Below are 72,089 nucleotides of genomic sequence, written 5' to 3'. Positions count from 1 at the left end.
GCAGAAGCAAGCTCCTGAAATTCCTTATGCCCTACACCTCACACTGCACTTTTCAGATAACCTGGGAGAATGAGGGTGGAATGTTCCTTTCCTCCATTCTCAGAACACAGAACAAAAAAAAAAAAAAAAGATTAAAAAACAAATAGGGAGGGCTTGTCTGGACAGAGTGAGAGGCCATTTCAAGAGCTCTTACAGGCCTATTTAAAACATTTCTTCAAAGGAGTTCCTGCAACAATTATTACAGCTCATTTGCCTGCAAATGTGCTCTCCGTTGTTAATCAGTCAGTCATTAACCCCAGTAATATCAATGTATTGTCACCATGCATTTCAAAGAGGCAAAGGAAGCCAGGCAGAGGGAGCTGCTAATTTGAAAGGCCCATTACATTATTTATTCTCCCAAGGTAAGCCCTCAAAACAAAGAGGTTTCATCTCAGCTCTCTCTCCAATGGTCCCTTATTTAGGTTCAAGCCCAAGGTTCCCTCTGATTGCCAAGGAAATGATCTCACAGACCAAATAACACAGTTGGAAAAATTGGAGGATTAGGACAGAGATGAAATCCAGGCGAAAGTCTCCAGTTAAGGGGTTTGAAAGAGCAATTGGTCTTGCCTTCTTCCCGAGCGCGGAAAAGCAGGGACTCAGATAGAGAAGCCAAGAGAGGCCAAAGGGGGACCATTAATTATCTCGAGGATAAACTCCTAATGTCCTTAGATGGCCGTTTTTCTCCCAAAGGTGGTCATTTAGAAATCCTGGCGGACACAAGACCTGCAGCTTGTCCTTGCCTCCACTTTCCAAGCGCCATGCATCCTGCACATGTCCTGTGGTCCTTGGTGCCTGACTCGCTACAATTTCATGAAGAAGCAGAGACTCTTAAATGATGGGATTGCTGGGGATTTTTCTAACGAGCGCTCCATAAACTTCACCAAATGTAATTTTAGGATTACTTTATAAACTTGGGTGTGTAACTCAGTTTTAGGTCCCTGACCTCTCAAGCACAAAGGCCAGGGCCTGCTCCGTAGCACCATATAAAATGGAAGTGGTGGAGCATGTCTCTAATCTCAGGGCTCACTGACACGAGAGTCAGAAGTTCAAGGTCATCTTTGTCTACAGAGCAAATTTGAGGTCAGTCAGTGTAAACTATGAGGGGCCTTTTCTTTATAAATAAAATCACTAGAAAAACGATTCCAAGTTAGATAGAGTGTCAATGCCTATATATAAAATGAAACTGCCTTGGTTCTTACATCCAAGGAATTGAATCACACAGGATGTCCATTTTTATAGAGAAAACATCATCAGGTGTCAGAAATTTCAGGCCGATCAATCTAACAAATAAATATCGAGTATAAACTTGCAACTAAATGAATCACATTTATTCATTACATTCTACATAAATGAGAATATTTCAAGGTAACACACAAACAGTATTTAATATCGTGACTGAGAGAGACTGGTAAATCTTAACTGCTTGTGGTGGCATTATGGGTCTAGTCAATGATCCCTGGACGAAGTGAGAACTTTCATTTTTTTATTGCCAGGATCAGGTTTTAAAGGTATTTGTGTATCTCACACATAAGGCATCTATAGAGAAATCTTCAAATGTGAGACAAGTTTCACTTCCTAAGGCAGTGACTGCTTAGATTCTAAACAGATAAAGATGTCCACAAAGTCTATCCAGAAGAGAGGAGGACATAGAAGGAGAGAGGATGGGAGGAGAGGAGGGAGGCAAAACCACTGTGGTCAGAATGGAATATATGAGAGAGGAAGAGAAAAATAAATAAACGAACAAACAAAATAAAGAACTGCTCGGGGAGACGCTATGTTAAGAATTTAACCTCAAAGAACGACAGGATAGCACACTGGCAGCGTGCACGTCTGCTTAGTAAAGAGTCATTATTAGAGAGGAATCAGCCCGCATGCAACCCCTCCAACCTCATTTTGCACACTCCCTTCTTCTGTTATGGCAATTTACATACATGAAGCTATCAATTTCATTAATTAGGCTTTAAAACGGCTATTTAAATAAGGATGAAACTTTTTCTGCCCCTCTGATAAAGCAGTGCTGCTAAATTATGCCTGTTGTCAGAGATTGCCTAGCTGCTACTTTGCTAGAAGGCTTCAAAGTGGAACTTTGATGTGGAAAGAGTCTTAGGGAATATGCATATGAGAAATGATCTTGAAAAGAAAACTTTAATGCCCCGTCTTCGAGAAGGAGAAAAGTACAATGAGCCGGGGCCCCACCTTTATTAGATGACAGGGAAAAAAATCAAAGAGGATTTAGACATTTGGATAAAATTAAAAGCCATAAAAATCTATCTTTATTTGAGTCTCAAAATTTCAGATGCCTATTGTTCCAAAACATCAAGCTAAACGGAAAATACTCTGACTAGCCACACATGCTCAGAAAGACAAAAGGAAATTCCCGAGCTGATTCTTGTGGGAGATCCGGAGATCTCAAAAAGCATCTGAAACATTGGGGGGGGGGGTGGATAGGGAGATGCTGGTTGATAATATAATGACTGAACACAAGGAAATGGTTTTGCGGGTGGCAGTGGCGCCTCGCTTGGGACACAGAACTGTGCTGAATCTTACAGCAGACTGGGGCATTAATTCAAGGGTCCCCCCCTCTCAGGCAAAGGCAGGGTTCCTCACACTTTATTGTAGAAAGGAATCTTAGGATGAGTCAGTTTGAAGTTGGACTTTATGAAGAGAAAAAGTGTGTGTGTGTGTGTGTGTGTGTGTGTGTGTGTGTGTGTGTGTGTGTGGTGTATTAGAGAACAGAAGTCACGTTTGAGGGAGGTTCCATCTTTGTTTGTTTGGCCTGAGTGGCACTCTCTGATTCAGCTATGCTTACTTTCCCAGAAACTCCAGGGATCCTCCTGTCTCCAGCTCCCTGGATTTAGAATTACAAGCATCACCATGCCAGGATTTCCACATTGGGTCTTGCAGTTGGGTCTTTGGGCCTCCAACCAGCTCCCAAATAAAGACATGGAGACTTATTCATTATGAATGTTTGACCTTAGCTTAGGCTTGTCCCACTAGCTTTTATTAACTTAAATTAACCTGTTTCTATTCATTTACATTTTGCCTCAGAACTTTTTACCTTTTTTTTTTCATTTTATGTATCTTACTTTCCAGCTTTCTGTGTCTGGCTGACTAGCCTCTGGTGTCTCCCTGTTGTCCTTTTATTTCTCTCCTTAGCCTAAAAATCTTCCTACTTCTTATTCTCCCTAACTGGGAGTGTCAACTATACCTCCTCCCTCATTATTGGCCATTCAGTTTTTTATTAGACCAACCAGGTAGGTGCCTTAGGCAGGCAAGGTAAAACAGGGACGCATTTTTACATAATCAAACATACGTAACACATCTTTACATAGTTAAACAAATATTCTGCAACATAAGCAAACGCAACACATATTTACATAGCTAAACATATGCAACACATCTTTGCATAATTAAACCTTGAGCAACAAGTTCTAGGTACCAAAGACTTGCACGGTGGACTTTATGAACTGTGCTCACTCCCCAGCCTAGGGGAGGATTTCACATTGATCTAAGCAAAAGGTTTAACAGAAACAAACAAACAAAATGCATGCTGAAGAGAAAGACAGTGTGTACCCCAGAACATGCACGTTGGCTTCCCAGGGAGTCTGTATTGTGTTTTCACAATAGCCATACGTGTTTGTAGTTTCTGAAGTTATATCTCAAAGGAGCATAAAGAACCTAAATGTGATCATAAGGTGGATCCTGATGGCTACTAGTAAAAGATAACTTAGGAGGTGAAGCCCTAATTCCCAAGGATTGCATGGGAAGTTAAGATGCTCATTCTATAAACCAAAGTAACCATTTGTGAGATTTCCCCCAAAACTTCAAATTTCACTCTGGGAGAGGACTGTGACCATATACAATTAAGCCTTAATCATGATGTACTGTTTTATTATTTTAATATTCTTGTTTGAAATATCTCTCTATGAAAGGAATATCATCTAGATGCAGGCAACCTTCACTCCAAGCGTGGCTAATAATGCTGGAAATCCTTACCCACAGCTGATAAGAGATGTCAGTCAATCAAAATCTAGGTAAATAGCCCCTTTCTCTTCCCATTTCTCCTTCATTCTGCTTCTCTTTCAGAATAAAACTGTTACATTCTGATTGATCTCATTGGCTAAAGACTTAAATCGTAGATCAAAAAACAAACAAAAAACATTCATTAATGTTAAGATATTAACACAGGCATGAAATGTCTGTGCAATAAATTCAAAGCACTTGAAAAGAAAGAGAAACAGAAGAAAACATGATTACATGAAAGGGACTGGTTTTGAATCCTAAGCCCTACACATAAAGCTTCATTGCAAAGCTTAGTCCCAATAAGGCACAAGAGAAGGAAGGTGAACTGGCACCTTTGGATGCACTGACATTCTTATGCACTCCCATGCATGTGAAAGGAGCATTCATGTGGAGAGTTAACACTGGTTTGGTTTCTTTTGCTTCTTCTGTTTTAGTCCAGAATCACAAGGCTAATGTGGTATCATGGATTAGTGATGAATTGGCCTCATTAAGAAGTCCTTTCCCCCCTATTCTACTCTATTCTATTCTACTCTACTCTGTTCTGTTCTATTCTATTCTATTCTATTCTATTCTATTCTATTCTATTCTATTCTATTCTATTCTATTCTATTCTCTCTCTCTCTCTCTCTCTCTCTCTCTCTCTCTCTCTCTCTCTCTCTGTGTGTGTGTGTGTGTGTGTGTGTGTGTGTGTGTGTGTGTGTAAGGCAAAAGAATAAAAGTTTTGACTGTTGGCTCATTTCTCTTTGCGGGAAGCCACTTTAACAAACGTATTGTCAGAGGAATATATACACATGTTTTGTTTTTTCTGCAGCTGCATACTTCAGTCTTGATGAGGTCTTACAATTGTCATCAAAAGGCTGCCATAGATTGCTGCTGCAAAGAGGTGCCTGATAAACACCTTCCATTGCCACCAGGGAAGCAGCAGAAGTAATCTTTGAAAAATAAATAAATAAATTCTAAAAGAGCTCAGGATGACTTGATAAGGATAAGGCACTCTTGAATGAGAAAGCCTTTCCTGGGAACTGAGACTAAGACACCACACCGTTCCCATCAAATTAAAATGCTAATCGGAAGGTGGCGGGCTGCTGTATCTTAGATCAAGTTTTAGTTTTCTTTGGTTTTACTTTCTGTCAGGGTTATTCTATCATAATGTATCAGGAAAAGCATTGCGCTCACATCAAATCAAATCCTTAATGGAAAGGGTGGCAGCCTAAAGTACTCTTGATCAACTGCTAATTTTGTTTTATTCTTCTTCCTCTCTCAGCTATTCTCTGAAATGAATAACTCTGCATTCAAAAGAGGTTTTTGAGAAAAGCCGGGCACTAAAACAGATTAAGATGAACCGAAGACACAGAGAACCATTATGTCCACAGAATAAACAGTTTTCGTCATTTAATGTTATAATAAATGCATTCTGCTCTGATGTGTGCAGTTTTCACACTAACAGGACTCCCATTATACATGGACATGTCTCTTCAAGAGACACTGATACCTGAAGGGCGGCCGGGGGGTGACAGTCCCACTGCCCATTCTCAACGTGACATTTTGAAAAGCAGACAGCTGTTAAAAACATCCCTCTGATCAAAAAGGAGAGGGAGTGAATTTAGGATGGCTGAGAAATGTCCAATTTGCCGCTTTAGGGATCAAAGCAATCAATTTATTTGGAGGATCAAGAAAGTGCTAGAACAGCAGACTCTACAGTGCTGCTTTTGATGGCTCGAGCTCTGGGCAATAGAGGGTTGCCAGCGAGGCCATACTCAATCCTAGGGGATCTGAGCTAAGACAGGAACTTTAGAGCCCTCGCTGCCCTCTTGGAGAGTGAGGGGATGCATATCCAGCAGGGACATGACACAGGGATTCAATTGTCATCCAAGTGTTCTTTTACTGTTTCTGGTATAAAACCTTCCGTATTTCTAAGCACAGGAAAATAATACCACCCCTACCCCCAACAACAAAAACTACAGTTTGATAAGCCTGTGACAAGGTGGATTTGGGTGGTGTTTTGTTTACTTTGGAGTCTGGCTTTGCAGGTAATAAGCTATCCTTTATGAGACTGTGTGATGTGTTAAGGCATTTATCTTCACAGTCCAGGGGGAAAAAAACTAACTTAACAGCAGAGACAGTGCAAACCATTGGTAGCATTTCCCTGACAACTCAGGACTCAGACAAGACTTTGAGATCTTCACACTCTACAGATGATGGGGTCAAGAGAAACTCAGAATTCGTAATCTATGTGTGTGTGTAATAAATACACAATGAATATACATATAATTTTTTTTAACATTTACCTTGAAAATCCCCCTCTTGGTTTCCAATTCATTTTCCAATTAATAACTTGGGTGTGCCCACTACTAACAGCCATTCTTGCAACTGAATATGTTAGTAAATTTTGATATAATTCTGCTGTGTTGAGATGTTGCCCCTGTTTTTATACTCCTCGGGTGTTGTAAGGAGGATGCTAGTTAGTTCCTAGCTGCTCAGCCCCAAAGTAATCACACAGAAACTGTATTAATTAAATCACTACTTGGCCCATTAGCTCTAGCTTCTTATTGGCTAACTCTTACATATTAATTTAACCCATTTCCATTAATCTGTGTATCCCCATGTGGCAGTGGCTTACTAGGTAAAGTTTCAGTGTCTGTCTCTGGTGGAGCTACATGGTTTCTCTCTGATTCCATCTTCTTTCTCTCAGCATTCAGTTTACTTTTCCCTACCCAGCTCTGTTCTTCCCTGCCCTGCTATGGGCCCAAAGCAGTTTCTTTATTAACCAAAGGTATTCACAGCATACAGAGGGAATCCCATATCATCTCCCGTTTTCTGCTTAAATAAAAAGGAAGGTTTTAATTTTAACATAGTGAAATTACTTATAACAAAAAAGGTATCAAGCAAGAATTACAGTTACAATATTTATATCTACTTTATCTTTTATCATAGCTAAGGAAAACTATAATTATGACTATCTATTCTTCAACTCCATCAAAGACTCCAGAAGGATATTATATTATCTAACTAAACAGGAAATGCATTGTAAGCAATTTCCAAAACTCTAGATTTGACAGAGACATCTTACTGCCTAGACAGTCACCAAAAGTTCTTCTGCATCATTGGAGCATCCATCTTCAGCCTGCAGGCCCATAGTATCTGGCAGACTTTCCCATGAAGTAGGAAATTTCAAAGACAGTTCTGTCTATATTGGAAGTTTATTAGTAATTTTTTTCTGTGTCCTGCAGAATGTCTCGCAGACTTTTTCATGAAGCAAGAGCCTCAAAGGATCATCTCACCATTAGGCAAGCTCAGCAGTCATTTCTCTGTGGGTCCTTTATGTCCAGTTCATATAGCATACTATCAAGCAGTCCAGACAAGAGCAGTTATTACCCAAAATAACCTCTTGGTTATTGATGCTGCCAGGAGCAGATGTATCTCATTGTCATGAAAAGCCCTAACTTTTTAAAACATTTTAAATGCCATATTCTGTTAGTCTTTAAAAGATTTAAAGAATAACAGTCTAATATAAATATATCTCTATATATCTAGAAGACCTAACTAACATGACTATAAGCTTGACTATTATAGATGATTATCTATTAATATTTCTAATAATTAATAAATGTAATTATACACTACATTTTAAATGAGCTGCACAAATGCAATACCTTATACATATATATATATACATATAACAAAATTGACCTTAAATTTGTATCAATAAACCAATATTCTCTATATCCTCCCCCTTTAAATGTAAACAAACATTTATAACAATATTTGGGAATTTGGGTATAGTTTCCTTCAAACTGCTTCTTGCTTTTAGTTGGGTGAAGTATTTTTGGGGGTGCTCATGGCGATCTTTCATGGGGTCTTGGTCCATCAAGTCACATTAGTCTTGAAGGATTCCACAGGTTCTCATCTTCTGTGGAAACAAAAGAACTTCTTTTCCAAAGCAACATATTTTTAGACCCAAATTATGAAGAAAACATACCTTTAAAGTATATATGTTGATGACTTAGCTCCTTCACATTCAATAAATTCCAAGAATATACATAATCATAATAATATACACAATAATATACATAATTCAGACTCTGTGTATATTTCATCTTTATGTGGCTTTTTTCTTACTCTATTATTTTTTCTACAAGTTTAAGATTTATTTATCTTTACTCCTTTAATCTATGAATGTCTGTACTCTTTTATATTATATTTACTGTCTCTTTAATCTTTTTCTTCTCTCTCCCAAGCCTATAAACATTATTTAAATACATTGTGACTTGTTTACAGTTCTTTTATGTCTGAATCTGTCCTATTGTATATCTGTCATTCTTTTCTGTCCAGGAATGCTTCTTAAAATGCTAAACACTTCTAAGGCTGCTTTGTCTTTTAGATCCACCCAGTCCAACATGGTGGGGCAGAAGTTTGTTTAGTGTGAGCCATGCTCCTAGCCCCATTTTCAGGCACACAGCAGACCTAAGTTGACATTAAGCAAGTTGTAGCACTCTGCTCACAAACCCCATTTAAATGCTCTCGTGGAAGAGCCAGAGTTTATGCTGGCAGCACAGCCCAGGTAGCTGCTGTTTCCAAACCACTGAATCAGGAAGAACTCTCCTATAGGAGCTGCAGCATGCCACCAGCAAGCAGAGCCCACCCCCCAAAAAATGCAGCTAAACTTTGGTTTTTAGTGTTTAGAATTCCTTTCCAAACCTTCTCAGGTTTTATGTGGATTTAACTGGCACAGGTTGGAGCACCAATTTGTTGTATAGAGGTCATTTATTCATTTCCTGGCCACCCAGACTCCTGAAATAATCACACAGAAACCATATTATTTCCAATACTGTTTGACCAATAGCTTAAGCATATTTCTGGCTAGCTCCTATATCCTAAACTAACCTATCTCCAGTAATCTATGAATTACCAAGTGGCTGTGGCTTAGTGGCAGTTTCAGCCTGTCTGTCTCTCGTGGCGACTTCGTGGCTTCTCCCTGACTCTGTCTTCTCTCTCCCAGCATTCAGTTTAATGTTCCCTGCCTACCTCTGTTCAGCTCTGCTCTGCCATAGGCTCAAAGACGTTTCTTTATTAACCAATGGTATTTACAGGATACAGAGGGGAATTCCACATCACCCAGGCATGGTAAATGCACTCTGAAATAAATCAGCTTCATTCCCACTTTCCAATAGTATCAAGAAGACCCACCCATCTCCACACAGGTCTAGTACACCAAAATATAAAAAGACAGCACTAAACACAGATCTAAAGCAAATATGTTATATGAAGCTTGTTCTGTATTATTGTTTCTTTGTATTTGTTTTTAAGATAGGCTTCCAGCTATTTACCAAAGCAGGCCTTGAACTCTAAATCTGCCTGCCTCTAGGTTCTGGGATTACAGGTATATACCACCAAACCTGTTTTAACTCATTGCTAAGATGGAACCCAGAGAATTATATCTGCTAATCAAGCACTCTGTCACCTTAACTGTTATGGCATTTTATTGCTATTGCCTTTCAGGCAAGTGAAATGAATGGAAACCTAGAACAATAAACTATTTTCAGAGTAAATGATGTTTGAATTTGAAAAAGAAAAAGAAGCTTGGGTTCGCCATTCATAATTTGGGTATGAACACAACATGTGTACAGAAGCAAAACAGAATTTAAAATGAACTCTAGCTAGGCGGTGGTGTTGCAGACCTTTAATCCCAGAACTCAGGAGGCAGAGGCAGGCAGATCTCTATGAGTTCGAGACCAGCATGGGCTATGAGAGCTAGTTCCAGGACAGGCTCCAAAGCTACAGAGAAACCCTGTCTTGAAAAACACAAAAACAACAACAAAAAAAAAACTCTAATGGTCTAGTAAGCTCTCAGATGCTGGAATCCACAGTTATAAGGATAGGCAATGCTGCTAAGTGCTGTGTATTTCTGGGTATGCTGCATTCTGTGGGAAGTGAAGCTAGAATCACCGCAGGAGGGGAGGCAGACCTCAGTCAATATTCAAGTCCATTCACTCTGTGCCTGTGATAACTCCACCTTCCTGCCATCTGATGCCTGTTGCTTCTCTTCTCCAGAATCTCCCTGTACCTCATGCAATGCCTGTCGGTTCCTCTGCGAGAAATGCTACCCCAGAACGTTGATTAACCTGTGTAGTCAATGAGCCTGTATGGTTTTCCTCCCACTGAGCTGAGGTTCACAGTCAGTAAGTCGGTTTACTTCTGTAGTCTTCTCCTAATCTACTGTGTCCATTTTTCCATGCATGATGCATATAAATTTATCTACCTATCTAGGTTGTGTGGTGAAGCACAGAAGTTCCTGCCTGATTTTAAATTATCCTGTATAGAATAACCCTAACCCGCTTTGATCCAAAGCATTGGAAGGGGGAGCACATAGAAAAAGACACTTTTGAAATACTGGTTTTGATCAATTTTATATTATCTCTTTTCAGGTCTCAAATGTCTCTTTCAAGTGCTGCTGCTTTAACACCCCAAGCTTTCCAGTGGCTTATGACTGATAATAAAGACCTTCCCAGTACTATTTCTACAAAATACCAAGCTGAAATTTAAATAGATAGTAATTATAACTGATATCACAGGTGACTACTAGATTAGAACACAGCATGCACCAGCATCCCCCAATTCTTTTGTGAATGATAAGTTCTCAACCAACAGAAGCTCAAAATGCATCCGTAGATCCTAGAAATAGTAGTTCTTGTTTATGCTTGGTGGATTTTCATAGATTCCCTTCATATAAAACCTAAAGAGATGATGCTTGCATCAACTGAAATTGCTACTTTATGTCCTACAGATTTAGATTACCAGGCTGTGTAGCTTTAGGAAATTTTAATATTTTAAGGCTATCCAATAGAAAATAACTTTTGATAGGTAAATAATGCCCAAACTTTAATCATTCTAGTGTTTCAATTTGCAGATAAGTTCAAGGATAATTCCATTTTTTTTCACCAAAGAAAAACAGTCATTTTAAATACAAAGCCTATAGAAAACCTTTCATCTCTAGTCAGATTGGCAAGGCAGTGCACAGGATGATTACTTGACTAAAATTCATTTCAAAGAAAGCAGGAGAGTCTTCCTGATACAGCTCAAATGCAACATGGAAGGTACACCCTCTCCCCAGCCATTGATCTAGATCTTGTGGGGAGGGTATAATAGTGTCTCCTCCCTTAAGGAACTGTCAAGTTGCAGATGGGATGTAGTTAACAGCACAGGTAGCTCTTACAGAGTACCAAGCTTGGATTCCTAGCATGCACAGGAGAGTTCACACCATCTGTCACTCAAGTCAAAGAGGATCTGATGCCCTCTTTTGGCCTCTGTTGGAAAACACAACAATCATAGAAGCAAACTTCAGATGTGCTATTGAATAAATGTGCAGATTCTCAATCCAGTGAGACAATGTAAGGCAAATACCACTGATTACCAAAAGCAAGTCCAAAATGTCTTTACATATAGGGAACATAAATTCTGCTCTTAAATTCAACAGTGCTTAGGTTACATCCCAAAGCCTTTATTTTCCCTGGGCGTAGAAAAGACAAAGGCAGAAGTTTACTTTGAAATGGAAGAAAAGGAAGAGTGAGATGAAAAGCAGATGAAAGGGGGTAGGAAAATTAAGACTCAAGAGGGATTTACCAAGGAGATAAGGACCCTTATTTCTCTAAGACTGTTGAGTATGGCTGTGCTTCTACTAGGGCACATTACGCCTCTGCAGTCTGGAGTGTTTCTAAGGACAGCAGTGGAGATGGACTTAGTCAGAGATGTAGATGTTGCTATGAGCTAACCAAGCAGTTGTATAGTCAGGAAGAGAAGTCCTTGCAGAATGCAGTTATAGAAAGTTCTACTTAAGAGTGGTTCTGAGTCTAAAACAAAAAAGTCAAAAAGAAACTGCTGGGATACATTCAGGGGGTGGGGGGGGGTGTAAATACTCGGGGCTCTTTGTGCAATTTTTTCCTTAGAGTCTGTTCCTAACTCCCACCCTTACCTCACCCACGTTTTCAAATTATTACGACAGGAAACTACTGCAGATGCTTTGGCCAAGCATAGTTCACCGCCGTTTCTACTCAACAGACCATACAATTTCTGAGGATATCATTAACCCAGCCTTCAATGCACACAACAGGCAGAGAAAGTGAAATAGCAAATGTATTTGTAAGACCTCTATTCCCCTACACAGTAATGGCTTAACACTTTGGCATTAATTCCATTTGTCAAGCTGTAAGATAAATACATGCACATCAGACACATTCCCAGCATTTATTCCAAGGCCAGACAGTGAAGACCACTATTTAAATGGAAAATGTGTTCATTTGTTTTTTGAAAACAAAGCCGAGCCTCACAATTCCTGTCAATCTTCTTAAAGAGGCAGAGCAGTTTTCAGAACAACTCACTGCAGGCTGGGCTTAATCTCCCCCTAAGAATTCTGCCATCCTGCAGGCAGGTAAGATGGCTCAGCAGGTAAATGTGCTCCCCACCTTGAGTTCCATCCCTGGAACCTATATGGTAGAATGAACAATGTGACTCCTGCCAATGTGTTTTCTATGAGCGAGAGCCCTGGTGTGTTCACACACGTGCAATGCATGTGCACACACACATGCACACACACACACACATACAAGTAGGCATGCATGCAAAATTAATTTGATTAAAAATAATTTGGAAGTCTTAAACTAGATAAACATATCACATCCTCTGGTAATCAAAGGTTAAAAATACAAATAAAGCCTTACAAATGACATTTTTATTTGGGATTGCTGTATAGCTGTATTGAGAACTTCATCTAATTTAAATCCATAGCTTCTAACCTTCGGCAAACAACATCAACTCTTCCATCCGGCAAAGCTTTTTACGTGCAATGATATTCACACATGGATAAGTGATCGCATCTTGATAGAGATTTCCAGAGCTCTCCTTATGTCTCTTGCCTAGATTGATCTCTATTTATATCACAGTACCAGGTTGATGTTCTTCTTTCAAATGAGTGCAAATGTATTTTCTCTGGATTTCCAAGTGGTCTAAAGCAGTAGGCTCTAACGCATGGTCTTATCCGGGTATATTCCCTTTAACAATTCTCAGAAAAGTATAGAAATGTTGAACCTGTGTCAAGGCATAAATATTTTTATATATATATATAAATCTACCCAGAGCAGGAAATACAGCTCAGTTGTAAAGGGCTTGCCTAGCCTTCATGAAATGAAAGGACGAAAGTAAAACATCTCACAACGGAGCAGCAATGGTTTGGGACAACTGGAATGAGGTCAAAGGGCTGATACCACCCAAATCTCAGCCACGTCCTCAGCTGAACGTGGGAACTGGGCTGTAGATACACTTGCCTCTCGGTGAAATGTGACCTTTGCCGTACATCTGCTGGCATCTCCACAAAAGACACTATCTCCCAAACTACCAAGAAAGAAAGGGTCTTGACGTTCTGTTCACAGTTTTAAAAGGACTGTTCATTCATTCATGTTATCTCAAGAGAACTAAGAGAATGATAATGTGGATAAGAGATACAAGTGTCCTCTGATGGTTACATATTAGAAATCTAATAAACATCCTATTTTGGTGCCTTAGGGCCAACAACCAGTCTGTTTTCTTTCTCCATTTAAAAACTGGTGTTCTAAAGAGATTACACACTAGGCGATATTGTAATATGCCAGAACTGAAAAAATAAACTGTCAGAGCTAAAATAATCTAATATTTTAAAGCATTATGCTGTCAACCCTAAATCAAGATTTATTTCTAAAGTTGCAATACAAAATCAATATTGGAATAAACATCTAAATTGAAAACTGGAGGAGCTCAAGAATTTACATTCTGTAAGGGATTTTTATTTAAATGTAGGTTTCACATTTATAGCTGATAAAATTCTCATTCTAAAACTCCAAAATTCATAATTATATATGGTATTCATGAAATAAAATGGTCAATTCACATAATCTATCAGCAGCATTGTAATATAACAACCCAAGGCCAAATAATGATAAAATATCTAATCCAATGAACATCACATTTTAAATCCTCTGACCTCACATACTCTAATCCCCATTACAACATTTGTTTTTCTCACAGTAGCTCCTGTATTCTATGCATCAGTGTAGTCTGGAATGTTATATCTGTAATCTGAACACCCAAAAAGACTGGGACAGAAGGATTGTGAATTCCAGGTTGTATCAGAAAACCAAACTAAAAAAAAAAAAAAAAAAAAACAGCTAGCAGGTCCATGGTGTCCTGAGATACAGAGCTCTGGGTCAGAATACCTGTTTTTGACCAAAGAATGCAAAGTGAGTATGTGTCTTGTATGGACCAATTTACCCACTGTTTTTACAGGTACTGTTAGATCAATTCAAGCATATCAGAGAGGGAAAAAAAAAATCCCTTCCTGTTTTTTCTTCTTGGTATAAAATGTGAGAAAAGATGTAACTCAAGTATAGATACGCACATTCGAAAAGATATGAAATTTTAGAGACAGGAATATATTTGAATGTAATCCTCCAGTCACCAGCCACCGTTTCACTTGCTCATTTTATGGGTGATGTATGCTAGTTTGAGATACATGGTAAATGTCAAAATAAGTCTCAGTACATTCCAAAGGGGAGAATGTGTCTGAAGACTTACTATGAAGTACAAGACCTGAAGCCTAAAGCAAACTTTCCCCCACTAGAATTAGGGGGAGGAGGGAGAATATATTTCAGATATGTAAAAGCAGTTCCTGATGGAGAGGTTATTAAACACCACAGTAGGCAGGTAATAATACCTAAATGTCTAAGATGGGGTAAATGACCTGCTTACCAAAACCCAGACTGTGGAGTTTGGGACAGGATAATGTCTCAAATTCCCCTGCAGCCACAGGAGTTCACGATTTTATTACTGAAAGATGCGAAAACATTTTAGCACATGCTGGGCTTCGGCAATTCCACTAGAGCCCAAATGGACTTGGAGTTGCAGAGACCTTTCTTAAGCCCTACTCCAAGAACATTTAATATTTGAAATTATTTGAGATGAAAGCATAATACCCAATTGTTACGACTTCCTGAGTGACTCTCTTACTTGCCTAATTGCAGGCAAGCAAGGCTGTCAACAGTAAAACATTTTCAAGAGATTAACTTTGCCCAGTAAGAGTTCCTGTGGCAGCCGGAAAATCTTTTAAAGTGTTCCACACATTTTGCAACCCTGAGTGGGCAGCCACTCATTTTTTGTATTTACAGACAAAATGATATTTGGATAAAGCAAAGGTCAGACTTAAAAAGAACAAAACAAGGCAGAATGACATTCTAAATTTCCAGATTGTAGCCCCTAAGTCAGTCGCCACTATGTGAAGAGGCAAAAAGAGAGAAAAATAAGTTTTGCTTCCCTCTCTTTTTTAAACGTTTGCCAAAACTTAATTTCTCAGATAGGATTAAAAGTGATGAGAAATCCTTCTAAAAAAAAAGGCCTGCTTTCTATAATTTTTCCTTAATAATGTTTGTTCCTTTCAAAGCAGGAAAAAGTCCTTTTCTGCTTTAGTTAACTCCATGTTTAGTATTAAGCCCTTTTGGTGGTGAATATTAGTGGTTTTTAATTAGAAATTCTTGTTCTAGGAATGTGGATGGTGTACTTGTTATTAATCAGAAACATGACAAAGGGAATGTTCTCGTTCTGCACACAGGTGCGACTATGCTCAATCTGGCCAATCATTAGAATAAATGGCAATGAACTCTAAAATTACAGTTTACAAAATGAAAGAAAAAATAGGTGTGTGTCTCCTTTTCTCTGTCTCTCTCTGTCTCTGTCTCTGTCTCTCTCTCTGTCTCTGTCTCTCTCTCTCTCTCTCTCACACACACACACACACACAACTTTGTGATAATTCCAATCATATTGATTTAAAAATCTCTGACAGTAATGATGACTTTCAAATCATAAACAAAGGACACCTGATGGTCATCATAGCTGCTGCCACTGCCTTCTTTCTCTCTCTTCTTCTTTTTCTTCTTTTTCCTCCTGATCTTTCTCCTCCTCTTCATCCTTCCTTTTATCTGACATGCCCATGATATATGACATCTACCACCAAAGCCATACAAATCCTTCTCATAAAATTTCCTCAGGGAATGTTACAGATTTAATATCTTATAAAGATAACAATATGGATTTAATGGAACTTGAGTACTAAAAATATCAATGTTATTTTGCATAGTAAAGGAGCATTCAAAGGAATGAACATAGTTATCTGCCTAATTGATATGTGTATATGCACAAATTATTATTAATAAAATAGGAAAGAAATACTCATAGTTATCAAGATCCTCTTTAATCATATGTCTATACTTCATACTTATAAATAGCCAATTTTACTATTTATTTCATACCTTTCTACCCTTAGCAAACACATCAACTGACCCTCGTTCACTATACAATAGGGGTAATTCACATTTTCATTCTTGGAGTGTCTGTACCATTATTTATGAGCCTTCTTATGTTGGAGGTAGATGGTGCCATAGACTCATTCCCATGGATGAAATGTAAATGGTTCAATGTAATCATTGTGCCATCAAACTGCTGTCCACTCTAGGGAGTAGTGTTATACTGGAGACTCTCATGTACTGGAAGATTTGCTACCCAGATATAATTGTAACCCAATCAGTCTTTGTTAGTGAAAGTCCAAGCTTCTGAGCTTATGTATAATTTCAATTCTTGCCACTGTGACAAAATAAATATATCTTCTTGTTCTTTGTGCACTTGGTGATATATGTCTATATATCCTTTCCCCAAATATCTTTCTCATTAACTTTATAGTCATAATTCTTATAACTCCCTGACCATCCAGCCAAATTATTGACAGCCATCTATAAATCAGTATATTGCACATCTGGCTATTTCTCCTTCTAAGCAAAATGCGTGATCATGCTCACTGCTGAAAATTCTCCCAACTGTAGATATTTCCTATAACCACTATCCTTCATGTGCCTCCCACGAGGCTATAATGCTTCAGCTATCTATTTTTGGCATGATAGCTGCATGGTATGTAGAACCACTTGGATAATAGGTCCTAGTTTTTTTCATCCTGGGTCAGTCAATAATAGGTAGGGTATGTTCCATGAGTTCATAGGTACAGATTAGGAAGGAGATATTATAGCAATTAAACTCAATACATTTAAAGCATTTCTTCCTGTAAATTATTTGTGACTTCAGGTAGGCCTAGTCAGACCTGATCATGTATATACTACTTCTGTTTCATGATGGATTGCTGCTTTCCATGACCAGATTTATAGATCAGTGATCAGATAACTATGTTCATGATGTGCATCCCAGGTCATATGGCAACTTCATGGGTTATTGTCAAGCGTTCACTTTCCACTAAGGCTCAACTTGCAGGTCAAAATTTGTTTCTCAAAGGGAGAATAGTTGTTCATGAATGATGCCAGGGTCTGTTCAACATTTCAAAAGGCCTTCATTTTAAGTCACGCATGGGGGTTGAACCAAGGTTCTCTAGAACATCTTTAAGTTCCACTGACACCTCAACTTTCATTAGTCTGATAGGTCATGAGGCCCAAGGGGCAGAAAAACATGTATAGGGGCTAGAAACTGTTGAAGAACTGTTTCCTGTTGTGGAGTTTGAATGATGTCAACAATTATTCCATAAATATACTCAGTCCTTTCAACGATTGTTTCCTAGTGTCATTTGGGGACGTTTACAAGAAATGGCATTGTTGGAGGAAGTATGTTTATGGAGGTTGTCTTTAAGAACTTCATAGTTTCACCCTACTTCCCGTTCTCTCTCTTTGTCTCTTTTTCTCTCTGTATCTCTCTCTCTCCCCATGTTTGTGGTTGAAGATGTGATCTCTGATCTCAGAACTTACTGCTTCAGCTGCTGTGTTTCATCACAGTGGGCTTGTTATCTTTCTGAAGCCATGAGCCCAAATAAACTCTTCCTTCTATAAATTGCCTTGGTTGCTTTTCTTTATCACAGCAGAAGAACATAGTGCCAGAGAGTTGGCTTACACAGCAACAGCTGTGTAGACCCTGACCTTGTAGTTTTGGGAAAGAACATGTAAGACTTTGTAACATTAGACTGGGAAAGTGGTTTGATGCTGTAGGCAGAGCATAATGGACCATTCTAATGGTAACCTGTATAATGATTCAGCCACAATATGGCTGACACTTCCGGGTTCCACCCCCCCCTCCGCCGCCCCCCGAGAAACACACACACATACACACACACACACACACACACACACACACACACATACAGAGAGAGAGAGAGAGACAAGCCCTCAGGCAGAAGTCCCTAATGGCCCCGGGGTATCTTAAAGGACCCCGTGTGACCCACGTGCTGCATGGTTGCATCACCTATGTCTGACACAACTGTGTAAGCCCTTACGCGCATGCATGAGCTCTGTCCTCTGTGTATGACATAAAATGCCATCCCCCTGTGTATATGTACTAGGCAGCCCTTAAAAGCTGGTGGCGCCATCTTCAGCCCTCTCTCCCTCCTTCTCTTCATGCCGACTTACCAAATCTGTACGCTCCCCTACCCAGATGGTTTTGTTCCATGTTTGTGTTTCTTTCTCACTAATGCCATGTAATTTCAACCTGGAAGACAGGAGTGCTGATAGTTATGAAAACTATGGGGACCAGATGAAACCATTTCATAGGGAAGAACTTGAACAGTAAACGGTCTAGCAGCCATCTTTATAAGTTTTTGTCAAAGGACATGTGTGGCTACTGCTGTTGTCTTAAGAACTTGCCTGTGGCTAAAATTTAAAAGTAGTGAACTATTAGTTGGGCAGGGGGAGGCGGAATTTCAGTAAAAAAATAAAAGTTTTTTTTGTTGTTGTTGTTGTGGCCGATAGCACTTCTGTAGCTCTACAACGAAAAAGAGCAAGGAGGGAAGAAGGAAATATCAGACGTACAATGTGGAAAGGAAACCCAGTACTGGGAAGTTTAATGTTAGAGCTAAGGGATGCTAACAGAGAAGCTGGAATTACTAAAGAGGTTAGCCCTGCGAGGGCTAATGAGAGCCCATGAGAACGAGAGGTCACTGTGTGAAGCTGGAAAGGGGATACCAGAGTTTCAGTAGAGACTTCAAGACTTTACAAATTCCAGAGTCATGAGACATCTGGCAAGGAGAGCTGCATACAGACACGGAGCTGTAGGATTTGATGGTTGTCCTGAGGAATACCAGCCTTATTTCCTCACTATGACGTCATGCCTCCTTTTGTGAATGATAATGTTTGTTCTGTCATTGTTCCTTTGAAGCATAGTTCGCTCTTTTATTTTACAGAAAGTTACAGTGAAGAGTACTTCGAATCTCATGGGAAACCATAGACTTTTGAACAGTATTGAGGTTGTGAAAGATTGTAACCAATCTTGAATTTGGACTAAATGCATTTTTGCATTAATGACCATGAGATCTGCAAGCCAGGGAGTGGAATGTAATTATTTAAATGAGAATGTTCCCCTATATAGGCTCTGGTATTTAAGTACTTGGCCATTAGTTGGTGGAGTTGTGTGGCGAGGTTTAGGAAATGCAGTGTTGTTGGAGGAAGTACATCACTGGAGACAACTTTAGGAGATTTATAGTAGAGGATTATGTTTAGTACTTTCTCGTTGATTCAAGCTTACAGTTGAAGATGCCATCTCTCAACTCCCTATCTTGTCACCGCTCCCTATCTCGCTGCTTATGGCTTTAACTCCCTGCCATGATGGACTGTCATCCTTCTGGATCAGTGAGCTGTAACAGTCTTCCTTTTATAAGTTGTGTTGCTCATGGTGTTCTATAACAGTGACATTGAAGTCACGTGAACACCTCTTCCGATTCCCATTCAAATGCAAACACTTTCTGAGTCACGTGGTTTCTGGACCAGAGTAACAAACACATCCAAGCAAGGAATGTGCTGCTTTCAAAAATCCAAATAGACCCACAAAAAACGGTGTTCCTTTCTTGGTGGAACATAACAGCTCTGTCTTCACTTTGAAGGACTGTGTCTATATGTGCACACATACACAGACTCCTATTTTATTGAAGTAGAAGACCCCTAAATTTTGTTTGATGTAAAACAGTTTTATCAACCAGTGCAGAATGGTTGTTCACTCCTTAAAGTCAGTATCCTGCCTCAAGTGTAACAGACAACTGTGGGATCATATAGAACAGACATGCAAGCCAGCCGAAAGTATATTGCTTATGCTGGGTCTTATGGAATGATGCGGAACAAAGAAGCCAAGCTGCATACCAAATACCAGTGGATATGTTCATCTTCCCAAGAAAGGAGCCGTATCTTACACAGCAGTTTCATCTGCAATTCCCATTTGAGTAAGCTTGGGATACCCAGCGGTCACTTTTTTTATGATCCATTTGTCCTGCACCCAGGCTAAAGAGGAGAGTTAAATAAGATATGGTCGAAACCACCACCAATGAACCCTGAAGTTTTCATAGAACCACTAATCTGGATCATTCCTCCAGAGACAGAATATTCTTTTGTTTCTTTGTTTTCCCAGGTAGAGGCAGTTCTACCATTTTCCACTTGGCTTTCCTAAGGCTAAACAGCCCTCCCCACCCATCATAAATTAGGTAATCAACGTGGGGGATTTGCCAAATTCTAAGTATACATGTTCCATGGTGAAATTTGAGAATGTTGAAATACTCATGGGATGAGTTCAGCAATCTATTTAGACCCACCATGAGTTGCTTTTGACATTGATCATTTGACTTCCATAGGCTCTTATCTTGATCTGTGGGCACAATACAATTTGAGTTCTTTGTGAATCCATGTCAGCTCAGGCCCAGTGTTTAGTAGGCCTTAGAAGGTCTGGTTATTTTTCAGTCCCCAAGGCACAATTATCCCATAAAGACAAATAACAGCAAAACAACAACAAAAACACAGGCCCATTTGAGGAAGGATGGGTGACAGATTAACAATAAACATGTTTGCTAGTGTAGCAGGGGCTTTTTCAAGGATCTGGGCCACTACATTGCCTTAAGTCTGAAAGTTAGCCGGAGTACCTGATTCTCAGTTATTTTGATTCAAGGTAGCCTTCATTTATTTGTTCTGGAACTTCTCTACTCATAAAGAACAAGAAAGAATTCAGTCGGCTTCCTATATCTTTATTTCTGGGAACACCATGACTAATTAGTTAATGCCACAGTCCACATGAGTCATAGCATTATGATCATTTGCTATGCAACCGCTGTCCGTTACAGTCAGTTCACTTATCTTCCTTTGATGCCTGAGTGACGTCACATCACCCCAGGATTCCACTACATCCACTGCATTTAAGATAGCCAACTGAGTCTCTGTGAATCCAGCCACAGCGACTTAAGGAAGGAAAAATTTATCATGATTTTTATTTCCATGATATACAATCTATAATAACAAAAATAGTGCAGTAAGAACAGGGGGGTGCCTGTGTCTCCACCCAGGAAGCATAGTTATAAATGTTTCCACTCAACTTGCTTTTTCTTATTAAGTGCATCTAGACCTACATTTATGACAGATCTTTGTACTTCAACTAATTTAATTTAAGCATGCCCTCACAGTTCACATGCCAAGAGCTTGCGCCTTCAGTTGATTACAGGTTCAATGGAGTTGACAAGTAGAGTCATCATACTCTTCATCAGCTTGAAGCCAAGTAATATCAGACATCTCTAGCTCATTCAAAACAGACTATCATCTTTTGATCAATATTTCAGCCAACCAATCAACCCAACTGTTGTGGTTTGAGTAATATTGCCCCTCATAGACTCATAAATACGAATACATAGTTGTCACAGAGTGGCATTATTTAAAAAGGATTAGCTGGTATGGCTTTGTGGGAGGAATTGTGTCACAGTGGTAGGGTTTGAAGTTTTAAACCCCTGTACCAGGACCAGGGTCTGTCTGTCTCTCTCTGTCTCTCTCTCTCTCTCTCTGCCTATGGATCAGCAGAACTCTCGGGTATTTCTCCAGCACCATGTCTGTTTATGTGCCATTATGCTCCCTACCATGATGATAATGGACCTACCTCTGAAATTGTAAGCAAGCATATAATTAAAATTTTCTTCGATATGAATTGTGTTGTTCATGGTGTTTCTTCTCAGCAATAGAACAGTGAACAAGACACAGACTCTTAGCACCTCTTTTGTAATTATGTAAGATTCAACATTAAATCCAGAATCATATCTATAAATTAAGTCTGCCCTTGTTTAATCTTCCCACTACCTTTATATTGTATGTTTAAAATTAATCTCTGACTCATCGAATCTCTGCTTCTATGAATTATGAAGTTCAAGAACTTTGAAGAAAGGTCTGGGTATCTCACTTCTGGGAGCCTGCAGAAAGTGGAAGCTGTTTATAAGTTTAGTGTGAGGATGAGTGTTAGGAGCGAACACGGGGGGATATTAGTGTTGTCTTACTTTGTGTTTCTTTCAGCGAATGTCATTGTTACTACTATTTCCACAGATGATTGAAGAGTAAAATTCCTTCAGGCAAAATGGATAGGGCAATATTATAATAGTGTCGGGAAAGCAAGGGCAAGAAGGGTGGTTCCTCTGGCAAAAGAATCCCGTATGATTTCATTGTTGGTGTTCACAATCTCCTCAGAGCTTTCCCACACATCTCCATCTCTGCTTAGAGGATCCCACCCTTTTCTAATCAACCTGCAGATAGCCTTTAATGCTGAGGCTTAAATGTGGGTTATAAGTTAGCCAATCACATGATGCAGGCTCGTGTTTGGTCTTCAGTAACTTAAGCTCCATTGCTCTATGAACATAAATCTTTTCTCGGGGCATACTTAGAAAAATTTAAAGACTTAAGTACATCTTGAAAATCCCATCCCAGAGCTCCTGCTTTTCTCTTGTAGCTTTGTCAAGTGATGTTAGAAGCAAGCACCTTGCATCATATTTGCCAGTTTTCCACAAATGTTCAAGTGTTATACACAGACTCACAAACACTTTATTCTTACAAGTGGTGAATCAAGGTGTCAAATGTATTTATCACAGAGAGTTTTTAAAAACACTTCATCACAATACATGACTAGGGATACCCACAATAAAAGGAGAATATTTGGAAACTTTAGGTACAGGCAATGAAGACACCAAGCTCCAGAAACCACCATACCATTAGAAAAAAATTACCCTTGTAGTTCTGTTTCTTAAAAAACACTTAGGTTGGCAAAATCTGTGTTAAGAAAGATAATTTCTTTATAATAGCCTCCCCCCCTCTCTCTGAGTTGTATATGTTCACATATGTGTACTGGTGCATACAACCATATGTGAGTATGCAGAGGCCAGAGGATATTCTCAGTTCTTCGATGATATCACTCTTTGCTTTATTCTCTTGAGACAGGTCTCTCAGTAAAACTGGACCTCAGTCAGTAGCCAGAAAGCCCTGGAGATCTCCGTCTCTACTCTCTACAGTACTGGTATAAAATAGTAACAAGTGATTATACCCAGGTGTTTAACTGGTGTTAGGGATTTGAAATCAAGACCAAATGCTTGAATAGCAAATGCTTCTACATGATGGGTTACTTCCTCAGTCCTAGGCAAAGGAAATGACCTAATAGATGTAACGTATGTATCATGGGTGCTATAATATTATATGTGGTCATCATTAAAGGAGAATAATTAGATTGGCTTACATGATAAGAGCTAAATAGTTGCATTATATCTATCTGCATGCATTAATGTCAAAGACTGAATTTGGTCATTGTTTAAAATTCAGGAAGTTCAGCAGTCATGATCTAATGGTTGAGGGATTCCTGGTGAGTGCTAGTGATGAGTAGCACAGAGCCTGCAGGACTGAAACGATGCCATTAGATAAACTTTCTTGGGTAATAGAAGCTACTTTTCACTGTCTCAGTAGTAGGCTCTGATACGTAAGATTCTCATAGAAGATGCGAAATTTGCATGCTATGGATGGAGCTTGTTAGCTTTTCCCTACTCTGACACAATATTTTATGTAAAAAACTTGGAGGAAGAGCAACTGATTTTTAACTGTTGGTTTTAAATGGGCCAGTTCCCTTTTTTCTGTCTTATAATAAGACAGAACTCCATGCCAGAAAGGCATGGGGGAGCAAAGTTGTTCACTCCATGGTGAACAGGAAGCAGCAAAAGAGAGTTTCTGTGCCAACAGGCTGGTTCCTTTTGTTCCACCTCCACCTCCATACTACTGGATGGTGCTGGCTACATTCAGGGTAGGATTTCCACCTTTATCTCAAGCCCCCATAGACACAAACAGAGCTGTGCTTTTCTTCTTTCTCAGGCATCTCTAAATCCAATTAGGCTAACAATGAAGAATAGTCACAATACAATGATGTAAAAGTCTGTAGCTTCTTGTTGAAACTCTGATGGCTTGAAGGGTGAGAGAGCACTTACACAGGTTCTGAAACAGAGGGCTCATACCCAAATGAGAATAGGTATAAAGAAAGTGGGTTTAAAGGAAATGATAGTGACTGCAATGAAACCAAAGGAGCTTGCACTGGGTTGTTGCGGGGCGGATGAAGAAGTAAGCCAACATTTTAATGATGTGATAAACTTGACCTGTGATTGGATTTTGAGAATACCACTTATTGATAGGAGGACAAGACATTTGAAGAGATGATAGATGAGCAAGGAAGGTTGTGAGTAGATGGGAGCAACAATTCATGTTGGCACAAATATAGCATAAGTGAAATAGAAAACAGCTGATGATGCTCTAGGGGGAGACTTTGCCAGAGGCTGCACACCAATAGGTAATAGTCTGGAGGATACTGGATAAACAAATGGGGACTATGCGTTTTAAGCACTGTTATTTTCTGACTTAATCTACATTAAGTCCTCAGGGTGAAGTGGGGAGTTTAAATGGTATAGCTCAGATTACATTGTTTTAGGATTTTGAAATTTGTATGAAACACTTATATGTACAAAATACATTTTTTTTAAAAAAATTCACCAGTTATAAAGGCCTCCTGGCTCCCATTCCATCATGCCCTTTATTCTCACATCCAAAAGATGATAATCACTGCCATACTTTATCATGTTATCTTAAGGATGGAATGGCCTCCTCCTCTCCTGTCCTCTTCTGTCCTCTCCTCTCTCCTCCTGTCCTCTCCTCTCCGCTCTCCTCCCCTCCCCTCCCCTCCCCTCCCCTCCCCTCCCCTCCCCTCCCCTCTCCTCTCCTCTCCTCTCCTCTCCTCTCCTCTCCTCTCCTCTCCTCTCCTCTCCTCTCCTCTCCTCTCCTTTCCTCACCTCACCTCTCTTCTCTTCTCCTCTATCCACTTCTTTCCTTCCTTTTCTTCCCCTCTTCTATTCTCCTAACTTTCCCTCCCTACATCTCCAATTCTTCTCTTCTCTCTTGCCCTATCTCCCCTTCAATATCCCAGCAGACCCTCATTCTCATAAAATGACTCACTTTGCAGCCCAGAGCTTCTTGAACTTTTCAGTCATCCTCCTGCCGCTAACTTTTTGAGGTGGTAGCTATGAGCTATCATGGTCTATTTGACTTTTTCATTTGTATGTAACAAGTTAATATCATGGATTTTAGAACTAATTTTGAAATTTCAGATATCAATCATTTTCTATATTGGAAAATAAAACTTTGAGTTTTAACTTTTATATTATTTTACTTTTGTTTGAGATAAAGTCTTACTATGTAGCCCTGGCTGAACTAGAACTTTCCATATAGCATAGGCTAGATTCAAACAAGGAATTTTCTTGCTTAAAACATCCAAGTGCTAGGAATTCAGGCATTCACTGACATGCCCTACAGTACATTCTTGCTTTTTCAATTTTATTTTATTTATTATTGAGATAAGGTCTGACGTAGTCCAGGCTAGTTTTGAACTTGCTCTATGGCTGAAATGACTTGGACTTGTCCTGATTTAAAAAAAAAAATTCTGTGTTATTTATTTATTTTGTGTGTGGGTGTGTGGTATATGATTGTTAAGTTGGTGTACAAGTTTCAGTGTGTGCATGTGAGGGCAGATGTGTTTTTGCGCATGTGTGTGGAGGCCAGATGTCTAACCAACCTTATTCCTCAGTTATTCTCCACCTTATTTTATGAGACACAGTCTCTCCATAAGCCTGGAGCTCCCTGATTCAGCTAGACTAACTGGATGAGAAGTTGTAGGAATTTGCCAGTCTTTCTTAACTCTGGTGTTGTAGACACATTTTTACCAGAGTGCTGGAGGCATGAACTCAAGTCTTCATGCTTTATGGTAAGCACTAGACCAAAAGGACTAACTTTTCAGTCCCTAACTTCCAACTTCTGATCCTCTTGCATCTATCTTCTCAGTCAATGGGCATTGTAAGAGCATACCACAATATCTGCAAGACAAACTCTGAGGATTATTAATGGAACCCAGCCCCCAACTGCTAATCTCTCTGTCTCTCTGTCTCTGTCTCTCTCTCTGTCTCTGTCTCTCTCTCTCTCTCTCTCTCTCTCTCTCTCTCTCTCTCTCTCTCTCCTGCATGTGTGGCGGTGTAGGGGTGTGTCTAGTATATATGGAAATATACTTGCTTATGCCAGTATATATAAAATTGAAGAGTCATCTCTAACACATGAACAGGTACTAATTTCCAACAAGTAGAAGACAAAAGAAATAGAACTTACATGAAAAAGAGAATCGTTCAATGTCAAGCCTAAATAGTATTATGTCACTTCCAACCCCATTTCATTTGCCAGAACTCAAACAAATGGCCCCAACCCCAGTGAACACTGGCTAACAATTACAAACTAGTTGCCTAGGCATGCATGGAAAGTTCTATAGCTGGCATAATGCTATTGAAGAAAAGTCTAATTGTTCCAGTCATTGTAATTCGACATAATTGGCCGCGGGGTTACATCATTGTAGCATTACAGTAAATTAGGTAATATTCTATCAGATTGAAAACACACACCTGCTATGACTTTGAAAGAGAAATGTCACCTCTATTCCATTCTCTGCTGTATTTCTCAATTTATCAGATTCATCCAGCGAAACTAAATTCTTCAAACTGCCATAAAATCGGTGACAATAATTATGAAGATGATAATAGTAACTATAATGACATTATTATGTTCTAAGTCAGTATCTGATACTATGCTGAACTCTTATGTGTCTTTCCTACTGCAATTCGTAGAATACAAGAGGAAAGTGATGGTATTAGTATCCCCATTTCAAAGATGAGCCACAGAGATCAAGAATGAGATCATGGTCTTATGTTTGAGACATGCTGATCTCAAGCCCCAGTCTATGACATTCGAAAAGGTACTGGTCTTTCTGCTAGGTCATGCTGTTCTATACTACATCGTAGGGCTTAGCCCCACAAAAATTCCAAGGTCTGATGTATTTTATCAGTACTCATTCTATTTAATAAAAAATATACTTGAGTCATTAGAAACTACTGAACATTTTCAGTATTGCTGAATCTTTTTTTTTTTTAGAAAAAATCTTGGATATTTGCTCTGCATGGTCAAACTGCTAAAATTCATAAATGGCATAAATAACTTGACAATAGCGAGCCTGTTGTGTTTAATGTATGTACAGTGCTATAATTCTGGCTCAACAATTGTCCTCCCTGGTAAAGCTGCCAAGCTGAAACAATAAAGGGTTTTAGCTGCAAAGTGAAGTTTTCTGGAATTACAATATTCCTTTTGACCTCTGCGATGACTAAATGCTATTTAATTTCTTCCCTTTATTCACAACAGCGAAAAGGACTTGAAATCATGCAGGGACAGAGGTAGCATTTCCTTTGAAAGCCCTAGCCAGACATTAATACTCCCAGGAGCAGGGTGGGGATGCTTTCGGTTTGGTGTGGGAAGGCTTTATTTACTGTAATACTACAGATGTCCTTATTCTTGACTGGTATCGCTAGAACTATGATGTAACGCTGGAGTCAATTATTTGAAATTATAGTGCCTGGAACAATTAGACTCCTGCTTCCATGGTAGTGAACTGAAAATTGAACGGAGGCTGAAACGGAACTAGTTTATAGCTGGCTGAAGGTAGCTATACAGGAGCAGCATGACGGCTGCCTTTTTCAAGAGCTCGAGCTTTTAGGTACTGTTACTGCTAATTACTTTAGGTGAGGAACACTATAGCTGTCAAACTTCACAATCAACTCTGGCTTTGAACTAGCTCCAGCAGAAATGCTTGAGTAGTCAGGAAGCATTTCTTTCACTTGCCATTTCATCGAGGTGCTAAATGCAAGAATGTAGGCAGTCAGAGTCATTGTGTTCGGTCCCCTTTCCAGGCTGATTCAATAGCATTTGGTCTGATGGGAAGGTTTTGAACTTCCCTGCTATACATAGCCCCAGCATTTTCAGTGCTGAAATGCATCCAATTGGGCCTACTCTACATCTCATTTGCCTAAAGAGTTTATAGGATGAGATCCTGAGCAGCGCAATCTATAAATGAGACCCTGACAAGAAGGAAATGTCAGCCAGAGATGCTGATTCTAAGAAGTGATACCTGAAGCTGACTCACAAGGGTTTCGAATCCTGGGCCTGTCTCATCAGCAAAGCAGGTGGCCCAGGCAACAGGAAGGAAGTCAGCTCCTGCTCTCTTCTTGGCTGGCAGCCCTCTACTGTGTGGCAGCATTTACTAGTCCTACTTCTACCCACTTTTTAGGTGCATCCTACTTACACATGTTCTCCTTGGTCCAAACGCTGTGATAAGTTTGTTTCAATCCTTCATTTACAGCAAGTTCATCATTGATAGATTATCAGTGTGCTACTATCTCTTTAAGAGGGGACTTCATGTATCAGAAGAGACCAGTGTAAGGTGAAGATTTATGCTGGAATTTCCCTTTAATCCAAAGTACTAGGGCACCACCTGAGACTGTCTTGACATCTATAAGACCATTGCAGTGTAAGAGGTCCCTTTCTTTTCCTGTGAGTAAAATAAATTCGTGCAGTCAAAGAAATTGAGAGCCTAAGGCAACAGGACCGGAAGTCTCACCTAAGCTGTGTTTCCCCCTTAAAACCACAATACATGAGGTAGTTGTAGGAGTTAACAAATGCTGAAGTAGCATGTTAAATAAGCAAATACAGGAACTTAAATTCCTGGGTTGATAAGGACAAGAAGAGATTCACTGCTGGTACATTTAGAAAAGCACTCCCTAAAATTGTGTGACTAACAGTGGGTATAAGGTCAGTCTATCTGGCTCTCTGTATTCATTTCCACCAAGTATTATGGGAAAATAACTTGGAGAAGTTCAATTTTCCTCTTCTGAAGTGGGGGCTCTTCATAGGACTTACTTCCTATTTTGTTAGAAAAATTAAATTGATGAATAATTGTCAAGTACATAGAAGATTATTTAACCCTTTAAAGATGCCTGCTAAGTAACTAAAAATGACTGAATGGTAATTGGGCTGAGTTCGTATAATCATTATAAAAGATGATTGCTGGTGAAATATAATGGGAAATATATATATATTTGGTGACTGTATCGTGATACTATGGCAAACTTAAAGCAATAAGCCTTTCAATATTTCTTTCATGATAGGAAATAATTCACAATGAACACCTTTCCTAACACTTTTTTTTTCTTTTTCTTTTTTGACACAGGGTTTCTCTGTATTTTTAGAGCCTGTCCTGGGACTAGCACTTGTAGACCAGGGTGGCTTCGAACTCATGAGATCTGCCTGCCTCTGCCTCCTGAATGTAACCACCACCCGGCTACCTTTACTAACACCTTAATAAACTTGTAGGGTAGGATTCTTAGGTAGTTTTGGGACCAGGCAACCACCAGAAAGAGTTTTGTCTTATAATTTTCAGCCCCACTTACTATGTACGGGAAATGGGTGGTAAGATTAAAACTTATGATGTAATTATGTTTAAATTCAATTAAATAGTGTCATAAGCAATGATAAACAACCTTGTTGAACCTCTGGGCTTCAGAACACATGCAGGTCCTAGGAAATGCTAGGTGGTTCCCAGAGAAGGCCAGAGGCCCCTCACATCCTTCATATCCATCCTTGAAACCCTGACTTATGTATTTTTTCACTTAGTTGTTCACCTGTATCTTTTGCAAAATCCTACATAATAAATGAATGCACTTTCTGTGTGCTATATTCACTCAAGAAAACTGATCCAATTTAATGTAAGGGGAAAGAAAAGGTCGTGGAAACAGTTTTTCAGCCAGTCAGTTTAATTATAGATGATTACCTACTACTTGGGAATAGGGTTAAATGTGGGGTAGCTGGGGGGCTGAGTTCTCAATCTGTGTGATCTAATACTACCTCTTGGTGGATAGCATCAGAATGAAATTAAATTATGCAACACCCAGATGAGGTGGCATGGAAAACTGATGGGTGCATGGGAAAAAAAACTTTTATATATTTGATTTTAAAAATCTGTTTTGAGCACAGTGAAATAGGAAGAAATCAAGCAAAATCACCTTGTTTTCCCATACGGCAAACAAGTGACACTCATTTGATCAGTGCATCACCTATAAAAAGTATTGCATTCCATATGCCTGAGTGTCCCATCTCAAAAGTGATTTGAGAATACATCGATATAGAAGAGATATTTCAAAGAAATATATGTAGTGTGGGTATTTGTGAGTATGTGAAGAAAGAAGAGGATTTAAAAAAAAAAAACTACTCCAATATCCAAAGATGTTAGCTCCAGAGACGGTTTAAGAGGATGGGTTTGCTGAATGACATGACCATCTGCACCACGACCAAACATGGCTGCAAAGATGCGTGACTCCTTTGAGGAAAGCCTGGTGCAATGAAATGAAAAGAGAGTAGTTAGATTTTCTTTGAAGAGTTTTCTCATGGCAAGAGATAAAAGCAGACATCTATTTTCTTTGATGTTTTTATCCTACATTTTTGTATTTGATTTTCCTATAAGCATTATAGAAAATTTTCCTTTCCCGTAATTCTTTTCCGAGAGAGAAAGAATTATAGGAATGGTACATCCCTTGTAGCTATCTCAAGAACTAAGAACAGATTTCTTATGGTCAGACTATGAGCTCTGAATTTTCCTGCCTGGGTTTTAATCCATTATTCAAAATAATGTATCCACTTTAAACCAAATGTTCTGCACTTCAGTGCTTTGCTTGTTGTTTACATCTCAGAAGGGCAAAGAGAAGGGTGGTAAACTTCAGATAATCAATCACACATCTACGAACCATGATATCATTTAGTGTCATGTTTATACCTAGTTAGAAATAAGTGAACATCTGTGGATTAAAAAATAAAACTGCAATAGTGGCCAACAGGGAATAATGTAGACGGGAATGGGCTTTGTGGAAAATGCTTTATTTGCAAATAAAACAACTAATTGTTAGTACTAGAATCCATAGAGTGTATTCTGAAAAAAAAATGAGAAAGTACCATTTTAATATGGTATCGGCTGATGCTACTATCTTTCCCCAAATCTGTATTGAGCATTTCTTTATGTTTGTTTTTGACTGTTAGGAATATACCCACATAGCTCTCAATAAACAAACAAACAAACAAATAAATCCTGCCAACAATAATCTGTTGACAACACAGGCAGGAGAAGTTTTATGTTATCAGTCCTGAGGCCTTTTCCTCAATTACTTCCTATATGTCTGTGATATGTTTCATTCATTCATTCACCCACTCATTTATTTATTCAATAAGGAAAAACCTAGTATATATGATATAGTGTCTAATACATATGAACTTTAACAGCATATTGAAAGAAATCTTAACATAAGAACTATGTAAGATACCGCTGCATTTTATTCTCATTTTTGCTTTATCACTTTCTGGCATCCTGAGAATAAATGCCAGTCACTTGTATTTTCCTTTTCCTAAAACTCCTTTTCAGGATTAATTTCTCTGTGGGGCTCTGTAAGCCTAAAATGAAGTGGAACTTTCTTTTAAGTGAGAATTTTTATTATCAATTCGCATATACATGTATGTGTATGTCTTAGTTAGGGTTTCTGTTGCTGTGATGAAACACCATGACAAAAAATCTGGTTGAGGAAAAAAAGGATTTACTTGTCTTATACTTCCATTTCATTGTTCATCTTCAATAGAAGTCAGGATAGAAACTGAACTGGGCAAGATCCTGGAGGTAGAAGCTGATGCAGAAGACAGGTACGGGTAACTGCTTGAATCCTCATGGCTTGCTCAGTGTGCTTTCTTGTAGAACCTGGCACTATGGACCCAGTGATGACACCACACACAATGGGCTGGGTCCTCTCCATCAATCACTAATTATGGAAATGTCTTACAGGGTTGCCTATAGGTCCATCTTAAGGGGGCATTTTCTCAGTTGAGGGTCCCTTCTCTCAGATCACTTTAGCTTGTGTTAAGTCAACATAAAACCATTGAGCACAGGTATTTAGATTTGGTTCAATAAAACTAGATGACAACAGTATGTTTTCAGTCACGGGAGAAAGGTTGCGGAAGTGTATGTGTTGTCTTGTATATGTTATCTCTGTTGTCTTCATGCATGAGTGAAGGGAGAGGTGATGTTTAAGTGACTCATAGAAGCCTGTTTGGAGACAGGTCTGTTCCTTCAGCATAAGGTTAGTACAGGTGCAATGAAGACAACAACTTTCATTTGTTGACTTAACACGTTGTATCATTTAAAAAAGTTAAGTACACCATTAAATGTTGGGCTTTATAGTTATTTATGAGGATAAGTAATGAATAACATAATCAATAACATCGTCTCTGTCAGGGTTAGTGTCACATATCTGTAACATTTAGGGACAGAGGTCAGAAGACCATGGATACATAGTAAGACTTTCTCAAAATAAACAAATATTGCTTCTGTCTGTAGGTGGTTTATGTGTCTTGTATGAAGAAACAGGAAATTGTACATAAAACATTATGTAAATAGTAAAATAATTCAAAATAGAAATAAATGCCAAGACTAAGCTACTAAAAAAGATAGCATGGTAGAAGAGAAGCTTAGTGTGGGAGAAAAGAAGAGTACATGGTCCTTAGTAAAGTTACTCAGTGAGAAGAAATGATGGAGAAGACTGTGATATCCAGGGGTCTGGAAGAAGAAGGAGAGAAAAAGGCAATGAGGATGGAACCAAGAAGACCAAACTGAATGGGAGTAGATGTTCTCAAAGAAAATGGAGCTATGTTTAAATAAAGGGATTTGTTATTGACTTAGGCTTTCTTATAGGACTTCTATGTGAAAGTCAGTGCAAGGGTTACAAAACAGAACTCCATCATCTTCTCTACAGACTAAAAGAAGGTTCCAACTGCAAGAAGAAAGTGGACCACTAGGGAAGAGGGAGGAAACAGGGAAACCAGTTCCAAGATGAGTCAGAGGCTTGCACCAAAGGGAGTTTGTGTTACGGTTGTATTTTTCCAATTAAAATTATTTCAAATTTCCTAGACCTGATGAATAACCCAGCAAATTCATTCTGCCAAACAGTATGAATGAAGAGATTATTGATAAATACAACTGTGGCTATCATGGTTTGCATCATAAATATTCTCAAAAGACCTGTGTGCCAAAGTACTGGTCACCAGCCTGTGACATAAGTGATAAGAGATAGAACTTATGAGATGGGGCCTAATGATAAAACATCATTCAAGAGGTATTGTTGAAGGAAATATTGAGGTCTTCTCTTTTCTTTTTGTTTATGACCACGATGGGGTAAGCAGCTTTGTACTCATGTGTGATCTCTGCCATAATGGTTTACCTCAGGCCTCACACATTAAAATTAACAAACTATGGGATGCAAGCTTTGAAACAAAAAGACCAGGTAAATCTGCCCTTCTGAAGCTGGGTGGTGGTGGCACATGTTTTTAATCCCAGCACTTGGGAGGCAGAGGCAGATCTCTGTGAGTATGAGGCCAACCTTGTTTACAAGAACTAGTTCCAGGACAGGCTCCAAAGCTACAGAGAAACCCTGTCTCAAAAAACAAAACAAAGAAAACCAAACAAGACCCAAAAACAAATGAACAAAAAAATCTGCCCGTCTTTTAAGTTTATCGTCTCAGGTATTTTGTTATAGCAAGCGAATGCTTGACACAGGGATCGATCTGAAATGAATTATGTATGAGAAGGAATGCAAACTCAGAAAGCAACAGTCCAAATACATAGTTTCATGACATTCTCTAAAACCAAACTTACAAAGTTTGAGAGCACGTAGTGTTTGCCAAGGTAAGGTAAAGAAGGGAGTCACTCCGATGAAGTATTTTGGGTTGATGGAATGATTGCATATCTTCACTAGGGCACTACTGTACTACTGTAAAAAAATCACAGAATTATATGCCTCATATAAGTCTTAAATAAGTGGTTATAGAGGTTAAAAAATGTTTGGCCAATCAATAGTTAGTTTTTGCAAGGATAGTGTATATATAAAGGTATATTTTTCATTATTTCTTCTGATTATTTTGGCAGGAAATAAAAAATTATATATATATATGTGTGTGTGTGTGTGTGTGTGTGTGTGTGTGTGTGTGTGTGTGTGTGACTTAATGCTTTATATGGCATTTGCTGTGTTTTGAGCTATTTTAATTATTATTCAGCACAGTTAAGATGGACTTCTTTTGCTCATGATTCTTCTGATGAGCTATGTTCTTTGTCATTATTTTGAAGAAGGCTTTGGAACTTTTCTGTTGTCTGTCACTCTAAGACATTCATATCACAACTAGTATATTTATGACCCCAAATCTCAAATGAATCCCATGAGGATGCTGGACTCCACTAAGAAATGATGTTTCAAGATACAGACATGTGTGCTGACGTTTGAAGTTCAGCATTACCTCATCACCCAATATCAATGAAAACACTGTTCATAAATTTAGATTTTTTTGCTCTCTAGTTACTGTAGTTGTTTTTCTGTGATGGTTCATAAGATTCAGAATTAATCAATATGATGCCTCTGACTCCTCAGAGTTTTTAAGTGTATGTGTTTTGTAGGTAGAGAAATGTTTGGTGTTTTGAGAAGTCCAAATGGATTATGGGAATGGAGACATATGGAGACACATTTAGTGTTCTTAGACAAGGTTAAAAACACTTTCAGTAATATGGACAGATTCTTGACTAAATGACTCCAAATTCGATTGCAACAATTGAAGTCTGTACGTATGGATTTGGGGAGCTGTGAACACAATGATGTTATTCAAATAAATGAGAACAGTGGAAAGTACAAACACAAAAACGGTGGCACCAGAGATTAAAGCTTTAAGGAACTCACTGAGAAAAGCTCGGGAAGTTGAACTACAGGCAAGGCAGAAGGAAAGCTGACAACAATATGCTATGCTAAAATGTAACAAGTTTTATGGCTGATAGTCTTGTCCTCCAAGTGATATGTGATCTTACTGTGAATATTATCTGCTTAGTCACAAATGACTTTGGTTTTTTCAACATCTTCCCTTTTCTTTCTTTCACTATTGAATACAACACACATTGGTGATGAGTATATAGTAAATTCTACCTTAATAGTGATTTGGTTTTGTCCTTCTTCATATAGTTCTTAAACACATCCCCACTTGATTCAGAATTGATTACATTTTAGAACCCTTTACCCAAAATCCAGATAACTGTACCAGACTTTAAGACTAATGCACAATTAAACTCCAAACCTAAATTTCAATCTTATTTTCCAATTTTCTTTTCATCTACCTTGGGGCTCACAACGTTAATCTTTGCCTTTACTCAAATTCCCTCTCTGCATACCTTTTACTCCATAGTCTGTGGGCTTTCCTTGACATGATTTTCTCCATCCAGCTTCCTTCTTCCTACCTTAGCTCCCAACTCACACATGTCTCTGTTAGACTAGTGGCTGCCCAATGAAAGTTCCCAGCCTTCTCATGATTTTTATTCTGATGCATTATTATTCTGTGTCTAATGGCCTGACTTAACAAAATGAGTTAGTGCAAGAGAAGTTAGATGATATCAATATTCCAAAAATAAAGCTCACCCAAAAATTCCCTGAGAAAAGAACTTTAGAATTTCATTGAGAGTCTGGAAGGAGTAAGTAAGAATTGCAAGAAAGGGAGGTTAGCATGACGAGTTGCTCTACAAGAAAACAAACTATTCAGAATTTAGATGTTGCATAGTTAGTAAATGAATAGTTAATCTATATCATGATCAAACTATTTAATTTTTCTCTGAGCTACTGTTTCTGTTTGTCAAAGAATGTTGCCACTTTCTCTGTTTCTCTCTGATGTAGCTGGTGAGAATTGTCTTTGGGTTTTCAGTTACACAACAAATATATGGTGCGGGATTCCCCTCTGTATGCTGTGAATACCATTGGTTAATAAAGAAACTGTTTTAGGCCTGTGATTGGGTAGAGGAGTAGAGCTAGGTGGGGAAAGCTGACCTGAATGCTGGGAGAGAGGAGACAGAGTCAGGGAGAAGCCATGGAACAGCCACCAGAGACAGACACACCCAAACTTTGCTGGTAAGTCACAGCCATGTGGCGATACACAAATGAATAGAAATGATATAAATTAAGATGTAAGAGTTAGCCAATAAGAAGCTAGAGCTAATGAGCCAAGCAGTGATTTAATTAATACAGTTTCTATGTGGTTATTTTGGGGCTGAGCAACCAGGAACAAACAAGTGGCCTCTTACTACAAATATGTACCATGGTACCATGTACCATGTCTAGAACTAAGATGAGTTCTCTGGTGAATAGAAGAAAGTTTATATTTTTTTTGTTAGTAACTCAGATTGACACAGATATTAATAAAGAAATTGCCTAAATGAATAAGATACATTCTTTTCCAATTAGCACAGTGTAAGGTAACAACATCAGGCCCATAAATGTGGTATCACAAAAACTCTCAATGTTTCTGTTTCTATAACAGATACATCTTATTAATCATCAATATGTTCAGAGAACTTTAATTCCTGAAGGAGTGGCAGGGGGCAGGGCCTGCCTCAAGCTATGATCAACTTATATTTAATTGGCATCAGCAAGTCACTTAATTAATGGATAATGGAAAATAGAACAACCATGGGGACCAGTATTCAAAGTATCTGGTCAGCACATTCTTTCCCAGGAGAAAACTCCCCACTTAAATAAAGATCAGCAATTGGCTTGGTGAATATGCAAAGAGAGAAAATGTTAAGAGCTGTGACAATGCTAGGCCAGGCAGGCTAACAAGAGATTCAGTCAAACAAGAGATTCTCCCAAGCAATACTGAAAGCATGTGCCTCCAAATGCATTGTATAGACACCGATTCTGCCACTTCTCTTTACAATACACTCTTGTACAGTGCACCCAAATTCCAGTTTTGAGGATTATTGAATTATGTCCCAGTTAAAAATATGAACATTGGAGTCATGTAGATATAGTAATAAGAATCTCAGATCCTCAGTATGTTCATAATTCTTTGAGAAAATCTTATAAACAGTATGCAAGAAAGTATGAATCTGGGAAAAGTCTTATTTGTGGAGTAAAAAAAGACCAATATGTAACTCCCTGCCCTGAGATCTACTGTTATGTGACTATATGCAAATTATTTCCATTGCTATGGCCATGGCCTTAGCTTCTTTTCTACAAAGTAAAGGTATGGCAGTTCCTTTGCATGACACAGTTACAAGAGTTCTATAACAGAGTGCCTATAAAGCTTGCAAAAGTACTACACATGTAAGTACTTGATGACAATTCACAGCTCTGTATTCAATGAGCAGCAGCAGACTATTCCCATCATCCCCATTGCTGCCATTCAATACTCCAAGCAGCTCAAAACTCAAGTATTTAAAGAAAATATTCAATTCCCAATGTATTCTTTGAGGAAGATGTAGCTCTAATGTCTTGATGTGGTATTGCCAAGTGTCATAAGCCTGTGGAGTTTTTGCAATAGCCATTCAAACATATTCATCTACGTGTAGACAGATTATTTTATAGTGCTTACCACATGCTAACTTGGACCAGGCACCAAAAGTGGCTAGGAAGTTAGACAGTTGAGAGTAGCTCTGCTCTCTTACGGGTCAAAGTCTTTCAGGACTCAAATCTGACTGAGGTGTCATTCTTGGCCAAGCCTTCTTCAGATAGCATTTGCTCACACTGCTCCATTCATTTAGATGTTGATTATCACTAAACTGCACAGTGCCTTGTCTGGACTGATTCTCTTATAGAATGGGTGGTCTATGGTTTGATCTCCTGGAAGTTTGGTCCTCAGTGTCATGATGCTATAAAGTCCCTTAGGGAAAATGGATGGCTCCAACATAATTAGAACTCTTGGAGAAGATTGATGCTAGTCTCACAGAATGAGTTGGTTATTCTCATAGGATACCACCACCGCGAGGTACCCACCACAGTTGAAGACAAGCTGGCACCATGCTCTTCAATCTTTAGGGCTATTATTTAGAGACCCTTATTTGTTCAATTTGCTCAATATAGTACCCAACCTCAAGTATTTTTGTAATAGGAATGGAAAATGATGGGCTTAGAGAAACAAATGTTTCCTTACTGTCAAGAAAATATCTGAACGAAAGAAGGAAAAACCCAAATTTCCACTTTTTAAAAAATTTTACATGTATTTATTACTTTATGAATCTATTTATTTTGTATGGGGATGGTGGTGCACATACCACAACATATGTACAGAAGCCAGAGGATCCCTTGCTGGAGTCATTTCTCTCCTCCTACCATGCAGTTCCCAGGAACCAAATTCAGGTGACCACACTTTACTCACTGGGCCATCTCACCAACCCCAAGGTTTCGTTAGTTATTGTATGAAGACTAAGAAATGTGAATGAGCAAAGAGCCAAGTGTCCAACAGAGCAAGAATCACCACAAGTACCATGACTCTCCAAAACTACACATCAGGAAGTGGACACAGATGGTTGGCATTTGCATTTCTATCTAAGGAAATACAGAGAGCAGAACTGCACAATGGGAGGTGGACAGAGATGGTGGACATTAGCATTTTTATGCAAGGAAATAAGGAGGACTGTGCTGATTTAATTCAGTACTAATAACAGAAGTTGTTTAACATGCCAACAACTCCTTAATGCCCCAAAGAATACCAAAAGTACAGCATCCATCACCTCTGACAGGGGGGATTATCCCAGTCTGCACTGAGAAAAAAAGAACACAAAGCACTGTTTTCTATGAACTAGTGTTTTTGTTTTGTTTTGTTTCTGTTTTAAGACCTTTCTTGATAAATCTTCTGCATGTTGGTTCTTTCTGTTCCAATTAAAGTCGATGCCTAAATTCACTTTGTGGATATAATAACTAGGATTTCTTTCAGGGCGCCATTCCTAATTAAAAGCAGCATTTACAGAGAAAGGCTTTTACATACTTATGTATTACCTTATTCAATCCAAGCAAATTGCTTCCCTGTGTAAACTTCTGAATAGTTTCATTTCTTCAAACACTAAAAAGTCATTCTAATGTAGATTTTGCATTAATTTGGGGGAAAGAAAATGGAGCAAATTCTAATTAGAATTACTATTTCTAAAATTAATTCTTGACTTTTTAAAAATAGATACAAGCACTCATATTTATAAATGTCTCTCCGTGTATTCTGATCTCCACGATCTGAGTGAATTCTTGACACATTCGTGATTCTGAAACTTACACTTTTCCTTCTTTGCATTTGTCTTGCTTCAGAAAAGGGGCTTGGGATTATGTAGGAGACAGGGTGAAATGAATAATATACTACAGGCTAGTTACACACATCAGCCAGTGTAATCCTAAGCAGTTCTGCAATTTATCCTTTCGCCCACTTTTAAAGATGAGAAAGTTGAAGCAGAGCGAGTCTCTGAGATCTGTCTGAGCAGCTGTAATAGGAGTACCCTCTTCTGCCTACTCTACCACCATGGCAATACTGTGGCTTCAGGGAGAGGCACTGTTTCCTGAAAGATAGACAAAGGAGCCTTGAGATATGGCTTTGTTTCTTTCTGCCTCTTTTACATGGGGAAGACTTCTTGGCCTTTCTGTTCTTGAGTTATTTTTTTTCAACTTATCAAATAGAACAATTGTGCCTCCTGAATTGGGTCTAAATGGAGGTCAGAGTTAATGCAACCTCTGTCTATGTGTCTGTCTGCTTTTCCTTACTTTTGCTCATGAGAATTCCTTAAACTCCACTCTTCAGTAGCCTCCCTCCTCTCTTCCAGGTAGTCCCATCCTTATCGAGCTTGTTAGCCATGTGGGCAAGAAACTGCTTTTGCCTGGACTGCATGATGTTATGCTGTATGAATTGACCATACAGAACCCACAAGGAAATGACTTCTTAACTTGCCTAAAGGTGAGATGATCCTTTGGGGTTCCTGCTTCATGAAAGAGTCTGACGGACATTCTGCAGGACACAGAAGAAAGTGACTGACAGACTGTCAATATAGGTGGAACTCTCTTTGAAATTTCCTGCTTGGTGGAAAAGTCTGCCTGATACTATGGGCCTGTAGGCTGAAGATGGGTGCCCATGTTACAGAAGAACTTTGGGTGACTGTCCAGGCAGTTTTGGAAGTTGCTTACAATGCACTTCCTGTTAACTTAGGTAATAGCATGTCTTTCTGGAGTCTTTGATAGAGTTGAAGAAAAGATAGTTATAGTTTTCCTTAGTTATTATAAAAGATAAAGTAGATGTAAATATTGTAACTGTAATTCTTGCTTGATATCTGTTTTGTTATATGTAATTTTACTATGTTAAAGTTAAAAACTTCCTTTTCATTTAGACAGAAAAGAGGAAATGATGTGGGAAGTTCTTCTGCATATGTGTTGCTTTTATTGGTTAATGAATAAAAAAGTCCTTTTGGCCTGTGGTAGGGCAAAATAAGGCTAAACCAAATGCAAGGAGAAAGAAGAGGAAGTCAGTAAGAAGCCATGTAGCCCATCCGAAGACAGCCTTTCGCCAACAGTCTTAGGCTGGCTGATGGCTCCTGGTGACAGGGCTCTAATGGACATTAACAGAGCTTGGTTTTGTGTATCACATGGGACTTGATCTGCCCTGTATCTTATTAGAGTAAGCTTGCCTCAGGCATTTACAACTAGTATTTACAAAACTGGTTTAAAAAATAAGCATAACTTTGAGTGGATATAATTATACTTGTTTTATTTTCTTAAAACAAAAGTAAACTGGCAGCACTTTTTAAAAGATGCTGCAGCTGTGAGTGGCTGAGAGATGATCATCTTGGACTCGGCCCAGATTACTGTTGAGAGGACATCCCAAAGAGCCTGTTGATTCTGGAGGTAGGAAAAGAGTCACTCTGTAATTGCTCCTACTGGTCTGGTTCTTGCCATTCCTCTGCTCTCTGACTATGGCATATTATCCAGCCATAATGGGAGGAAGAAGCTTTTTCTTGTCATGCCCCTTCTTGCTTACACAACCCTTCTTGGGATTTTAACAAACACAAACAGAAATCTAGAAAGCAGCATTTGTGACAGTCCCTGACATAAGCCATCAATCTAGTGAGCAGATTCTATGGATCTCACCCTTATCTTCTGACAGGTCTTGCTAACACACATCAGAGTTGAGGATTTGATGAGTGCAAATAAAATTGCTTGAAAAAGAAAATACAAAACCATGTACAATTGGCCCTGCCCATTGTCACAGAAGTCAGGAGCTTCAACATCAAAAGGTCTTAAATTGTGTTATTGGAGTTGAAAATATTAAGCATGGTGCTAAAAATGGAAATTAGACCAGTAAAATGTGTAATTCCCACAATAGAGAAAGGCAAAGAGAAATCTAATCCTGAGGTTTTCAGTGTTTCGATGTCTTAGATTAAAATATCAGATTAGCTGACTTCATAGACAAATCCCCAACATCTCCTCTTACTTCTCTAGCTACAACCAGATATGAACTTGGTGACCCTTATTCTTGTAAGTTGGCATTCACTATTCTTTCTAATGCCTTAAAACCACCAGAATCCTCACAGTGTTGTTCATTGGATGTTGAAAATGTGTTTTAATTAAAAGAGAAATACACATTTCTTGCTCCCTGTTAGTGCTCCTGCAAGGAACTTTTTCAACATCCTCACAGAGGTTAGCCACTGGTCCAGTTCCAATATTATCAAAATTAATGTTTGGGTAAGAAGATGGTGTAAGCCTTTGAATGCATTTGGCCTTTTAAAGTGAAACAAACTGAGGTGTGTGGTAGAGCTCCACAGCCCCACAGAAGATAAGAATAATAATAGTGATTTAAAAATGATAGACTTCATAAATGGGGTACGATTGAGAGAAAACTGTCAAATCCATTTAATGGCCTGATCTTTAGCAAATCAATGTTTCAGGTGTGAGGAAAGAACAGAAGAAAGCCAAAAGTCTACGTATTAAGAATTCATAAGATTACTTATGAATTTATGTAGTCCTGAGACTCATGAAGGGTGAACTCTATTAAGCATTGTAAAACTTCCTTTAGTTTTCAGAGCACAGATCTGGCCTTGTAAATGAGGACTCTGTGGTTAGTCTTTCACATATTTAGTTATGGGTTCATTTTCCTAGTGTTATCGTGATGTTTGTGGCTACGAGACCACCACTAACCTACAGCATCCTCTCTTCTTTGGGAGACTCCTTTCCATTCAGCTGTTCCCCACCCGCTCTCTATAGTAAGGAGCGGAGCAGCGGGCTGCATTTCTGCCACCCCGGCACATGGCTGCCTGATAGCGTATGCCCCGAAATAATTACACAGAAACTGTATTCTTTTAAACACTGCATGGCCCATTAGTTCCAGCCTCTTATTGGCTAGCCCTTACATATTGATCTAACCCATTTCTAATAATCTGTGTAGCCCACGAGGTGGCTTACCAGGGAAGATCTTAACCTGCATCCTGTCCAGCTCTCGTCTTGTTGGAGCCCCAGTTGCTCCAGCACTTCTTCCCTACTTCTGCCATTGTAAATGGGCAGTGTCTTGTGTCAGGCACCCAGCAAATAAGAAAACATGCCATGAGTGAGAAAAATGACTTCCTGTGAGACATTTGATAACCAAATCTCCAAGCCCTGCTGAAAGTCCCTTCTGACCACTCACCATGTGCCCCATGGCTTTGTAACTGGTTCACACAATTTTGTCATTTAACTGTCCACTATCCTTCAAAATTAGGAATTATTTAGCTTCCATTTATAGGAAAATCATTGTTTTTTTTTTTAAGTTACAGCTAGAAAAGTATTCAGAGGTATGATTAGAATCCCCACCGCACCCCTTATCCCTGAAACTGTGGTAGCATTACAATCCAATTATTTGGAGCATTTTTATCATAATCTTTATTCCACCATGGTTCTGCTTAGAAAAAGCCCAGGGATCTCTATGAACTAAAAGGAAAAGACTGTACAATGGTTTCCTTTAGATGAACATGGTAACTTTCCAATCAGACACATTCACTAAGGCCGTTTTCATCCGATTTCGACAGCAGTTCCCTTGTAGGGGGGAGGGGGTGAATTTCTATGGTATTTTAGTACCACTGATATTATCAAATGATGTCAGATTTAATTAGTAAAAGGGAGATTTTAGAAACATTGACCTTGGTTCAAGGAGACTGGGAGAAAAAAAACAAATCTGAAGATAAGGGGATAACAATTGATGGGTGGAACACTATTCTATTTGAAGAAACAAAAAAAAATGATAAAGAGCTAAAAATTGAAAGTGTGACCTGCAGAACCAGATCAAATTAAATACTGTCATACTAGTTGAAAAATAAAATCCTGACTAGGCGAAGGCAGCAGAACATTCTTGATTCGAGAAATAATTTAGGGTTGTTAGACATATCTCATTGAAACTGGCTTTGTTATTTCAAGAAAAAGGAGAAGGCAGTTAAAAAGAGAGGCAATGTGGGTATACAAGCAAGGATCTGAACTGATGGTGGTAGTGGATAGGAGATCAAATGTAAGCAAGGGCATAAACCAGCTAAATTATATATTACCAAGAAAAATAGTTCTCTACCTATGTTACACAAAGGAATAGAGACTCTTCCTTCGGGGAACATAAGATTATTTGAGCCTGTGATTTATAAAGCATGCAATCTACTATCTGCCTTAAACATTGTACTACATGGGATAGAGAAGTAATCACGTAATGAGGATACAGCTGCTCAAATAAACCTGAATACAACAAGGAACCATACACGATGTTCTGAACATATTTTCTGAGCGTGTATGGGCACAGATTCATTTTTAGATATGAGAGAAAAATTGGAAGAGTACTGATAATTCTGTGGATTTTTGTACTTACAGAAAAGCCTACTACCATTTCCCTGAGCTGTAATTTGCCTTTGTGCACTCTGATGGTAATAAAGAAGGAAGATTATTAAGAATATCATAAAGAAATCCTAAGGATCTAACCCACACTAAGAGGGCAAGTGGTCTTCATTTACCAATCCTTGAGAGAAAAGAAAACAAAATAAACCAATCCTTCTCACTGGTGAATCTTAAAAAGAAAGGCCAGACGGGATTGACTGTTGAGCCAATATTCGTTAGGCAGTAATGACAACGGTGCTGTATTATATTAAAAATGTAATCACATTTTTAAAGAAGATCTTACACCTCATAACTCATCAGAAGTGGGGTAGGTATTAAAGTGAAGGAGGAGGGTTGAACTTTAGCAAATGTCATCTGGTCATTCATTTGCCTAATATTTACCAAGCATTTTCTATTGGCCAGGGTCTCTGCCAGAAGCGGGAGATACAATGATTGAGCCTCTGTTTTCGTGAAACTTCTGTGGCATTGACAAAAGGATGGTAATGAAATAATCACCACTTGTCCATAAGATTACAAAGTTAAGAGACTGAAAGCCTTAAAAAGAATGGACCTTTCTGTGTGTTTTCCTAATGTAGGTCAAACCAATTTGGATAGCCAGAGGAGGCCTTCTTGAGAAAGTGGGGCTTTCCTGCTTCTCCATACAAGGCCAGCTACATATAATAATGTAAAGGAAGGAGCAGAGGGGCATAGCTATATATAATAATGCACAGGGAGGAGCAGAGGGACATGTGCAAAGATCCTGGGGTGGAATTGAGAGCAACACAACTCTGCTTACAAAGTAGCTATTCATCCATCCAGATCCAGGCTGGATCTTATCTGTTTTCCTTTAGTTCCCCAAACTGTCACACAAATCTATCTGATTTCCTCTTCTCAAAACAGCCCAGACCAGAACAAGTTCTTATTTGTTTATTATTATTATCTTTATTTACTTTCAGAGTGTGTGTGTGCATGTGCTATGCTGTGTGTATGTGTTTGTGTGTGTATGTATAGTGTACTCATACACTATATATTTGAAATATTTCCAAGGTAATGCTATTTCAAATTGGTGTTCAATTGACATAAGTTCTACTTGATGTGAAACTTTTGTCTCACATGAACTTCTCAGACCCCCTTAGTAGGGCACAGTGCTACGCTGACGAAGATGAGATCTGACACAGGCTTAGAAAATAAATGATTTTACAAATGAATGCAGGAGCTATGGAGCTGCCTCTCTACTCTTATGTCAAATTGGAAACTATGAATGTTAACTTCTCTTGTAATGACAAACTTGTAAGAAAGATAACTGCAAATTAGAGCACTGGACTTTAGAAGGCAAGTTTATATTCTGACAATTTGTTTCAAGGGAATCATCAAAGCAAATGGTATGTGGGTATGAATTATTTCACACGGAAAGACACACAAAACAAGAGTCTTGAAATCTCGACAAGAATGTGCATGTAACTTTCACAAACTATGAAGTGGGTTGCCATCCGATTCTTCAAAGTTGAGAACAGTTTATAAAAGTTATAGTGAGGCTGAAAAAAAAGTTAATTTATCTTCCTTGTTAATAATTGATTATGAGGATAAGCCTTTCTTTCTCTCCTATACCTTGTTGCCTTTCCCCTTTCTTGTTAACAAGGCAATTGATGCTGAAATTGGTAGAGAAAAGCATCCCAGAAGACTAGCACATAGTTCTCCTGTGTCTGTCCATAGAGGCTTTATTCTTATTGATTTGGGAATGTGTGCAGCAGGTTTTTTTCCTAACCATTGCTGCCTCTCTCCTGTTGACTTTAGTAAACAAGTCAATATTTTACCATTTAGGTATCTCCCGACAAACAGTTATCTCATGGGATAATAGACTTTAAATTCCCAAATGTTCCCGGGGAAGGTTACTAGTGTGTTGTATTTCTTTATTTACTTAGGAAGCAACTCAATTTTGCTATATTCATGTAAGATCTAGTGATGGTGAAACCATTATCTTTCCAGTAGGAAACCCTGCTGTGCTTTTGGTAGGAGGAAACTTACTTAGACAGGAGGTGAAGAGACAAAAGAATTTATGTGTGCTTTTTCCCATATGTAATATAGCTAGAATCTGCAAGTACACATCAATACTGTGCAATAATTCTGATTTCACTATTGTTTAAGGATCAGGGAAGATGACTTAGCAGGTAAATATGATTGCTCTCAAGCTTGTGATTGGCTACTATCACTAAAGTATACACATAGATTAATACTTTAAAATATTCTCTACAACTTACACCAACCTGGTTGAATAGCCTCTTGATTATGATCCCAACACAAACATAGACCTTGCAAATGTGAGGAAAAACATAAGCTATTCTAATATCTGCTTTATTGCCACAATTGTCTTCCATGCTAACACAAAAATGCAAAAGCGATCTTTTTCTAATGACTTCTTATTTTAAAATCACATGTTCAAACTTGCTACTAACTGGGTGCACAACCAGAGGATAATATTTATCAACAATAGCTCAGCTAGTTTCTTCATCTGAAAAGAGGGAACTGACACACCTGTGCTATTAAGATGTGAAGAAAATGAAGTAACATAGGTATAGATAGTATTTGATATGGAGTTAACATACAGTTAAAACTCAGCTGGGGTGGGAACAATACCAGTAGTAGTGCTTATACTGTTATTAATTACATTACTTTCTCACAGGCAGATGGTTTAATTTCCATCAATGCAAGAAATGCTGCAGCAGATATACCTATGTATAAATTTGCAGTTACATCATTCCCTCTTTCTTTATGACTAGTTTCTAGCTGTCATAAAGCTAGAATGAACAGATAAAAAGAACCTTCCTGTAAAGTATCAAAACATGTTGCTCGACAGTGTGTAGGAAAGGTTGCTTCAGTCCATGCAACCATATCTAAGAAGAATTTCACACACTTCAACACCTTAAATCTTTAGATGATCGTGAGTGAGCTTGGCTAGAATTACACACTTGATTTATGAATGAATATTCTTTATGGTCTGTTTTTCTTAATTTACAAATATGTAAAACAGTAATAAAAAGGAAGGAAATGGTGTTTGGGGACCACAAAGGCAGAATTTTCCAACTGTGAGTCTGACCGGTGTTGATTAAGAGAGTGTTTGGGGGAGAATTAAAAAATACTTCTGGGGTGAGAGGCCTTAGCTGCTAAAGAGAAAAGTCAGGAAAAATGCCAAGTATATTTAATTTCCCATAATACATCACCTCAGCCATCTGTGAGAATGATAATGCTCTCTTTAAAGGAGAAACAATTACTGACAAAGGGGGGGTTTGGGGAACAATGATAGATATTTCTTATTTTTCAAATAGCTTTTTGCTAATGAGTATATGAGATGAATAAAAATAACCAATTAATTTTTGAAACACTGATGTTGAACAAAATAAGGATCCATGATGTGAAATGAAACATTATCCCAGGTTATAGTCCTATTACTGAACTTTTGTAGGCATGGTGATACTCTTACTCTATCCTTGGTCATAGATGGCTAGACAGATAGGTAGGGAAAGTCTTATTATCAACTGATGTTAGTAATAAAATAAAATTTTATAGTTATATGAAATATTATTCTAAAACAACAAATTAAGTAATATGTTTCTAAAATATTCTTCATAGGAGAATCTTATTCTTTTTACTTTGTTTCTTCTTCAATAGCTATTTTTCCCATTTTTGTGGTATGTTCCCTCGTATACCACTAGATTCACTAAGTTTTAGGCTTGATTCTTTGTTGATATGGCAAATATTTTTATCTTAATATCACCTTTATGGAAGTGGGGCGATCATTTCAGAAGTAGTGTCCATGGCAGAAGGTCTTAACAAAGAACAATACCATGAATTATAGGATCAAGTATCTTGGTGAATACATGCTCCCATGGCACATTAAAATTCATCTCTGGAAGGGTGCTACAAAAACAACATTCCTGGAAAAAAAATCACAAGATACTTCAAATTATGTGAAACGTTTGGTTTGCAAGGACAAGTTTCTTTCTTTTTTAATCCCCTGTAAAATTTCCTAGAAACACAATTTATGTCCTAACACGCTTAAGGGCTAGGGTTGTCCCAGGCAACAGCAGCTTTTGTTCAGCATTTCTGGCTTTAGACGGGTTCCTGGACCGTTTGCAATCAGTGTTGAAATGCAGGCTTCAGTAAAAACTGTGAGAAGCTGAGAAACGTTACATGCATAATTCATAATTCCCTCATCACTGGATGTATGTGTGTTTGAGGATTCAGGGTTACACTGCTAGCCTACTTCATTGAAAGTATGATTTGGATATAGTCAACATTTTTTTTACTAGTGCTTAAAAAATTCCTTGCATTTTCATTAAAATGATTCTTTTTGTTTTCTCCTGGAAGATGTTTTTAAGTTAGAATTTTTAACTTACTACTAGTACCTACAAAACCAGAAATTGGCTTGTACATATCCCTCTAACATGACTATATTTTCTTTCTTCCCTTTCTGCTTTCAACTGAAGTATCTCTTGACAGGTCCCAGAACACTCCCAGCTCCTTTCTGAACCAATACATCTAGACATTCCTGCTATTTCCAGCTTTAATGGGCAAACAAGATGCCTGGTAGCCTCAGTTTATTAGTCTTTGGTTTGTTTTCGCCAGGAATTCCTTAAATGCTTTGACACATGAGTTTCTGCACAGATCACCTCCACCTTGAACATCCTAGCAGGGCAGTGGTGGTCCATGCCTTTAATACCAGCACTTGAAAGACAGAGGCAGACAGATCTCTGTGAGTTCAAGGTCAGCCTGGTCTACAAGAGCTATTTCTGAGCCAGACTCCAAAACTACAGAGAAGCCCAGTCTCAACAAATAAACAAATAAGCAAAGAATGAACACCCAATCTTCAGTCACTGTGCTTACTAGTATTATGTAAACTTGACACACAAACTGAGACATCTGAAAGAAGTGAGCCTCAATTGACAAAATACTTCCATAAGATCTTGGTGTAAGACTTCTTCTTAATTAGTGATTGTTGGAAGAGGGTCCAGCCATTTGTGGGTGGTGCCATATCTGGGCTTGTGGTACTAGATTTTGTAAGAATGAGTAAGCCACCAAAACTGGCTAAATTCTCTTTGGACAGATACCTTGCTTAACCTAGATACAAGGGGGAGGATCTTAGTCTTGTCTCCAAGTAAAATGTCAGACTTCACTTGGGAAACCTTACCCTTTCTGATGAGTGGATGGATGATATAAAGATTTGCATTGACGTGGATCTTGGTTTATAGATACAAATTTCAGGTCAATTTTGTTATACTATGTATATATATTTCTGCTCTTGATTAAGGTATTGTGATTGTGCTGCTCATTTAAAAATGTAATATATAATTAAGAAGTATAGGTAAATGGAGAGACATATACAATAGTCAAGCTTGTAGTCATGCTAATTGGGTTTTCTAGATGTACAGAGTTGTATTTCAGATGGGTAGGCATTATTCAAACCTTTCAAAGACTACAGAATATGGCATTTAAAATGTTTTAAGAACTTAGAACTCTTTATGACAATGAGACACATCTGTTCCTGGCAGCACCAATTGCTTCAAGAGGAAAATGGGCATTGAAGAGGCATCTTATAGAGCTGGTTAGCCATTTGAGCAAGAAACTGCTCTAGCTGGACTGCTTCATTGGTATGTTGGGTGAACTGGACATGCAAGACCGACAGAGAAATGACTGCTGAACTTGCCTAAAGGTGAAACCATTCTTCGAGGTTCCTGCTTCATCAAAGTGTCTGCCATACACCCTACAGGGTACAGAAGATAGTGAATGACAAACTGCCAATATAGGTGGAACTCTCCTTGAAATTTCCTGCTTTGCGTAAAAGTCTGTTGGATACTATGGGCCTGTAGGTTGAAGATGGATGCCCCAACTGTACAGAAGAATTTGGGTGACTGTCCAGGCAGCAAGATGTCTCTGTCAATTCTAGAGTTTTGGCAGTTGCTTACAATGCATTACCTGTTTATTTAGATAATACTAATCCTTCTGGAGTCTTTAATTGAGTTGAAGAATACATAGTTATTATTATAGTTTTCCTTAGTTATGATAAAAAATAAAGTAGGTATAAATATTTAGCTATCATTCTTTCTTGACACCTGTCTTTTTATAAGTAACTTTACTATATTAAAGTTAAAACCTTCCTTTTAATTCAAACAGAAAAGGGGAGGTGATGTGGGATTCCCCACTATATGCTGTGAATACCATTGGTTAATAAAAAAACTGTCTTGGGCTTGAGCAGAGCAAAATAGAGGTAGGCAGGGAACACTAAACTGAATGCTGGGAGAATGGAGGCTGAGTTTAGAGAAGCCATGGAGCTGCTGCCAGAGATAGACATGCTGGAACCTTGTCAGTAGGTCACGAGCTTCATGACAAAATATAAAATAGTGGAAATGATTTAAATTAAGATGTAAAAGTTAGCCAATAAGAAGTTAGAGCTAATAGGCCAAGCAGTGATTTAATTAATACATTTTCTGTGTGGTTATTTTGGAAGTTTGGGTGGCCAGAAAATGAACAAGCAGCCTCCTACAACAGATGGGGGTGGGGGTGGGGAAAGGGTGAGACAGGAGGAGGACAGGGAGTGGGAATGGGGATAGCTATATAAAATGAGAAAATATTGTATTTAAAAATTTCTCAATAAAAAAGGGAGAAAAAAGAATGAGTAAGCTATGGGGAACAAGCCAGTAATAAACACCCCTCTGAGGCCTCTGCATTAGCTCCTGTCTCCAGGTTCCTGCCTTGTTTGAGGTCCTGCCCTGACTTCCTTTGATGATCAACAGCAATATGGAGAGGTAAGCCAAATAAATCCTTCCCTCCACAACTTTATCACTCATAGAAAAATGAACACATGCAGCATTATTTGGTTGCTTGCAATGACAGTTCAGAGAAATACTAAAAATAAAATTAAACAATCAATGTAGGTTTCTTTATACTTGTGCCTAGTTTCTCGGGGATTTTAGATATATTTATTTTTATTTTATTAGTATGGGTACTCTGTCTGCATTATGTTAGTGCACCATAAGATCCCCTGGAGCTGGAGATATGCATGTTTGTGAGCTGTCATGTGGGTGCTGGGAATCAAACCCAGGTCCTCTGAAAGAGCAGCCAATGCTGCTAACTATTGAGCCATTTCTCCGTCCCTAGTTTCTCAGTGCCTTAGGGAAAAAATGTGACTCCAATCAATACAGTATCCCAATTTTTTCCTCTATAGATGTTAAATGCATGAATTACCAATGTAATATTAAATTTCCAGTGTCATTCGTAATAGGATCACAGATTTGATTATAGATCTGTGAATACACATTTCTATTAGTTATTTCTATATTCCCATCTACAAATTGGAATAAATGCCGAACACTTAGCTGCAGTCTCTTTTACGCTAAACACACTTATGAATTTCTTTCAGGTTATTTCTAGAGCTATATAGGTAGAACAGCGCATGGTCTGTTACAGTTGTGATTCAATCTTAGATCCCAAACAAGCTTAACCGTTTCCTGATTTCTAATGTAGACCTAATAAATTCTGAATCAGTCTTCACTCACTGTCGTTATTTTTCCTTTCAAATGCTTTGAACCCCTGTCTCTCCTCTCCTACCCAGTATTCAGATTTTGTGAACTAGTGCAACTATTGCCTGAGCCATGACTGTGTCTTATAACTAGATGCTTTTATGCAAACTGCCCCATTTGGAACGGCATCACCCTAAACTGCTTTTACAATCCAACTTTAAGTTCCAGCCGAAACCTCATCATCTCAATGAAATCCCTCCCCAATCTGTTCTTAACTCAGCTTCCACAACTACTGAGAATGAATGACTCTGTTTTTGTTCATTTAATTTACATTGCTAGCACTAGAGTCAATTGTTGGCATCTGCTTTCTATATTATCTTCTATGGGAGCCTTGAATCCTTGTGACAAAATCCTATAATTCATTCGTATATTCATTCAGGGCTAGTGCACAGTTTTGTGACAAAATACTATATCTAGGAGTAGAGAAAATGAACCAAACCCATTTTATTTTTATATGCAAATATTTGTTTATGGTGGTATTGGTGTAGCTGATTCATGGTCAGAACCAAAGTAGTGATGGTTGCACGTAAAGGGGAAAAGAAAAAAAAAACTTTGCTTACATCCCCCCATCTATGCATACGTATGCATGGATGTTATGTGCTCCCTGAGAAGAAATAATTATACAGTCATCACAGGAAAAGCTCCAAGAATAGAATCATTCCATTCCTCCTGATTTTTGCAATATTTCCCATTTCAAATGAGACATATCATCAACTCAAGCACAGTTATGAGTGTCAATTTCTGAATATAGGTTTTCATTGGCAAAATCGTATGGACAAGTTATCTCACTTGATTCACTGCAACTACGTTTAAACAGCCATTGGCTTTTTGTAAAGTGTCTTGAGATTTCGAATCATTTCTCACTTTACATTTAGATGGAAAAAAACTCAATGCATAGAATGTGAAATACTAAAATGCCATGGACATAGAAAGATTGCAGAATCAAGCATCCTATTTTAAAACAAAGGAAACTTGAGAAGAAGAGTCTCCAAGTTGAAATTATTGGTTTCTAAAGTAAGTACCATATTGAAGGGCAAGGCAAAGTTTTCAGGAAAAGCAGAGAGTGCTGGATAGACATGCTTAGCAAAGCTACCTTGTTCCTGTATATATGCCTCAGTTCATTCAGGCCACTGTCCAGAAATACCACAAAGTGGGATGACTTTGAATAAAAGAGATATTTATCATGTGGGCTCGCAAGTCTAAACATATGGTTCTACCAGGACCAGTCAATAGAAAGTGACTTCTCTTGTTTATGTATTAATTTATTTCTTTCTGCCTGTGCATCACAAGGAGCCTAAAAACGTCAGAGGACATTGTTCAGGATATGGTCCTCACCTTTTACCTTGGGTTTCAGGGATTGAACTCGGTTCATAAAGATTAGGCTGCAAGTTCTTTTATCTACTGAGTCATTTCACCACACTGGTGAAAGAACTTTCCAGGTTGACACTGCTTTCATCTCTCTCAGTCTTCACCTTGAGAAAAGGAAGGGCCATCTTTCCTGAGCCAATTGTTTAAGGAAACTAATCCAATTCATGAAGACTGTACCTGTATCATTAACCAGTTCCCCAAAAGTATCAGGGAAAGCAAATTTGCACACACACACACACACACACACACACACACACACACACACACACACACATACATACATTCATGTCATGGTATGACTGGTTAATATGGGAATTCCTTTTATTTTATGTAATCAAGGATGACTTTGGACTTCTTATCCTCCTTCCTCATCTCTCAGGTGCTCTAATTACAGGGTATACCCCTACATCTGGTTTTCACTTCTCCTTTTTGAAGACACCCTTATCTCATGTTGGAGTTGATATAATTATGATAAGTGAAGAATATTGTGTCTTTTATGTCATTGCTTCTTCAAACTTCACTGTGCATGGGAGTCACCTAGGGATCTTGTTACAATGCAGATTCTGGTTCCCAAGTCTGGCTGAGGATAATGTTTCTGCATTTCTAACAAGCTCCCTGATGATGCTGGGTCACAGTTTGTGAAGCTCTTTCCTCTGAGCCTCAGTGCAGAAGAAATACTTTGTGTCTCATATAGCCAAAGAGAAATTCACTGACCTTATCACATATGTAATTAAAGTTTAAAACAAAAAAAAAGCTTGCGGTGGTTCACACAGTTCCAAGAAGAAAGAAGTGACAGATAACTGGGCAACAAATGTCTTGATGTTTGGTGACTTGAAAGCTATCATTCATACAGATGGACAAAACAGTAATCATAAAAGAGCTCATGAAAATGAGAAAAGATATTGTATGGAAGATACTTGCACATAGGAAGAGTTGAATGCATTTACTAGTACGTTTTTCGTTTACTAATATTACTGGTAATATTTTTAATCATCACCATCTCATCATCATCAAAATAGAATATTAAAGACAGCAAGAGGAATCTAACTCATTGTGTTCATTAGAAAGGTGATAAAATTGAGACTTCATAAGTGGAAGTGACATGTCTGTGCTCACAAAACAAAGCAGTCACAGAACTGAGATCTAAATCTGATCTTTTAAGCATGAGTAATTCATTCATGCATGCATTCATCAAACATGTGAGTGTCAACTCTCTACCAGTTGCTATGGCATGAATAGCAAATAAGAACAGAAGACTCTGTCTTCAAGCTTCATCTAGGAATTGTTTTCTACAACAGAATCATTAACGTAATTATACTCAAAATTGCCTTAATAATGGAAAAACTGCCATAATGAGGAAGTACCATGAATACAAATGGAAGATGTCGTAGAAAAATACAAAATTAAGAATTTGCTGGGGAAATGAATAAAAGAAAGATATTTCAAGGAAAAATACTAGGTGTGTGTAAAAGCAAACGGTGGGATGAGACCATGGTAGAAACAAACACATGAGCAGATATCTATCTAACATGAAAGGCTAGTGAGTAGCCACATGAATAAGACTGACTGGTAAGCCAGAGAAACAAGCCGGTCACATGGGACCAGAGACTCTGGTAAGTGGTGTTGGCCATGTACAGTGTTTTAATTTATTCAGTTAGTTTCCAACATTTAGCAATTGGAACATTACCCAGGAATGATAAACTTTTTAACTTCCCTTGAAAACTGAGTAGGTCACGGCACTCTGGGAATGCTGTCCACACAGCAGAGCTCAGCTGGAAATAGATGAGGATGGCCTTGCAATAATCCCAGCACTCGGGAGGCAGAGGCAGGCGGATCTCTGTGAGTTCGAGACCAGCCTGGTCTACAGAGCTAGTTCCAGGACAGACTCCAAAGCCACAGAGAAACCCTGTCTCGAAAAACCAAAAAAAAAAAAAGATTGTTTATCTGCTATTTAGACTTGGCTTCCTCATGATGTACACCTGGCATGCCCAGATCTTTGAGATTTGCAATTAAGGAAATTCGAGTACTAAAAGATTATTTTTAACATTCAACTGTAGTGAGTCGTTAAATGTCAAGTTTCTTCCCTGTCCCTTGTCTCTACCATTTTTTCCTATTCTTTTCCCTTACTTTCTCTTTTGACTTTCCACTACTCTCTTTCCTACTCCTATCTCTTCTCATTTTTTTCTGTCCTTCCTTCGTCCTTTCCTTATTTCACTCTTTCTTCATTGTCTTTCTATTTAGCCCAGACTGGCCTCAAACTCAAGGTAGTTTTTCTCCTTTTTAGCACCCTCTAACCCTGACTGCCATCACCAAACCAGCTCAGAGAATCCAAGTTTCTTGTTGAGTGAATGATATGCCAAAAGAACCAATTTTCTAAACACTGCCTCTATCAGGAAAGTCCATCACAATCACCAAGGTTTGCATCTTGAACTTGAGGATCTTTGCCAGTTATTGATTAATGCCCATGAAGACAAAGTCAATAGTTCAATTTACTTGGACACGATTTAGCTTCCCCTATCCAAGTAGAAATGATGAATTTTATTATACTTTTTTGCTGTAAAATCACAAATTTCAAAAGAAAATATTCAGAGTGAGCCAGTTGTTTATCCATACGAATATTCAAATCTCTACATAAGTATAAACAAAGCTAACAGAAAATAAACCTCTGAGTAAATCTTGTGGATCAAATGAACGTAGGCAAACTCAAAATGTGCATGGGTCCAACAAAGGTCCACATGAAGATGGTTCCATATACTAAATGTCGAAGCACTTTGCAGAATAGACACAAAGGGCTTTCAAAAACTTCAATAGTGACCTCCATATGTCCCTTCACTTAGAGTATCACAGTTTACTGAGAGTGGAAATCAGAAGAGGGGTACTGCTGCCATTTATTGAATATACAAAATACACTTTTATTTAACTTGATGTTGTTGAAGAGATGAAATTATTGATTTATATGCTGGAGTAGGAAAATTATAGAGTATTTTAATGGTATTTGTTCCTGTAGTTGCTGGTATAGAATAAACAAAGATAATGCTGATGCTTTTGGGAAATGGTGTAATGTGTTCTGGAACTAAGTGGTCATGGAGAATTGTAGGTATTTTCTCTATTTTTTTATTTGTTTGTCTTTTGCTTTCGCTGTGGTTGACCAACTGTTTCCTACATTCTATTAGTTACATTTATCTTAAAGGTCCTTTACATTTTCTCTGTCCTGTCTTTTCTTACCTCCCATACATTTCCTTTTCAGTCTGGCTGTGCAGTCCAGGATAAGAATTTCTATGTATCTCGGGCTAGGCTTGAAATCTCAGTGCTTCTGAGGACTGTGTAGGGATAAGCTTCTGCACTTGACTTGCCCTTTATTCTTGGTGATAACTGTTGTACATAGTTTATGTTGTTATTACTACAGAAAAAAGACTGAGAATGTTAAGAAGCAAGGTATGCCATTGGCTTAGTTAGGGTTCCCATTGCTGTAATACAATGACCAAAGCAACTCAAGGAGGAAAGGGTTTGTTCCACCCTACAGTTCTCAGGTTACAAGAGTCCATTGTCAAACTAAGTCAAGAAGGAACTCAAGGCTGGGACCTGGTGGCAGAAACTGGTGCAGAGGTGATGGAGGAGTGCTGCTTACTGGTTGTTCCCCATGGCATGCTAGTCTGCTGTCTTACAGCATCCAGAACTACCAACCCAGCAGTGACACTACCCACACAGTGCTGTCTCCCAAGATAAATTGCTAATTAAGAAAATGCCCCATAGAGTTACTTACAGGACATTTTTAACAGAGGCATTTTCACAAATGATAATCTCTCATCTTAAATGATTCTTGCTTAAGTTGGTATAAAACTAAAAGTAATATTTAATAATTATTAATATTTAGTATATACGTATGTCCCACAATATCTATATTTTACAATGCTGTTAAGTTACAATTTACAAAACATGACTTTATCCATAGAACTGTATAAGAATTTTGTTAAGCATAGTGCATATCATAATCACCACAATCCATACTTAAAATCCTTTTGGAGACCTGAACGAGAGACTTGAATTTGTTTATACTTAATCTTTCCCCCAGTACTATCCCTACCAAACATTAATTCACTCTTAGGATTATCATTTCCTGGCCATTTCACATGAACTGGCAAATGACATTTGTGGTTTAGGTATCTGGCTTTTCCACACAGTGTTTTTGAGATTCACCTAGAATTTAGCACGAATCTGTAACTTGTTTTTTTTTGTGTGTGTGTGTGTGTGTCATGAATATACCAGAGGCAGTTGACCCATTAACGAGTCTAAGCTTCTACCTTAGTCTTATTCACCTCACATCTTTCAAGTAACTATTTTGTTGGTTTCACTTTAAATGCTATAGATGTCCGAAGTCACAACTGTAATACCTCTCTGCTATGGGGCAGCAATAGAAAGGTTGCGTGTTATCTCTAAGTTAGACAAATCTTGATGATAATAACTTTGTATTGTATGTCCTTATCCTTTATCCAAACTAGCTAGTTACTAATTGAACATGCTATAATGTAAATGTGACTTACTTTTATTAAACATTTTCAGTGCACAAATACTGATTTTTCTAAATGCTCTCACATGCAGGAAAAATACTTGACTGTAGAGAAAAGATTTGGGGGGAAATTTCAAATGGAAAATCCTAACAAAAAGAATATGTTTAACGATATATTGCATTATTCTAGCAGAGGTCAGTAGGAGCCATTTTGCTTAACAAACCTTTAGTGCCTTGTCAACACACAGAAAGTTAATCCCAAGCTAGTTAAAAATGACAAGTTCATCTGATGGCCAAAAGAAATGTTATACTGCTGAGGGATTTGTGAGGAGAAAAAAAAAAGCCACAAGACAATATTACAAAATATGCTGCTGTCTATGCTAACAGGCTTTGGGAGATCTTTTATTCTGTTTATAATCAAAATGCTGATATTGGTTGACATAAATTCAGATTTCATAAACAAAGAGGAGAAAAGCAAGAGAAGAGGTAGAGGATTAAGCAGAGTATTGTATAATTTATGAACCAGAGGGAAATGATAGAATGTAAGAAAATAACTGAGCCTCATTAACCATGAAGTATATGGAAAATAGGAATATTTTAAACACCCCTCCAATGTATTTCCATTGTATATACAATGTACCTAATTTGTAATTAGCTTTTAATATCGATCTTATATCTTATGAATTTTAAATGAATAGAAAATATTTTCTATAAGTTATTTTTCCCCTGCATCTATCTCTCTCTCTCTCTCTCTCTCTCTCTCTCTCTCTCTGTCTGTCTCTCTCTCTGTCTCTCTCTCCTTTCTCGCTCTCACTCTTTTTCCCTCTCCTAAAAAGGAAGCCTTGGGGGAAAGTCTTCAACAAATTCTTAGTATTTCTTTGAAATGATTTCCAATGAAGTTTCACTTCGATAGTTTTATTTTCTCTGAACTATGCCTAAGTTCTTAACATTTGTAAGCAGTAAAACCTTTGCTTCATTAAACAAAGTCTTCAGAATGCAACAAATCTCTATACTGTAGGTCAGGGCCAGGAGTTTTGTCATAACATTCTCTAATGAATGGCTGGAGAGAGAAATAGAGTCTCAAGGATGCGAGATAATAGCATCATTTCATGGGTGTTTGAAAGTACTTTATTCTCTTTATAGCGCTTTGCTTGTGAATCAAGAGTTTTGATTTCTAAAGAGTTCATATTTCTAAAGATATATAAACTGTGTGATTTTTAGGAAAGTAATTTTATATTTTAGGAAAAAAAAAACATCTTAATTTGGACTCTATTCTGATTCCAGAGACTTTCTTTCATGTATGACCTATGATATTATAAGTTTCTTTTTTAAGAGCCATTTTTATGTTGTATGTCTGAGTATTGTCCCTGCAAAACTGCATAAACAACATGTGTATGTCTGGTGCCAGTGGACACCAAAAGAGAGTATCAGATACCCTGGAATTGAATCAGGAAGTTGTTGTATACGAGAGTATCAGATACCCTGGAATTGAAACATCAGGAAGTTGTTGTATAAGACGTGGAAATCAAACCAGAGTTTGTTTTTTCAAGAGAAACAATTGCTCTTAACCGCTGAGAACTCTCTCTAATCAAAGGAGAAAAAAATTGTAGTTTTCATTGAAAAACTCTAGAATTTCTTGGTATGAAAATGTCTTTTTAGTTTCTCCAAATTGTCCTTCAATACCTAGGAAATGATTCCGTCCCAGTAACTTTGTGTACATCATTTCACCACTAAATGCTTTTACTCAAATCATTTGGAGTTAGTTTTAGGCAATCCTGAATTACATGAGACTCCATGTCAAAAGTCTTTTCTCCTCTTAAAAAAAAGAAAAAAGAAGCATAATTAGACTATATTGAAAGGGTGAACAAGTTACCTCTACTAAGATCAAAAGGTAAGTCATTAGATCAAAAGTTCTTGTGACGTTTTTGAAGCAGAAATGTGTTTAAAAATTTAATCATCTTTTTGGTTGGGAGCCGTCTCTCAAGGCTCACGTGTACTCACAGAGACTGAAACAAGTACGGGACCTACATGGGTCTGCATGATGCCATCTGTGTATATATTATGGCTGTTAAACTGGTGTTCTGTTGGAATCTTAATAGTGGGAGCCAGTATATCTGATTCTTTGCTTGTTCTTGAGACTCTTTTCCTCCTACTGGGTTGCTTTGTCCAACCTCAGTGAGAGGTTCTTGCTTTGTCTTATTGTATCTGGTTTTGTCCTGTTTGGTTGTCCTTTTTTTGGAGGCCTGCTCATTTCTGTAGAGGAAACAGAGAGTGAGCAAATCTTGGGTGAGTGGAGGTGGTGGAATGGATTGGGAAAAGTAGAGAGCTGTGGCCCAAGACTCCATTTTAAATTAAAATAAAAGTATAAATCATTTCTACCACCCAACAACAGCTTCGGGCCTACCATTTACATTTGTTTCTCCAAATTTCCCTGCCACCTGATGACTTTGAGCCACAGAACAGGGCCACTTATCCATTTGTAACAAAAATATACCAAATGGGCTCTGTTCTTGAGCACTTTTAATTATCCTTATCCATGCATCACCTTGCTTGTTATGCAATTGTACGTTTTTCTTACAAGTGTTGACTGTTTTCTTCTTGTTCTCTCATTGTACAGCTAGTCCCAGGATAATCAAGTCTCATGGTCTCACCAGTGTCGATACCCTGAAAATGTCTAATCCCCGACATCTATCTTCCATGCAAGGCAGCTCTGACAAAAGGAAAGGGCTATCACAATTGTCTCGTGATTTCAAGCTGAATCAGAGCTCGAGGTCCTCCAGTCTGTACCTTGCACTCCTCACTAGTCTAATCTCATATATTCCAGCTGCACAAACCAGTTCACTCTTGATTGTTTAGGGCTTTGGACATACATAGGTTCAAGACTTCACATAAGATGTTCTTCTTGTGTGTGACGATCCTCTTCCTGCAAACTCATATACCAGGTGTCTGTTTAGATGAGATTTCATTCAGCAATCCACGACACTGACTCACCATGTGCGTGATTTTTGGCTGTGTCTTTCAGCAATGATCACGCCCCCCATACACACACACACAAACTTTCTTTCTTCCCTCTCTCTTTTGTACCTCTCTCTTTCTCCCACCCCCTCTCCCTTCCCCACCTATCTTTCTGTTCTGTTTTGACATCATTTCACAAATTAACTGAGTCAAGTCAGGTTAACCTTAATGTATGGTCCTCCTCCTTTCCTAAATTTTGAAATCATGCTCATGAGCCAACATATCAGGCTCACTGTCTATTAATTGATTTTTAATTAACAGTTATTTCTTTTTACTGAGTTAGGATTGGTCCCCAGACCATTGTCAGAAACACTGCATATATTCAATAATTAATGGCTCAATACATAATCAGCTGGAAATTTCCCTTGCTCAGTGCCCTCACCTGAGTAACCTAACTTGTATATGCGTTCAATTTTCTTCCCTTCGCCTCTATATGGTCATGTCTGGGAGCACTAAGGATGGGCTCATAATGTGTATACAAAAAAAATCTGTTCCCACAAGGCTCAAAAAAGGGCCAAGCATCTCATCCCAGACTGGCTTTCCCTTCCTAGAACTGTGTGGCTCCTGCCTGCCAGCACAGTGGGAAAGCTCCATTTCTAAACTGGAGTTAAAGAGCTCGTGCATCCAACAGAATTTCTCACACCCTAAAACACTGGTATATATTGTAACAAGAGCTAAGTGGCGTCCCCTTTGCCTCCTGTCTTTGTATTGTATAAACCGCTCCTTGTGTTTCTGTCTAAAACCTCTCTTAAAATGAGCTTTGTCTTTAGCCTGAGGGACATACTTTATGGCATTTGTTTCCAATTCTTTTATCAAACTGACACATCTAGAGACAGAAATAAATCTTATACTCATAAACACCTGCCCTGCCCTTTGATCTCACTGAATGCAAGTACATTGTACACATTTAAGTGCAGTGGAGAATGAACTCTTCTAAAACTAATATCAAGTTCATGTTAGCTTCTTTTCTCAGCTCTGTAACAAAGTACTCTTACAAAAACAACTTTAGGAAAGACAGGTTTATTCTAGGTTACAGTGTGACGTACAATCAGTCATGACAGGGAAGTCAAAATGGGAGCTTGAATTACATGGACTCATGACATTCACAGAGTAAAGGAAAAAGCAGTGAATGAATGCATGCTTCCAAGATTTCTTTCTATACAGGGTCCCAATCAGGAAATGGTATCGCAACATTGGGAACGTCTTTCCCCTCTATTAATGTAATTAAAATAATTACATTCATGCACAGGATACCATCACTTTGGAGACTCCAGATCCTGTCAATACTAGTTAGTTAATACTAACCCTCGCTGTGAGGTTTAGCTAGAATACTGTGGCTGTTGCTTCTTCTGCATAAATCCTTGTGAGTTACTGTGAAAAAGTGTGGGGTTCAGAGTTAAACAGACTAATCAGCATCTGGTTGAGAACCCTACATTTTTCCAGGATGTATTAGAAGTAATGATATTATTTTCAATAACACTTTTGTTACTTAGAAAAGTTTCTACTAGTCTGCATTCTGCACGTATCACTGTCTTGACAGTGTTTCCCACACTATGCGGTGCCTAACATTCAGTACCCTTTATCCATATTCTGCCCTCGAAACAGTATTTAACCTGGTTCTCCAAATTTGGGAGCCTATAATCTTCTGTTTTTTTCTTTATCTTTTTAGGATAAAGCAATGCCAATTATTTTTTATGGCTTTAGCAGAATACACTTAATTTTTATTTTACTTTTTTCTTCTCTAATATGTGGAATTACAGATATTCACCACTTTGTATTAGTCTCCTCACTTTGATTGACAATGCATTACTGAAAAGTATAATGACATACTGCCTTGTCTTTATGATCTTCTCATATCTACCATAAAGTATGATTTTTTATCCAGTGTTTTGGTCTATGTTGTTTTATCATTAAACTATTCCCACCTACTTCTTTAGAATTTTGATAATTAAAATCTCTGTCAGAAAAAATACTTATTAAATATTAACACAATCGCAGTTAGGTAATATAACCTTTAATTTCAAAATTGTTTTCTCACTTGACATACTTTTTAAAGAAACAGTATAATGTATGTTGCATATTACTGATTTTTCTTCCATAAATTCACTTGTTCTTAAGCTTCATTGAAAGTAACCAAAGAGAAGTGTCCCATTTTATTCATTTTACAAAGACCACCGCAGGCTGTAAGAGTGCTAAGCACAGAATGTGCGGCTGATGTCTTTCTCTGATGTACAGTCTGAGGAACATTAAAAAATATCTAGGATCAATACGCAATTAGGCATCATCATTTTTATTAAGCAAAGTACTGAGCTATTAAAAACTATGGGATCTCTTCAGTGCATGATTCACTTCCCAGACTTGCATGCAATTGCTTTTCTTGAAATATTTACCACAGTATGCTAGTCAAGAGAAATCATTCTCAGATCTTTCCATGAGTAAATATAATTTGCAGAGGGCTAGCTTTGGCTATTACCATCATATTTCTTCTTATATTCACTTTCTCGTCATTCAAAGTAATATTTTTTTTTCTTAGTCACCTTGTTGGAAATTTTCCTAATTAATGTGATTTTCTCCAGTGGAAATTCCAACTGCTAGAAAATCCATAATAAATACTACTCTGAGAATATTTAAGTTCAGGTTTAATGAATAAGTTGTGAAATAGTACTGGCTCCTAAAGGCCATTTTGTTTTATTCCAAACCTCTAATGCTATTTTTAATTTGGAGACAGACTATAAAACAAAGGTAAGTTTCCTCTGCACCCTCAAGTATTTCTGGAGTTGGCAGTATGACCCTCCAGTTAGGAGCCACCAAGGCCTGCCAATCTTATAGTTGGTCTCAAGAGCCTATTGAAGTGCCGACTTTAAGCATTGAACATAATATTTATCACCACAAAGTGTCTTCTAACTGCACTTCAAACCTAATACTATACAATACAAAGTCTCAACTGTACGTTGGCTCCTAGCTATCAGAGCTTCAGAATTTACATTTTTCCATCAGATTGACGTTAAGAAGAGTTCACTCTTAACAATCACCTTTCAGGTGAGCAGCTGGTTTCTCCCTGGGCCAGGACAATAATTCAGAGGTATTTGATGTTCATTCATTTATGAGACACATTTTGCTCTTTTTATTTGCCATATCAGATTGTCATATATAAATTACCTACATTGTTTAGACTTCAGAGTTTTAAAGTATTTTTTGGTTTTCAAGAACCTGAGACTATTTTGAGTTATGTTCTTAGGATGAGCATGTATATAAATATATACGAAAAGATTTTCTGATTAGAAAAGGCAGACATGATATATGGCCACCCATCCATTTTTTTGGCGGCATCCTTAGGCCAGGCAAAATTAATCATCAACAAAATAAAGGTACACATTGTAGAGAAAACAAAGCTACTACGTTCTAATTTAAGAAGCACAAAATAGTAGCTATCCTTTAGCAGTGCTTTTTGGTTTGATTTTTTTTTGTTTTGGTTTTGGCTTGTTTGTTTTTAAAATAGAATATATCTGTTTGTCTATATGAACACATATATGTCTGTAGTTCTTTTTTTCTTTTTTTTAAAGCATGGTATTGAATTTCGTCATTCATTCCACGACTCTCAGAAGATGTGCCGGAGATGATCCTCATTATCGGATACTCTTGTTTTATGCTACTTACGAGGGGTTATGACTTTGGCCTGCGATTCTTGAATGAGAGGGACAGTGCCTGGAGAATGCTGTTGTCAGAGTTCCAAGTGTGCCAGATGCTTTCCTGATTGACTAAGTCAGTGACACATGAAATCTGACCAGACTTCTACAGTTACACTGATGACAAAAGGCATTAAGAAAGCCATCCTGATGCTGTTGCTGGGTCACAGGAGTGACCACTCCTGTTAGCTACTCAGTCACATCCCACACTGTGGGATTCTCTGAGCAGCCCAACTGTGAGCACTGCTGTGATTGTAGCCCTTCTCTTAAATTTAGCCTGCATGGACTCTGTCTTCAAGGAATGGGAACACAATCTATGCACCTTAGGATATGTGTACCAATGGGAAATGTGAAGACAAGTGGACAATGAATGATTCTAAATAACTTTTTAAAAATAGAACTTTTAATTTAGTGTATATATGTGTGAGAAGGATGGAGGGAGGGAAAAGGAGATAGATGATGGATAGAGAGACAGACAGACAGACAGATAGATAGATAGATAGATGATAGATAGATAGATAGATAGATAGATAGATAGATAGATAGATAGATAGATAGATAGATTGATTGATAGATAGATAGATTAGTGGGGTGGTCAGGCTTTTGGGATTTTGCCGATGAAATGATTTTCTAGTCATTTCTGCTGCCATGCTGGGAACTTCAGCCTAGCTGACCCATGAGCTTTCTGCAGCTTCTCTAGCTTGCCCACCCATCTCCAAGTAAGACTTCTGGGACTGTAGATTCAGGGTATCCTTTTTTTACTTTTCTCATTGGTCCTTGCTTGGTCAAGATTATGTGGATTGTGTTTTTCCCACTGAGCCATCTCAGCACCTGTTTTATCTTAATTAACAGAGCCTAGAATGCTTTCTTATCATTGTAGAATCCTTTTTATAACTTGGAGGGCACTTATGAAAATAAATGACAGATATTATCATGCCTGTCCCTGTGTCTCCATAGTGTGTAATATCCGGTCTTCAGACTAAGAGAATTAGTACCTGTGTCTTTGGTGAGCCTTCTGAATACTGTGCCTAAGACATTCCTCTTTCAATATAGCCCTCACTTGACTATAGTTCCTTCCTCTTCTTGGACTTTTCTTCATTTCAGTCTGTTACTAAACTGTGGCCCTCAGGTGAAAATAAAGAGCAATCCAGGGTACAAGTGTATGGATTATTTGTTAGCAGAGTGAATATCAGTATTCTCTTCTTCACTATTTCTATTCTCCCTTATATCTCATCAGTGAAGGGGTATTTTTTGAAACTATTTGTAGCAAGTTACCATTTGGTGTGCACAAGTTCTCCCCGCCTTTGTTTTTATAGCCTAAAAAGCATGGATCTATTTTCCCCAGCTTTGTGGGAAAGAGACAAAGTAATACCTCAGGAAGCAGAACAAAGCTGAGTAAAAATCCGTAGCTGAGAATAAAAAAATAAGGAGGCAAAAACTTAAATTAGCAAAAGTATTTCATTTATTCAATATGTGTTAGAGAGAGGGTCGAGCATACCACTTCTCACATGTGCAAGTCAGCAGACATCTTCTGAGAATCAGCTCTCTTTTTCTATCATGTCACACCTGGGGATAGAACTCGAGCCTGGTACAGGTGTCTTTATCATCTGAGCAATATCACTAGCCTGAGTCTTATATCTTGGCTTAACTTCTAGTTGAGAGATGAGAGAACAATCTCTGAAATATCTGTGAGGTCTCAAATTATAGGTACAATGTGCTTTCTCTCCTAGGTAGAGAGGCCTAAGGAAGATGATGGGGTACCAAGAACAATAAGGCAATACAGCAAGGCTGAGAGATACATGTGGGGTTACAGAGCAAGCCCTACTGCTATGCTATCCTCGTCCAGTGTGGTCAAGACTAGAATTAAATACTCCTCACAGTACCAGTGAATACTCCTCACAGTACCAGTGAATACTCCTCACAGTACCCGTGACCCGCCTACTTGTCCTCATGACACCCATAGGTCCTCATGGGCTCCTGGAAATGTAGACCTGACGATGGAGGAAGGTGAGTGCACACCAGAAATTAAACACAGCTAATAAGAAATAAAGGAATTCTTATCATCTGCTTACATATGGACTTAACTTTCAATTCTTAACAGTCACACATGGAAACATGCATTTAAAAAGATCACATTGCTGTGAAATTATTGGTTGTCCATATTTATATGGCATTTAGATATGGGAAATAAAACAGGAAAGGAAACACCTAGAAGAGAGTTGCTGGCCCTAAGGAATAGGTGGTACTTGGGTAGGTTTACAAATGAGCAGCGTTCTCACACATGCTCTCTCTATCTCACAGAACAAGGAGTCTAGACACAAGGAGAGCGGGTTGTTCCTCAGCATGATTGAAAGTGATCAAGTCAGGATTTATTCCTGTAGATAGATACATGTACCCATAGAGCCTCTGATCTTTACACATTTCCCATGCAACGTAGGCAGGCTAATTGAAATAGCTAGATAATGGAAATATATTATTTTAAATTATGCACTAGACTATTCTCTTGAATCGTGAAGAAAATTGCCTACTTTTCCCACTTACCTTTAAATGTGGATATAAAAATTATTGATATCTAAATTAAAAAATTCTCCATCATCAGAATAAGAAATCTATTAAACATATCATTAAATCTTTTTTTAAAAAACTGACCACACAGGTTTTTTTTTTTTATTCCAAGTTTGCTTAATGGGAGGATTAAATACTTGGCAGAAGAATTAAAAGGCCAATTACGGAAAAGTTACACAATGTATATATTGGTTTTTATGTCATATAAGGGAGAAAAATGCTGGGGAATACAGTGATTAACTACACTCTAAATCACAAAACAAACGCAGAACATAGAATTAAATGATCTGGATTTGTTCCTACTAACACTTTAGTCATTAGCATGAATAAAATGTATATTTTTCCTGAACTGATAAGCTCTCATTAACAATTAATAAAATAACTGACAATAGGGAAAAGCTGGGAATCTCAGAAATCCCTGACACTTTGAAAATCTTATTTACCAGAATTAGTGTTAGATCTAATGGAAACAAATTTGCTATTTACATAATCCAGAGGTGACAGATAACAACAGGCAGTTGTGAGTCAAGTAAGAAAAATTGTTACTTTAATCCCCGGCATCCTACAAATCAATCAACACAACAAATTATCAGTGTGATAACATATTCAACACATTTGACATTTACATTAATTGGAGGTAATGAAGAAAATATTTTTTGTTGTTTGTTGGATGAAGTTAAATGGGCTGGAAAGGCATATGAATAAAACATCATTATTCCTCTCACTCACACCTGTTCAAATTTCTATTGACAATTTGATATTTTTATTAGGGCCCAAATGGAAACACCACAGCACAAATGACAATTTTTTTACACTCAAATGATAAAAGTAAACAAGCAGGTTTTTTTTTTTTTTTCCTTCTTGCCCGGCTCTCTTAAACCTCGGTGCTGTGACAAGTGCTTAACTAGCCCCCAAACACTGCCACTTAGTCATGACTTCTGGTTTTATAAATTATTTACAGTTTGCTAGGTATGCGGCTGGTGGAAAATGCCTTTCTTCGCTGCTTGATTGACAATATAATTATACTGTGTTTTTGTTTTAAGCACTGTTATGCAGAATTGGAAGGCCCTAAAAAGTAAATAGGAATTTTATGAGCTTTTAACTTTGACAAGGTCATGCTGAAGCGTACCAAAGAGATGTCATGAAAAGCCATAGCCATTATTAGCCGTGTCCTCTAAAGTGCCGTCCCACCTCCAGTTTCATTTGGGTTAAAACATTCCTTCACCACTGGCTACTTCAGCCCCGAGAGCTGAAGGATGATGGGAAGCAGACAAGCAATAGAGTTAGCCATTCAGAGTCACTTTCACTACTTATGGGGATCTTGGTTAATAGGTTGCGTTTTATATGTATAATAAGTACGATATCATTAGTTTTAAATTTGATTTGATTTCTTGTTAGATATTATAATATATGAGACATTCCAGAGGTTCTTTTTTCTCATCTTATTTTTGATGTATTATTTCTTTTCTCTCTTCTTCTTTTCTTTTTTTTTGGGGGGGGGGATGGAGAACACATATAATATCACTATATAAGTTGGCATCGAACTTGTGATCTTCCTCCTCTGTTCTCCTAAGTAACTGGGTTTACAGATGTAAAATGCTGTTCCTAACTGAAGATGTTCTAGTCTTCAATGTTTTGACATTCTAAATTTACCATTGATATTGGTGTGTGTGTGTGTGTGTGTGTGTGTGTGTGTGTGTGATGTATATATGTGAGTGTGGCATTCACTGGAGGATCAGAAGAAAACCTTCACAAGGGGGTCCTTTCTTTCTATAGTGTTTTCTGGAGATCAAATTCAGATGGTCAGATTCACTGTAATGAATGCTTTAACCTGCTTGGATATCTCACTAGCCTACTATTAGTAAACAAGTATGCAAATGTGGAAGTTGAGTTCTGAGAGGAGATGATTTTGTGGTATTCTTAGATAATGTGGTATTGATTCAGGAGGAAGAAGTAAAAGTAGTGACGAAGCAGAATATGGGAGTGACCATGGCTGAGGTGGAAAGGGAGATGATGTCGGAGGTGGTTTGCAGGTATTAAGTAGTCTAGGTGGTGGTTTAGGCATATATAGTGTTGATGTTAATGATGGTGGTGGTGGTGGTGGAGAGGAAGGAAAGGGGAAGTTGTGGTAGAGATGGTAAGTAGGTGGTAGTCTAGGCAGCAGTGAAGACAGACGTGGTATTGGTAATAGACATGGTAGAACCATAGACAGAAGGAAAGTGGGTTATATGTGGAGGTGTTATGAAGGTGGTGGTGTAGGTGAACATGGCGGTGTTGGTGTTGGTGGGAAAGGGAAAGGGGGAAGGGGAGCAGAGTTAGTCAAGAGAGTATAAAGGCAGTGGTTGGCAATTTGGTGGAGGTGACGTTTCTCCTGGTGGCTATAGTAGTAGAAGGTGAAGTAGAAGTTGAGTTTGTTGATGTGGTGGTGGTAGATGGGAAGGTGGTAGTGGTGGAGGATGATGGGAAGGTGTTGTTGGTGGTAGATGAGGAGGTCGTGGTGGAGGTGGAGGTGGTGAAGGTGGAGGTGGTGGTGGTAAATGGGGAGGTAGATGTGGAAGTGCTGGTGGTAGGTGGGTATGTTGGGGTGGAGGTGGTGGTCAGGTTGAAGTGGAAGTAGAAAGGATGCTGATAAATAATATCAATTGTTGTATTATGAACATCTTTTAGGTCATGACTTTCATCTGCAACTCTCTCATGGTGGCCGAGATTTGCCTCAGAATAAATGTCTACTCTTTTAAACAAAACTGCAATGGGATCTTTGAAACCAATAGAACAGATGGGACTGTAAGGTCTTTCCCAAAAGGCTCACCTACCCTGCCAAGCTCACTTTATCTACATTGGCAGAAAGTGGGAGCCATATCTACCCAGCTGGAAGTGCAGCACATGTTCCTGCCTGACTGTGCATACAAACATTGTTCTTCATGTAGAATGGGGCCTGGAAGTCAGCTTTGATGCACTCTGTTCTCTTAAAATTATCTAGTTTCTAAAAGACTATTTCTCAGCGATTTTGACTTCATCTTGTTTGAAGCTCCTCGCAGTGTAATGGTCTTCCTAGCCTTTGGAATCCTCCCTCCTTCCTCGCACCAAAAAGACTGCATCCATATTTGTCTTACATGTCTTGAACCAGCTTTGATACTGTGACAACATTTTTTTCATTCCTTTAAAGTTATTTATTCTTTGAGCTCACTCTCCATGACTGCTCTAAGAAAATGAGAAAGAACGCTGCATGATGATGGTGGCATTGGCGGGGCACAAATGTCACTTCAGACTTTCTTGTCAACCTGTATTCCAAATGCTGCCCATCTTGGCTGAGAATGAGTGATTGCTCAGCTGCAATTCCTTTGATCCATCATCTTGGAGTAAATTGTTCTGAATAATGACCTATTCCGTCTTTCCCCCTTGGAATATATATTACAAGATACCTAGAAAAACACAATTTCAACTCTCTGGTAATTCAAGATCACCATAAATACAGGCAAATATCTTTGAGTCTTGGGTCCCTCAAACTTGAAGCATAGCTATGAGTCAGATGTAAGCTCCCCACAATTGTCTGGGTCCATTTGCTTTCAAAATACGGTTGGAAAGTGAACGTGTGTAGAAAACGCAATAGAAATATCATGGGTGTCCTTTTTATGTTTGGGGAGGAATTTTACTTTTGCAATACCTCAGTGTGGAAATAGAAATAGAAATTTGTTTTCCTCTGTACGGTGGCACAAGACAGTAAAATAACTTATTTCCTTGAGAAACTAAATTGTCTCCTCTTCAAATGCATGAGTGGCTAGATGTAAGGTCATCTTTAGCTCTGTGCTGTAAAGGAGGACAAATTTCACCTTCCTTTGTCACAGGTAAGAGCATTCTAATATTATTTGTTGTTACTAATTTATCTTTGAGGGTTTTCTAAAGGGATCCTTTAGGAATGCTGGTAAAATTTCTCTAGCAAATGACAGAGTTATAGATGTGTGCCTATGCCTAAGACAGCTTTGAGTCCTACTGTAGATACTGAAGCAGTATCAATGTATCTGATTTATTAAGTCTTTTTGTACATGTTAAAATAGATACATGTAAATGAGCATATGTAGTCTCACACACAAATATCACATGCATGTATAATCTTCACATATACTATATGAGATTTATGACTATAAAAGATTTAAAATTGATATGCTATGATAGCCTATTTTAATAGATTCTAATACAATACTTGCTGAAAATATTTTTTCAAATCTTTTTGTATAAAAACTGCTATATTTCTGGCACGTTATTTTAAATGGAATTTCATAGTTTGAGCTAGGCTGGCTTGGAAACCATTAAATCATTCATTGAGTTGGTCTCAAACTCATGGCAATCATACTGCCTTAGTCTTCTGACTACTGGGGTTAAAGGTAAGAGGTACCACAGTGAACTCTGTTTCTAGTTTATAAAGAAGGAGTCATCTCTAAGATAATAATCTTCATTTGCTTCTTGCTATGGAATGGAGGTTTTACTTGTGGATTAGTAAAAATGTATGTACCATTGCAGCCTGCTCCACTTGGAACTTGATCTGACTGGAATAATGGGGAATGAAGATGGAGATGCACCAGGAGAAGCCAAAGAAACTTGCTGTGTTTATCCTATACAGCATACAGGAGAGTGGAAGAGCTCATCTGAGTAATGCATCGGTCTCAAACTACAGACATCTAGGAAAAGAAAGCTGAAGTTGGTCAGTAATTTCTGACACACTGTCAACATTCATACTGGGGCCAGGAGAAAGACCTTTCCCTGAGCCTGACCTAGGAAAATTCTTGCCATCACATGCATCTGAGACCTAGGCATCCTTGTCATGACCCTGTTCTTGTCAACAACACACATTCACTCAGAATTTCATCTGCTTTCTACAGTATATGATGCTAAAATAATACACTTTATGAATAACTGTGTGTCCAGAACGGTTGACAGTCTATGTAAATTACCAAAGAGGAAAAACTAATGTCAAATATGTGCAACAATAAACCTACTTCCAACTGGAAAGTGAAAATCATGTTTTATCTAGCCAGGATAGGAAAGCAGTTGTACCCTTCCATTTACTCATTAATCCCTTTTGTTAAAGAAACCATTCATCGGTTAACTTTTTAAGGCTTCATTCAAATGTAGCAAAGACTTGAACAAATGATGTAAGTCACTTTAGATAAGAGGTAAATATTAATCATCTGTCTGCAAGATTTTCACTCTCAAGTTTCCCATGGGCTTCTTTGCCAAGAGGCCATAACTTGTACAAGAGTTTGCACTGAAAAAAAATGAAAATCAAATATTAAAACTAGATATGTTGCAGTATTACCAATATTTTGTGGCCAGTTATTGAT

This window comes from Microtus pennsylvanicus, chromosome 11 (genome assembly GCF_037038515.1).
Source record: "Microtus pennsylvanicus isolate mMicPen1 chromosome 11, mMicPen1.hap1, whole genome shotgun sequence".
NCBI classification, from domain to species: Eukaryota; Metazoa; Chordata; class Mammalia; order Rodentia; family Cricetidae; genus Microtus; species Microtus pennsylvanicus.
Note: the sequence above shows the minus strand (reverse complement) of the source record.